Source organism: Jatropha curcas, chromosome 9 (assembly GCF_041381405.1).
Source record: "Jatropha curcas cultivar XTBG-Jc1 chromosome 9, XTBG_Jcur_1.0, whole genome shotgun sequence".
NCBI classification, from domain to species: domain Eukaryota; kingdom Viridiplantae; phylum Streptophyta; class Magnoliopsida; order Malpighiales; family Euphorbiaceae; genus Jatropha; species Jatropha curcas.
The window spans coordinates 22,223,704-22,294,798 of NC_143159.1; the positions used below are offsets into that span (position 1 = coordinate 22,223,704).

The 71,095-nt window shown below is 31.9% G+C and overlaps 3 protein-coding genes across 3 annotated transcripts; all 3 read right to left on the reverse strand.

Moving 5' to 3' along the window:
• Positions 1-3,768: 3,768 nt before the first annotated feature.
• LOC105636993 (transcription factor MYB8) lies at positions 3,769-4,980 on the reverse strand. Its single transcript, XM_012220395.4, has 3 exons — positions 4,715-4,980; positions 4,501-4,630; positions 3,769-4,409 (listed from the first exon to the last, which is right to left on the reverse strand). The coding sequence occupies exons 1-3, from the start codon at positions 4,845-4,847 to the stop codon at positions 3,788-3,790; spliced, it is 885 nt and encodes a 294-aa protein (XP_012075785.1). The 5' UTR covers positions 4,848-4,980; the 3' UTR covers positions 3,769-3,787.
• Positions 4,981-35,616: 30,636 nt separating this feature from the next.
• NDHT (Chaperone DnaJ-domain superfamily protein) lies at positions 35,617-37,460 on the reverse strand. Its single transcript, XM_012220396.4, has 2 exons — positions 36,995-37,460; positions 35,617-36,301 (listed from the first exon to the last, which is right to left on the reverse strand). Exons 1-2 carry the CDS (start codon positions 37,363-37,365, stop codon positions 35,881-35,883), a joined length of 792 nt encoding a protein of 263 aa, XP_012075786.1. The 5' UTR covers positions 37,366-37,460; the 3' UTR covers positions 35,617-35,880.
• A 1,769-nt stretch (positions 37,461-39,229) lies between these two features.
• LOC105637007 (zinc-finger homeodomain protein 2) lies at positions 39,230-40,348 on the reverse strand. Its single transcript, XM_012220406.4, has one exon. The coding sequence runs from the start codon at positions 40,165-40,167 to the stop codon at positions 39,394-39,396; it is 774 nt and encodes a 257-aa protein (XP_012075796.1). The 5' UTR covers positions 40,168-40,348; the 3' UTR covers positions 39,230-39,393.
• Positions 40,349-71,095: the final 30,747 nt, after the last annotated feature.

The window sequence follows — 71,095 nt, forward strand, 5'->3', positions numbered from 1 at the left end:
TTATCATTAAAAATGATATATATAGTTGAATTTCTATTATCAATTTTATTTTATTTATTTTATTATTCAAAAATAAATTAAAATCAATGATTTTTATATATATTTCCTTTTCTTTCAATTTTGTTATAAAATTAATCTAATGTTTTGAATTTGAAATATATACTCTTTTATTTATTTTCAACAAAATTAACAAATATGAAATTAAAAATAATTTGAATTATAAAATTTTTTAATTAAATTATATACTTAAAATATTATCACAATATCTCTACAATTATAGATAAAAATACTTATTTTGCATAGCACAGGCATGTTGCTAGTAATTTGCTAAAGAGCAACTGCAGTTTGCAACCTACCCCGCTGGTCTTTCACGGTTTAATTTATGATTTTTTACATTTTAATGTATATAATTATATTAATTTATATTTACTCCACTAAATTTTTACCTTTTGCTGTCATTAAATTATTACTTTTATGTATTGTCTCCATTAATTAGATTTTTTTGATTCGCCCTTGTTTGCATTTAGCATTTGTCAAATTGAAGTTCTAAATATTTAATATGATCAATTTTTAATAACTTTGAAAAATATGTTGTTTCAAATATACTATACACTGTAAATTATAAATTTTAAATCAAGTTTCAAAAATTCAAACATAGGTGAGTTGCATTTTCATGTCATGGTTGTATCCTTAAAACATACAGCAAATCAATATTTTTTTAAATTAAAATCAATTCATTTCTTTAATATAAAATTAAAATATTTCCATACATGTGCAAAATCATAAAAAAAGAAATAATATTCTACCTTTAAAATATATATATATATAATTTATTAATATTGATGTCCTCCACTCATACAAAGCAATGCTTCATAATAATTAACAAATAATATTTATATATAAATTAATACAAAAAACACCAACAACATTGTGTGTGAAGTTAGATTAGAGAAGGATACGGCACGCTTTAAGGCCTTTACAAAAAGATTCGAAGATTCCAATTCCATACACGTGGGTTTGTGATTAATAACTAATTATAATCTAATTACACTCTTATTATTATGTTTGGTAGGCCCATCTTCTTCTCTCTTTCTTCTTCATATTAATGTAATATAATTGTTTTGGCTATCTAATCTTCTAGAAGGTTTCCACTAAACCATGGGTTTATGGAAACCATGATTTAGGTTGTTGGGGCATTAGACCTTTTTGTATAATTTTTTAATATCAATTACACTAAAACTTAGTAATTCAACATTTTCTTGTAGATGCATTGAAATATTTATTTTAAAGTATAATCCAATGAATTTGAAATAATTAGTAATTAGGAAAAAAAAAACACTCTCATCTTTATTATTAGGATTCAATAAATACATCCAATTCAGTAAATTGAATCAGTTAAATTTAATTTATTTTTTATTATATTCACTTTAGTTTTAATTTTAAAAGAAAAAATCAATGTAGTTTCAATTTGATTCATTTTGTATTAAATTTGAAAAATAAGCTTAAAATCACCTAAAAAATTTAATGTTACTCCCCGTTTCGCTTTAATAGCAACATTTAATATTTCATAATTATTAAGAAAATGATTGGAACATATTGATTTTTTAAAAATATATAGTAGAATACTCTAAATTGTCTATCTTAAAATTAAAAAATTTTCATTTAATTTTACTACAAAATACTTAATAAATATGGATAAAATTGAAAAAAAATATTAATATATACTTTCAAAATTCTAAATAAGCGCTTAAACCGGTACAAGATGAAATGTTGATTTTTTACTATTAAAATGGAACTGAAGAAGTATACACTAATCGATTTATTCCATTTTTATTTTAAAAAAATTAATTTGAATTCAACTAATAAAAAATCTACTCCTACTTATCATTTGAAGTAATCACATTGGATATGAATGATATATAATTAATAGTTAGGTAGATAAGCTTTTGCTACATGCACTTGGAATTTTCCAAAAATATAAACCAAATAGAATATATATATATATAAGTGGAGGGGTCTATGCATGTGGGTTTGTAGGATTATATATATTTTTATAGTAAAAAGTTTGGCTTGGTAGATCTAGTAAGGTGGAATTGGGTTGGTTGAAAGAGGCAAATGTGCCTAAAATTATTCAAAGTAAATAAAACAAATTGGATAAAGTGAGAAGGTATTGCTTCCTTCCAATGTCTAATCATTAGGCAGGCATCTCTCCCAACCTATACTTCGCAATTATGCCAACCATTATTAACATTTCACATTTCCCATTACTAACAGGCTGCCCCTTTGTGATTGATTACGCCAAAATTAGCCTACTAACATAAATTCTTTTGGAATCTAACTTGGAAATAGCAATTTCCATTAATTTAAATTTTCAAGAAATGAATTTCCATTAATTTACTTGTAATTTTATATTTATACCTAAAATAATTTTAGGAAAACAATTTAGAAGTCAAAAGTAATTGTAGAGAAAGCAGCAGCATGGTCAAAACTATTAGATCAATGAAGGTTGATTTATCAAATTTGTTTCAATGTATAGTCATTACTATAATTCATATAAGACAGACGTATGAGTTTCACTACTTCAAGTATGAAAGATATTTGCCTGCTAAACCTTTTTTTTATGCAAATGGAAACAAAAAAATATTCAGAAAAAGCTTGTTTGGGAAAGTTTTAGGGTGAAACTACAAGAAATTATAAGAAAGACATTTCTCTTTTTTTTTTTTTTTCTTTTTCTTCTTTTGTGAATTCGACCTGCAAAAGTGAATTTATTTATTATTTATTTATAAAAAAAGCCACCTATATATACTGTATACAAGTCCTTTTGATAGGTAAAGTACTATCTCTCATCATTCAAAGGTTTTTCCACAGCTAAAATACTACCTCTATATAGAGCCAGAGGTGAAATATAGTAGGTAAAAGGGGCTTTATTAAACTGACACTAGCTCCTTTAAAAGCATATTTAAACTCGAGTTTTTACAATTTATAATTAAAAATAATTATTTTTTTATAATTTTAAATTTGTTTCAAACTTTACCCTTATTAATAAACGAACTATTCTGAAATCTCAATCTCAATTTGAATCCCAGTCTATTATCAGATAATTTTCTAAATCTATGCAATATGCAATTGCTACTACATGTTTTGTCAAATAATATATGCAATATGCACTTGTTATTACATGTCTACTGAGAATTTAAATCTCAATTTATTGTCAGATAATCTTCTAAATCTTTTATCAGATCATTAAAATCTATTATCAAATTATACATGCAATATGCACTTGCTACCACGCGCTTATTGAGTCGAATTTCATACATCTCACCAAGAACTGAACTCAAAATAAACTATGTCAAATCATATATGTATATTAGTACATATCTGATGAATGGAATTTCATACATCTCATCAAGAACTGAAATTAAAGTGAACTATTTCAATTTATTAAAAAAATTAAAAGAAAAAACTTTGAGCCATTTAAGACAAGAACAGCTTTTGGAGTTTTGATAATTTTTTCTTAGAAGATGAAGCCAAAATTGAATGATAAAAAGAAACCATTTACATCTAAATGAATCCAAAAAGCATTTAATCCTTTTGCAGAGTTGGTAAGTAACTTTGAATTCTTTTACATTAGTAATTATGATACCATACATTTCTTTAATTTAACTCTGTCTTCATTATACTGAAACTAGCTGTGGCAGGCAGCAGGTGAAGGAGTTGGTGTCTGATTTGAGCAATCAATCTTCTATTTGAAAAAAATAAAATTAATAATTACTGTAAATAATTTTTTTTAGTAATAATTATAAAATCTGTAGAGCCCATTTGAACTCTGGCAATTCCTACACAATTCACTTCTTTGGTAAGAACCCAACTGACAACAAGTACAAACCGACCCGAACAACTGAAACGGACCTTCTTTTTGTTGCTGTTGTTGTTGTTCTAACTTTGACTCGGCCGAGTTTGCTGAAAATGTCTGAGTCGACTCACTCCCAGTTGGACCTAATCCTATACGTAACTCTAAATTAACTTCTTCTTGATTCTGACTGCTTTCTCTTTGCCGTTGCTGTTGTTGTTGTTCTTCGTCCGTGGTCATGCCGCTACTGGTACAGTTATTTTCTTCAACGGACTCTGTTTTCATGGCGAATTTGAAATCCAGATTGGATTTGAAAAGATTGATTTCTGCTATTGATTGCGGACACGCGTTTTCGAAGTTAATTTGCGTGGTTTTGGCGGTGGCGGTGACGGTGCCGGTGCCGGCTCCGCTACTGGTGGCAGTGGTTTTTTCGATGAGCGGGCGGTGAGTTTGCGGATCAATACCACGACTAAGTAATTTTCGCTTGATGTGAGTGTTCCAGTAATTTTTTATTTCATTATCAGTTCTTCCGGGTAATCTTCCAGCTATTAAAGACCATCTGCAAGTACCAAATAAAAAAAATATATAATTTTCTTGCACTTTCTCAGTAATCAAACAAAGTTTTTCAGACCGAATAAAAAAATTCTTACTTGTTGCCTAGTAAACTATGAAGCTTGATAATAAGCTCATCTTCTTCTTCAGTAAAATTTCCTCTTTTAAGATCAGGTCTGAGGTAATTAATCCACCTGAGTCTGCAACTCTTGCCACATCTAAGCAATCCTATTCCAAACAGAAAACAAAAAATTAGATTTTAATGATAGTGGCGGTAGTGATGGCGGTTCACGGTGGCGGTGATAGACTTACCGGCGGCTTTAGGGAGTGAGCGCCAGCAACCTTCGCCGTGAACACGGATATAGTCAATAAGGCGCTGGTCTTCCTCTTTAGTCCAGGCGCCTTTGTTAGTATGAGCTTTCTCACAACAAGGCGAGCGTCCCATGGTAGAATGGGTATGCTGCGTCGTTTTGTACAGGCGTCGAGTCGTTTTAAGAACAGAGAGATGAAATTGGAAGAAGAGGAAGGAAGAGGGAGAGAGAGTTTAGTTGAAAGGAGTGGAAGAAAGGGAATATATATATATATATGTGTAGGAAAAGGGAGAGAGAAAAGGGGGGAAAGAGAGAAAAGAGGGCAGGAGAGAGGCGATAGACTCGATCCTTAAAGAGAGGGGTAGGGGAAAAGAGAGAAAGAGAAAGAGAAAGAGAGATTTGACCAAGTTGGTGAGAAAGACAAGTGGTTACAGATAGGGCTGGATTTGGTAGGTAGCTCTACTTTTACGTCAGATTTGGTCTCTCTTTTGTTTTGTTTTCCTCTCTTTCTTCTATTCTCTCTATTCTCTGCTTTTTCATTTTCATGGAGGATTTACAGTTCAAAATCTGAATCCTTCTTCTATTCTGCTTCTTCTTCTTCTTCTTCTTCTTCTTCTTCTTCTAGCTTTAGATCTTAATTGTTGTTTTCTTCTTCCTAATTTTTGGTTTTGCTTACATTAATTATATTTTTTTTTGAACATTTTAATCAATTTCAAACTCTGCCGCTTTAATCAAAATATATCTTATTAATCATTTGTTTTTAATTGAATAGAAAAAGAATAACAGAGAAAATTAAAAAGTTTTTATTTGGTTCGGTTTAATATTTTGTATAATTGATTCTATTTATGTTTTAATAGAGAAAAATTTTTAAAAAAATTATTCAGATCGGTTTTTATCAGATAAAAATACTCTAAAAAAAGTTGGAATAGAACCAAAATGATTTTCATTCAATTTTGTATATAATTCGGTTTGATTAGGTTTACATCTAAAAGGATTTTAGTATATTTTTGGTTTGCATTAGGTTTACGTCTAAAAGGATTTTCGTATTTTTGATTTGCATTGATTTAGTTTGGGTCATTTACTGTTAAAATCTAAACATGTATTTCTCAATAATACCACTTTAAATATTAAAAAAACAATTTAAGCTAATTATTTAATAAATTTAAATTTGATTATTGAATATATATTTAAATTTGATAATTCAATATATATATTATTTACTCTTAAAAATAAATTTATTATTACTATTATTACTTGAAAGAACTCCAATTAAAATTTTGAATGTATTGCTTTTTTTTTTTTTTCTAACAATGACCCAAAAAACTAAAAAAAAAAAAAAAAGGATAATTTATGTGGTACTAGAAAGAAGAACAGCGTATGGAAAAGGATGAAATCAAATGTTTCCATTATGCTTCTTCTTCTACACAATATACTTTATAGTTCCTAAAAATATAGATATATATAAACTTGTGGACTTTTGTGAATCAGACTTATGGCTTTTTGGACCTTATGGGATTTTCTGTGGGCTGGTCTGCCTTCTTTTTTACCTTCTTTAGACTTTCCAAATCAACCAAACCTTTTCTATCAAAGGGATTAAGTGTAAATTTTTTAATTGGGATTATTATTTTTATTTGTTAATATATCAAAATATCACATCTTGTATAATAATGAGTACTTATGTATTATGATAATTCATTTTGTCCACCGAAATAGTTTGATCGAGAGGTTAAAGTACAATAGATTCTACCCAAGTAATTATAGGATGAAGCTGTGGAAAGAAACCTTTAATGATAATAAAAAAAAAGTAATTCATTTTGTCTATATATATAAATTGAAATAAATTGTTTTTCTTTATTGGAAAAATGGATTGGCGGTTCAAAAAAAGTTAAATGTGAAATATCAAAATTTTTGTGTGAAGATATGTAGACATTTTCAGAACTTTTTTCAATTGCAAGTCTCTGGTCTCTTTTTTACAACCCAAAATAATTGAAAATGCCATTGAAAATAAAATCTTTTTTTGTCTTAATAGTATATAAATATCAATAATAGGATGTGCTACCAAAGAATAAGCCTAAAGAAATATAATAAACCTTCTTAAGATAAATGGGCACTTTCAGAACTTTTTCCATGAAGAGTATTCCTCATCCTCTTTCTACAACTTTTTATTTTATTTTCTTTTTTTTTTTATTGGTTACGTTAAGAATATATTTAACCAATGCAATTAGAATAATATGATAATGTAAATATTTCATAAAAAAAATGTAATTCTCCTTCTCAGACTTGAAAAAAGTAAAAAGAAAAAAAGAGAGAATATTTTCCTTGTCTGTCTCAACTCTTCATTTGTCAATACAAGTGCAATCTTTTAGAATATCAAATGAGAGTTTTTTAACATAAAAAAAATTAATATCATTCAACAGGAAAGAATAAAGATTTCTACTGATATACATAATTAACCATTTTAATTATGGATGTATTATGATAGGTGTAAATTTAATATTTTTGGGTATGAGCTACCCAAATACGTACGTCTGGGTAAATGAATGAATAATTATATATGAAAAATCAAATTTTGTAATTTTTTTTTTTCCTTTGTATATGTGTTTTCACCGCCTTTCCATAATTGCTATTCATAAAAAGTCCTCCCAATAGCGGCTGAGTCCTAATTTTTAACTCTAATCTTGCACAAAATTTTGATAAAATAGTTTAATTTACATATAAATTATTAATTAAAAGTTAAAAAATAGTAAATAACTAGTTTGACATATCAGAACTAAATAAATTTGAGTGGACTTGATTAAATTTTAGAAAGTATTAATCAAATTAAAAAATGTATATAAAGAATTATTTTGTTTTTATTAAGAAATATGAGAATTATCAGCAACTACAAACTGTAAAATAAGAGGGAAAATTTCTTCATTCCAAATAGCTTCATCTAAATTAGAAAATGAAAGCTTTGGGAGTTCAGGAGTAACTCCACTCTTCTCTCTTCTTGCATGCACACCATTAAAGGACATGAAGTTGTTAGATAAGGAATTGTAGATGCTTAATTTTTGTCCTGACAATGTGACTCAGTGATGATAACCTATTTCGTCATAAAATAAAATTGGAACATCCGATCGCCTTGATTCTGGGACTGATGGCTCGTATTTAAGAAATTTGAGTTGTTTGACTGTTTTTATATTTTCGAGTTTTCAAGGGATTTCGCATCGAAACTGGCCTGGGAAGCACCTCGAGTTTGCCGGGACATGTCCCGACGCACTACCTCATTTTTCTTACTGTTGAGACCGTTTTTGTAAAAACAAGCCCAGCCGGTCTCGGGCTCATCAATAGCCCATGCCACCTAGACCCCAAATTACGGTCACCTAATCACAAATTAGGGTCACCTAATCACACCTTTTGTCTATAAGTAGGGCAAAGGTTAATGGGTTAGGGCTTGGAAAATTTTCTAAGGGAAATCTCTTGCAAAATATTTCTAGCTTTGAGATTTGAAATAGAAGCAAGTTTTATGTCTTCAAATTAAAAGAACTACTCATTTGTCATCAAACGTCCCTTGAATTTCGTGATTGTTTTCCAACAAACACTTACCTAAATCATTGTTACTCGGATCAATCACCAAGCATCAAGGATATTAGGTGTTCTTGGCTATTTCAATTAAAATCTTTGGTTTTTCTTCAAAGCAAGGTAAATATGAGTGTCTACTTTTATTTCCTTCGTTTTTTTTTTCTTTTCTTTGGTGATTAAAATCACTCTTCTTAATTTGGTTGTAAGGGAAACTGTTAGCGATTCCGCAAGTGTACAGATCATGCAAATAGTAAATAAAAGATATTGTCCTCAGGAATAAGGGGGACTGAATATTAGTTTTAGATCCAAATGAATTGTTTAGAAATTAATCGAAGAATTTTTGAAATCTGAACTATTTGAATTAAAGCAAACAAGTAAATAATTAAATTAAAATATAGTAAGCTAGACGTGTTGTAATCAATAAAGAGAAGGTGCTAGTGTTGGGTCAACTCCATTGAACAACATTACGAAACTCAAATTCATTTTCAATCTATTAAGGGACGCGTCTTAAAGGGGGAGGAACCCATTAATATCTATGTCCTCTTCCAAGTGACATAAATGCTCCGAAATCATAAGAACATTTAACTTTCGTGGTGTAATGATGATTCCAGCCTATTACTCTCTATGATTCTCTCAAGTTCCTCAAAGGAACAACTTATTCCTAAGTCTATATCCTAGGTTCATGTGTGGGTCGGTCTAACAAGGGACTTCACCTTCCAGTTGTTCATCCTCTCATTTCATTTCATATAAATATAGAGCTCTATCATATTTATATGCAGTAAGCACACCCACACAAGAATCAAGAAAACTTCTAATAAATAGAAATGAGGAATATTGATTACATAACTGTTGCTCAAATGGGTTTTCACACAACACTAGTTAAAGGAACTACTCACTACACATAATCAAATTACAAATCAAAAGATTAAAAGGAATTGATAGCTATAGAACCATCCTTGTCCACAAGAGAAAACCAAGATAGAAATCTTGTTTCAATTGCTAACTATGGAGTATTTCCTAGAGTTAAACCCAATTTTGTGCCCTCTTAATCTATATTATTCCTTAGCCTTGTTTAATGATCACTGCATCCCTTCTTCCTCCTTTTATAGTGTAGAAAGGATATGCCAGGATCTGCATATCCATTTTGAAAAAGATCTTTGACCTATTCTCCCGCTTTCAGTTGCTAGACGAGGAAAACATACGGCCTGTACACCGGTTTTGGCTTTTTATTTTGTACTTTCATTATGCCAAATTCATGACGGGCAAAAAGATAACATAAAATCGGGGCACCAGTTGTGACTTTTTTTATACGGCCATTTGATCGGCTGTATATTTTGCACTGATGCTTTTGACTTTCTGGAGGAGAATTCATGGGCAATGCTCTGATCGTATCTTTTTTATACGGCTGTTTGACTGGCCGTATATTTTGCACTGATGCTTCTAACTTGCTGGAGGAGGATTCACGGCTGGTGGATTGGCCGTATCTTTATTACATGTCCGGTTGACTGGCCATATATTTTACCAAAATGCTTTTGACTCTTAAGTGGATAAAGCGTGGCCAGTGAACTGGTCGTGAATTTCATTACCAAATCTTTATGGCCAATTGGCCAGTTGTGAAATTCGGTGTAATATCATCCTCTTGTAAAATGGTCCGAAATGACTGAAATGCCTCTTACTTTAAGGTTTTCTTCCTAAAAAAGGTGGGATTTGCACTATAAGACAAAACAAATGCAAAATATGCACAATGCATGCAAAAACTAACTTTAATTTATTAATAGTCTCTATAATTGGATTAAACTAACAGGTAAAAGGTACAAATATGTATGCGTGAAATGCACACATTAGAAACTCGTGATCAACCAAATTGTTCTGTCTTTGCTAATAGTGGCACATGCCACTACTCGATGGTGTCACACCACATGTAGTGCGCACGCCACTAATAGACAGCCAAACATGCATGTAAGTTTTTTGGGTCTTTGATAAGAGAAAGACCTGCATGCTACGACGTGTGACGCATGCCACAACTTGTGGCACACGGGTCTTCAATTTAGAAGCATAAATGTACAAAATAAATAATTTGACTTTGATTTGGGGTCCATTCGAGTCAAGCATTAAACATCTATGCTTTTTATTGCGAATAAGACTCATTTTGGCTTTGATAAACAAATAAAAACAAGAAACGGGTGGTGATAGTTATATTTGTTCATCATCTATGATGGACATCAAATTCTTGAATCCACATATTGAATTAATGCTTTTTAATTTACTGTCCTTTACATTTATGCACTTCAAAATTTCAGTCCTTTACATTTATGCTTTTATTTATTATTGATCTAACCCTTGATTTGACCATTTAATCATTCTAACATTTAAATTGAAACTGTGTTATTTGTTATTATTGCTTATTGCTGTGAATTGTATTCTGTGATTGCTTATAATTTATCTATTTGTGCTTGCTTTATTCTTTTTATTGCTATTGTTTTAATGTGTATTGTGTAAATGGTTCATAATGAACTCTAAAAGTTTTTTTCTTTGTTGTAATAATTAATAGACATGAGAAATTTTATCGGGCTAAAGGATAGATTGTAAAATAGGTTATTGGTTTGTAACTCTTCTCTCCTCCCATTGTCTTTGAATGGTTTCGGTTTTATGCTTTGCTTTTATGAATTGATTTATAATGTTATGATTGCCATAATTTATAAATTGCATTAGAATAATTTTTAGCATCTCAATTTAAATTAATCATAATATTAATTTTGTGAATGAATGGATAACGGCGGAGGTTAGTTTTTGACCTGGCAATCCGGGTGCCTAACACCTTCCCGTGACCGTACCTAACTTCCTTATCTAAACTCTAGCTAAAACCGGATTGGTCATTTTCAAAGAAATGCAATTCGAGAATTTTCTCTAAAGAGGATGACGATTCCCAAAATAAGGTTCTTATCAATGTAAGGCCGCTTTTCCTATTTTAAAATAAGCTCGCCTACCTGAAGATGTTAAACGGGTTTAATAAAAAAGAAATCGATTTTGTAAATAAAATAAATCGAAGCATGATTTCCCCTATCTTTAAGAGACGTATCTTCAGGAATCAAATTCAAAAAGTCGAGTCCCATATTCAATTTTCGAGACTAGGAACAGAGAGTGTTTCCAATATTAAAGCTACAAAAACCTTCTCCATTGCTTTCATCAAACCATCCAACACAAGCAGTTAGAAAACACCACTATGAATGTAATGTTTAAAGTTTAAACTTGTCAATCCTCTTGCAAATAATAATAAGTTAATTAATGGTATTTGGAATAAATTCAAATAGTAAACTTGCTGCACAATAAGTTATAATCCAGTGGTAAGTACATTTATGTCCTGACAATAAATTCAGATTTAAATCCTCTCCTCCACTACTAAAAAAAAAAAAAAAGAAAGTAAAATTGCTAAATGAATACTATGCATACATTATATCTTTCATGAATGTCCCATTCATACATCATTTCTAGATAGTATATATATAATCCTGAAGCAAAAAAATTTTTAAAAAAGTTGATTAGGCATATTCTACTTTGAGCATTTCTTGTTTTCTTTTTTTTTTTTTAGAAATTTTCTACATTTTTAATAATTTTTGAGCATTTATTTTATATGTATATATATAAAATCTAAAAACTTGAATAACTAAAACTTTATTTTTTAATTCTTGAATTAAAAATTTAAAACTTTTAAATTTTTTTTATCTATATATATATATATATATATATATATATATATATATATTTAAATAACCTGAATTTTTATTTATGAAACTTTTGAATTTTTATTAAATCAAAAAATCGGAATTTTTTTAAACTGTGTGGGTTGCAGATACTGTATAATCTTGTCTGCGTCCAATTCGTGAGTTGGGCCCAAACCCAAAGAATAGTATCGCAACTACTAACCGAAAATTTTCTAACTTTTTAAGTAATATATTGGACGTTAAGTACTAAATTAAATAAAATTAATTAATTAGACCCTTGAACCCGTTTGAAATTTTCGAAAACCAAGTGAAAAGCCCATAAATTAAGCGAAATCGGGTCAGATCATTGAATCTGACCAAATCGATTCGAATCAAACTGGAATGATCTAGAAACCAACTTACTCTCTTTGTTTTTTTCTCCTTTCTTCTTCTTCTTCTGTGCGCACACAAAGGGCAGCACCGCTCATCCTCCCTCAGCCCGTTTCTGACCACCATCTGATCCAAGGGAGGTGGCGATCGACTTCCCTGGAGTCGCTGGTCCATTTTCCAGCCTTCCCTCGCTCCGATCGGACCTCCAGCGACGCAAATTGGAGTCGTCTCTTTCAACAGCTCCGGCTCTTTGATCTCAAGTAAAAATCCACCGTTTTCGACCATTGTGCACACTGAGAATGGGCGAAATTGCTTCCTTGTGGCCACGCAAACATTTTCCCTCTGTTAAACCATGTTTCCGACAGAGAATGGTGGAACCACCATGATCGGTGGCTTCTTTGCTGGTTGTCGAGGCTCTCTCCAGCCAAATGGGCCACTAACTCGACAAATGGACTCATAATTCGAGTTTCCTATGAAATTTTGAGTCGGGTGGTGGAATTCTTGCAAATTTCTGGGTTGTTTGGAATTGTCCAGACACCGTGCACTGCGGCTGGCGGTGGCGGTTCGGTGACGGGCTGGCGGCGGTGGTTCGGTGATGCCCCAAGGGACATAATGATCTCCTTTTCACGCGGATCGTGGAATCGTAGTCCGATTCTCAGTCGGTATGTCCTAAGACCTATTCTCTCATTTTCAGTATAAATTCCAATTCTAAAATTTATAGTTGAATAAATTGAATTCTAACAAATATTTAGTTAGATATAATTCTTGTTAAGAATTAGTTAGGGGCATATTGTTAGAAGCAATCAATTTTGAATATTACTAAATACATTTCATGAATATTAGTTATAATTAGAAATTTAATATTAGTTAATAATTATGTTGGTTGACTTAGGAATTTGATAAAAATATTGTTAGGGGGAAATTAAAATCTAAGGCTTAGACGAGTAAGTATAATATAGAAACTATCAAATGAGAGTACCTGTATTTAACTTGGCGAATCAAGTTTTATTATAAAATGTTTAGTTCTTTGGTAACTAGATATAGAACACTTGATAATATCATTGAAATATGCTCGAAGGCTAATATAACTTATTGATTAGTTGGTTTGGATCTATTAATTGAATATGCGTGTGTGGGATGGATGACGTATGTAGCCTAAAGAGGATGGGTTATTTGGATTGACTGCCCGATGAATGGGCTGTGTGAATTGAGTAAGATGTTAAATGAATGATTATGTTTATGGCGGATGGGATGAGTTGATGTGAATTGCCCAATGGATGGGCTTTGAAAATTTGTTATTGAATTATGGTTTGATCAAATTTTAGGGGAGATTCCGCTGAAATTTTGATAGAACCTAAGTTAGTCTTAATCAATAATTAAATTAATTGGTTTATTAGATTAATTCTTTAACTTAATACATAATAAATAAAGTGTTTTAATTATTTATTATTATTATTATTATTATTTCTTTAGTTGTTTAATTATTTATTTATTTTCAATGGATCAATTATTATAATAATATGTTGTTGATTACTATTTCTCTATTTAATTATAATTAACTATGAATGTCTACTTGTGTATTTGCATCATCTTAATTAATTGTTTGCTATGCTTGCATTTAATTGCAATACTTGATTAATTGTGTTGTGATAATGCTATGCCTTGTATGTGTGGAGTTGGAATGAAGTGGGTCACCATGGGTTTGTGAGGGTGGTCTACGAGGCCGTTGGCTGTATGGGAGATCGGCGCTGTGTGCACCTTATGATATGATATGGATAATATGGATAAACCACAGGGTGGCCTCCTGTTGGTATGGAAAAGAAAAGAGAGAATGGAAAAACAATGAGAGGGCTGGTCAAGTGAGGATTAGACTGGTCGGTGATGTATGGGGATCGGCTCCCTGGTGCACACGTTATGAGAGGGTGGGCCATGTGTGAGGACGACTCATTGGGGGTTTCGGTGATGCCACAGACCAATTTCCACGTGATGTGATTATGTGAAGATGTTAATAATTGTGAGTGCTGGTGATATGCCATTTGTGTGACTGGCTTCGTGAGCATATAACTAGTCGGATGACTGGATTGATATATTTACACATTTGTGTGAATGCGTGTGTTGTGCAATAATTATTACTCCTTAGAAAACTCACATGTCTTGTTTACTTTTTCAGGAAGTAAGTTTCTCTTAAATTCGGTTTAAGCTATGTTTCTTCGTCGCAGGGCTAGAAAGAAATTTTCCTAGTTCAATAATTATTTTGCTATGTAACTATATGTATAAGAATCTATTTATATCTAACAGTTAGTGACTCCGCAGTTGTAGAATTTACATATATTTAGTCGTGTATTAATATAGATGAAATAATTCTGTAAGCCCATATTAGAAATGTGATGTATTGTAAATTGCGCTCCGAACTGTGAAATATTGAAAATGATAAGGCCAAGGCATAATAAAATCTTGAGGTTTACTTTTTTTTAGTAATACGGGCTGAATGTTTGAAATTTATATTGAGATAGTAGATTTTAGTATTTCAGACTTACTACGGGCCTTAGGGCCTTAAACTTACTTGGGCCCTAGTGCCGGTCCGGCCCATGGAAACGGGTCGTGACATATATATATAATCTAAAAATATAATCTAAAAGTTTGAATAATTAAAGCTTTAAAAGTTTTTGACTTATTGAATATAAAAATTTAAAACTTTTAAATTTTTTTCTTATCTATATCTATATACATATATTTATATATACCTCTTAATTTTAAAAATTTTTTTCACAATGGTTTCTTTTTTTTTTTTTTTTTGGATTATTTTCCCTTCAATTTTTTAAATTTTGATTGTGCTCTCAAATCTTTATTTATTTGTCTTTTTATTTTGTTATATTATTATTATTATTTTGTAATTTATTTTTTTTTGCTAGGATAGGAAATTAAAGAAATCTTTTACTATTCAAGTACGTAAACATTTACACAATTGATTTAATTAAAGGAAAAAATCATTAAATTTGATAAATACATTTAAAATAATAAAGAGAATTTATAACATAACATCTAATAAATTAAAAATAAATTTAGTATTGATATTTAAAATGATATTTATCATTTAAATGTAAATTTTATATCTAATAATTATATTTTATAATTAATATTCATTTATAATAATTATCTATATCTATATTTCAATTTTGAATTTTGAATTTTTTTTCTTTTTTTATAAGATCGCTCAAGATACCTAAATAAGACTTATATTATCGGCTTACATAATATCTGCAGGATTTTATAAATTAATTTGAAATGTTATATTTGTATCAGTAGCAAATTATAATTGGGTAAAATATATTGAGTTTCTAAATTAAATACTAATTAACACTTATCCTTTTACTTTAAAATTATTATGATGTATAAATAAAAACTTAAAAATTTAAACAAGCTTAGTTTCAATTTATTTTTATCTAAACTACTTTCACTTATTTTTATTATTCTTAGTATGGAATTATAAATAAAATTATTTTCAAAACAAAGGATAATATACAATAGCGCGCAACGCGGGGGCTTTGCCTAGTTTAAGAATATTCTTGCATTTTCTTCTTAAAAATTATGAATCTAAAATGATAATAAGGAGACATTTTTCACCAATTAAAGATAACTATTAAGATAAATGTTATTAATTATTTTATATTTATATTTATGTAATTAATTAATTAATTAACTAGGGTGGAATGTGAGTGCATTTATTCATATGAAATTTATTATTTATATTTTAATAAAAAACAAGTTATTATATTGTATATAATAAATATAATTGTTGTTTGTTATTTGTTTTTGTTAAATTATTATGTGAAATGTATTTTAGAAAATAAAGACAAATAATTTTTTATTTAAGAGTTTATTTCAAACATAGTTTTGTAGAATTCAATTGAATTCCTCATTTTAAATTAAGCATAACAAACATAATAAATTGATTTATAAATGAATTCTGAATTCTATATCCATGATTCCTTTGTTCCAAACATAGTGTTAATATCTTATTATCATTCCAACTATCAGATTTTGGCAAGTGACTTTCTGTTGAAGTGAAAATTAAAGTTGAATAATTAAAAACAATGAAAGATTAAAGATTAGGTGATTATTGCTATAATTTACCGGATAATTCATTTAAAGCCTTTTACTATTTCAAATATTTATAAGGTTTGGAATTTAATGGTTAGGCATGCACCACAGCTACATAATCATCCATCTCATTTAACAATTTGAAAAGTTTATTAGCCTTAAATGGGTTTGGAATTGGCTTGTAAGGAAGACCTATTGTATTTATTAAATGCGAAGCACTTTAGCTAAGGTCAATCAGAGGATCTCACCAACTGACCCAAGTTGCCTATGGTCTCATCATTGTCTCATGGACTCTTACTACCAAATGGCTTCGATGTGTCATCTTCAATAAATGTTTTGATTTTGCATTTATTGTTATGTTTTACAAGTATTCTTGTTCTTAGATAATAGTAAAACTTTTAATAAAAATTATAAATAATTTTATTTCTTTTAAAAAAATAAATCTAAATTTTATTGTTATAACTCTTTATTACATCAGAACGAACTTATTTTCCATCAAATTTGACACTTTTGACTTTACACAATACTTTCTCCATCTTTTAATATAAGCAGCTTTAAAAGATGATTATTTTATTATAAAATATAAAACGTTTCTGAGTATTTTAAGAAATAATAAATGATATTTTCTAATTTTATCTTTATTTATATTAAACACAATAACTATCTTTAAAAATTTTTCATTGATTTTGAGATTAAGGATAATTTGGTCAAAATCACCCTTAAATACTTAGTTGTGATTGGTCCACTTCACCCACTTGCACCACATACTTCTGAAAAAGCTGGTCTCCACCACCTATGTCAAGCAAAGAATTCATAAAATAATAAAAGGGGAGCTGCATTTGATTTAGGTGCAATGTTTCTTCAAAACGCTGCAGTTTTTGCTCCAAACGATCTGTTAGAAGATCATTTCACAGATTATATTTGCAGTTGGTCCAAATTCTTTCACGTTGAGCTTCTCTCTTTCTTTCTTTCTTCTATGGTTGGACGTGTTTTTGGGCTTCAAATTTGTCAATCTCCTCTGGTTTATGCATGCTTTTTGGGCTTCAAAGATTGTTGGCTATAAGAGTCTTCTTGCATTAATGAGATTGTCCATTTGTCCATGAATTATTCTAATTTTTTGCTTAGAACAAAGATTTTGATGTTGCTCAAGGGAGTCAGTGAATTAAAGAGAGAAAGTGATGAAAATGAGGTTTTATTCAAAGCTTTCATAACCAAAATATAACTAAAATAAATAAAAAAATAAATAAATAATGGTAAAAATTACATTCATTTTTATTGTTATTAGCATATCATAGAATCCAGAGAATGGTAAAAATTACATTCATTTTTATTGTTATTAGCATATCGTAGAATTCGGAGTACAACAGCGAAATGAACAATCCAAGGAGAGGTCATGAACTGACTAACACAATGCATTGCATAAGCAATTCCTGGTCGAGTAACTATAAGATAGATAAGACTACCAACTAGCTCGCGATATAAAGTAGGATCATGAAGAGGCTCCCTACCAAGAGCGCTAAGTTCTCAGTTTTCTTCCATCAAAGATTGAACAATGGTGCTATCTGAGATACCAGATTGTGAAATCAAATCTATAAGAAAGGGTTTATAATTATATTGAGTCCATAATGCAATATACAAGTAGTGTATATATATGCACGTTAATGATAAGAATACACTCCTAAAGTTACGTTCAGTAATTCTATCTACATAACAAAATTAGTTATTCTGTTTTAGCTGACTGGAACTTCATCCTTACCCAATACACCCCCGCAAGATGGCAGTCGATCTCGAACGCCAATCTTGTTTCTTTGTCTCAGAAATTCCAGCTTCGGCAAAGGCTTTGTTAATAAGTCTGCGAGCTGTTCCTTTGTCGAGACATATTGAATTCGCAATGTACCTTCTTGAACTTGCTGACGAACAAAGTGATAATCAAGAGCTAAATGTTTCATTCTAGAGTGGAAGACAGGATTTTCAGCAACATATTTAGCTCCCATGTTATCACAATATATAACAGGTACATGTAAAAGCTGCACTTGCAATTCAGATAACAAATTTCGGATCCATGTAATGTCAGCCAAGGTATTTGCGACAGACCTGTACTCCGCCTCTGTGGAAGAACGAGCTACAGATTTTTGTTTCTTGGAGCTCCATGCAATTGGGTTGTTCCCTAAATAAATAACATGTGCCCCAGTAGAACATCGATCATCAACGTTCCTAGCCCAATCTGAGTCAGAGAAAGCATGAAGAACCATTGAAGAATTAGAATGAATCTGAATTCCATATGAACTCGTACCATTTAGATAACGCAACAAGCGTTTAAGAGCAACCCAATGTTTAACAGTCGGCTTGGAACCATATTGGGCTAATCTATTGACTGCAAACACAATATCGGGACGTGTGAGCAATGCATATTGAAGACTGCCAATAACCATTCGATACTGAGTTGGTTGATCATATTCAGCAGAGTCATCTTTTGCTAGAGTTAACGAAGTTGTCATCGGAGAATGTGCAGCTTTGGACCCAGCCATATTCACTTTGGCCAAGAGTTCTTGAACATAAGTTTGTTGAGATAGAAAAATACCAGTTGAATTTCGAGAAACTTCAACACCTAAAAAGAAATGTAGCTCACCAAGGTCCTTAATTGAAAAACGTTGACTGAAAGTTTGAATAAAATTTTCAACAACCTTAGTATCACTCCCTGTAATAATTATGTCATCGACATAAATTAATAAATAGATGAGAACTCCCTCATGATAGTAAACAAATAGACAAGTATCAGCCTTGGATTGCTTGAAACCAAAAGAACACAAAGCAGTCACCAACTCAGTATACCCGGTGCGAGGGGCCTGTTTTAACCCATACAACGATTTTTGAAGATGACAAACATAATTAGGCTGAGTATCATCCATAAAACCATGTGGTTGCTCCATAAAAACATCCTCCGTTAATTTGCCATGAAGAAAAGCATTATTGACATCAACTTGTCTCAATATCCACCCTTGAACAACTGCAAGAGATAAAATAATACGAACTGTCGGATGTTTAGCTACTGGTGCAAAGGTTTGATCATAATCCAAACCTGGTCGCTGAGTAAAACCGCGAGCCACCAGTCGTGCTTTGTAACGCACTGGAACCCCTTTAGAATCACACTTTATGCGAAACAACCACTTACAGCTGACTATGTTTAAAGCTTGATCAGAGGAAACTAATGTCCAAGTCTTTTGTTTCATGAAAGCATTGTATTCCTCCTCCATAGCTTGCCGCCACCTAGGATCTTTCAAAGCCTGTGCAACAGTCTTAGGAATAATCGGCTTTGGATGTGCTGGAACAACTGTATGAAGATTCAGCTTCTGAATCGGTTTCACTATATTGTTTTTACTCCTTGTAATCATATGATGTCGCGATTGAACCACAGGGACAGGTTCAAGATTCGGTTCAATATTAATTGCAGGAGCAGTAGATTCAAGTGAAACAGCAGGTGAAGTCAAGAGTTCCATACCTTTGCTGCATAACGCAGAAGATTGCAATTCATTGGAAGTTTGATGTGATAGCCAAGAATCCAAAGAATGGAATCCAGAATCCTACAAATTATTAGAAGAACAAGGAAACGACACAACATAATGAATTGGAGACCATAATTCGACGGACTCAGAAGTTGGACAAGGACGAGAAGACTGTTTTAACGTTGGATATGGAAAGACAGACTCGACAAAGTCTACATGTCTGGATATATAAAGCTTATTTTGAATCGGATCATAGCAGTGAAAGGCACTTCGGTTGACAGAATAGCCCAAAAATATACAAGATGTAGATCGTCTTTCTAATTTAGTAGAATTGTATGGCCGAAGCCACGGATAGCACAAGCATCCAAAGACTTTCAATTTAGCATAGTTTGGTTCTTTGTTGTGAAGTTTCAAGAATGGTGAGTAATTTTGTAGTGTTTGAGTTGGCATCCTGTTTATTAAATAAACAGCTGTATGGAAAGCATAGGACCAGAATTCAAGAGGCAAATGAGCTTGATGTAGAAGAGTCAAGCCAGTTTCGACAATATGCCGATGGCGACGCTCAGCAATGGCATTATGCTCAGGTGTATATGGGGGAGTCAAAAGTGGGAAATACCATTATCCTGTAAGAGACTTTTAAGATGAACAAACTCACCACCATTATCAGAGTATAACGATCCAATTTTCGTCTGAAAGTGATTCTCAACTAGTCTTTGAAAAACAGGAAAGATAATAGAAACCTCAGACTTTTGTTTTAGAATATAGAACCAGACATACTTAGTATAATGATCGACAAAAATAAGATAATAAGAAAACCCATCAATAGAAGTAACCGGGGCAGGCCCCCAAACATCAGAATAAAGTAATTCTAAAGGTTTAGTACTAGACATTAACGAAACAGAAAAAGGATTCTTGTGCATTTTATTGCACTTACAGGAATTGCAGAAAAAATTATTATCAGACACAAACAAATCAAACTTCTTCAACATAAGACGCAAAATCGGAGTGGCAGGATGACCAAACCGCTGATGCCATAAGGACGGAGAACGAGAAACTGTATGGAAGACACGACTCTGACAGTTGTTGGAGACAGACACTTGTTTCGGCCATTCATAGATTCCATTAACCGGTTTCGCTTCCACCAGTCGCACCCCCGTGTTCAAATCCTTGACATAAAACATATAAGGATTAAATGCAACCTCAACATTGTTAGCAACACATAATTGATAAACAGATATCAAATTTTTATCAAGAGCTGGAACACAGAGAACATTATCTAACTTCAACGGTTTAATTTGAGATAAAAGAACTGCAGAACCTGTATGAGTTATAGGATGAGCAGTACCGTCTCCAAGAACCACATCGTCAGTCCTATCATATTCTGAATGAACAGCCAAATTTTGCAAATCTTGTACCACATGCTGATTGGCCCCAGAATCCACTATCCATCGCGGATTAGCTGAAGCATTAGTATTCAAACAATTTATGTCATAGCCCAGCCCATGGTCAATATTGTCCGCTTTGGGGCTCCAGCCCGTACGAGTACCCCCTCACGGTTTTGTTTTCAGGCAGGCTTTGCAACCCGCCCAAAAGGCCTCAACCATGTTCTGGAACCACCCCTCTTATGTACAGGACCACCCCCTCGTACTTAACCGATGTGGGATTTGCCTAAGGTGTGCTGGCCTTGCCACATACACCCCCCCTTGGGGACTCAGCGTCCTCGCTGAGGTTTGCCCCACCACCGGCCAGAGGAACGAGGGTCGGCTCTGATACCAATTGTCATAGCCCAGCCCATGGTCAATATTGTCCGCTTTGGGGCTCCAGCCCGTACGAGTACCCCCTCACGGTTTTGTTTTCAGGCAGGCTTTGCAACCCGCCCAAAAGGCCTCAACCATGTTCTGGAACCACCCCTCTTATGTACAGGACCACCCCCTCGTACTTAACCGATGTGGGATTTGCCTAAGGTGTGCTGGCCTTGCCACATATACACACCTTAGGCAAATCCCACATCGGTTAAGTACGAGGGGATGGTCCTGTACATAAGAGGGGTGGTTCCAGAACATGGTTGAGGCCTTTTGGGCGGGTTGCAAAGCCTGCCTGAAAACAAAACCGTGAGGGGGTACTCGTACGGGCTGGAGCCCCAAAGCGGACAATATTGACCATGGGCTGGGCTATGACAATTGGTATCAGAGCCGACCCTCGTTCCTCTGGCCGGTGGTGGGGCAAACCTCAGCGAGGACGCTGAGTCCCCAAGGGGGGGTGTATGTGGCAAGGCCAGCACACCTTAGGCAAATCCCACATCGGTTAAGTACGAGGGGATGGTCCTGTACATAAGAGGGGTGGTTCCAGAACATGGTTGAGGCCTTTTGGGCGGGTTGCAAAGCCTGCCTGAAAACAAAACCGTGAGGGGGTACTCGTACGGGCTGGAGCCCCAAAGCGGACAATATTGACCATGGGCTGGGCTATGACAATTTACTTGCGTTGAACCACCAGATTTGACAGATTGCGAAGAGCCCTCAAACATCCATGGAAGTAATTTCTTCAGTTTATAACACTGTTTTGTTGTGTGTCCTGGGCGGTCACAGAACTGACAAGTCACTTTGCCCTTTGAATTAGAAGAATTTCGATTACCAGACCAAGGACCTGATCCACCAGCCTTTGAAGTATTAGCATTGAATCGATTTTGAACAGCATTAACAGTCGTTGGAGCGATGACAGAAGCAGGTGAGCGAGACAACTGACTTTCAAAGTCAGTAAGCTTATCGTGCAATTCATCAAATGAAACTTCACTTTCTCGAGCTCTGAGCGCAGCAGATACTTCTTTGTATTCACTCGGTAAGCCCTGAAGAACGTGAAGCAAGACTTCACCCATAGAAATAGTCACACCTGCTGATGCTAAAGTAGCAACTATAGCCTTGATTCGCTGAAGAAATTCAGTAACGGTGAAACTGCCCAACTTCGCATTAAATAAGGACTCTCGCAAGCTCATAATTCGAGCTTGAGACGATTTTGCATACGTTTTCTCCAAAGTTCGCCACACATCAAAAGATGTCTTGTCACCAATAACAAACGAAACCAGATCAGGTGAAAGAGATGCAACTAGTGCACTGCGCAAGAGCTGATCTTAACGCAACCAAAAAGGATCATTAGCCAAATTAGCTGGTATAGCAGATTCAACAAACTTCAACAAATCATAACCGACAAGCAGTGAATACCATTGTGTGTTCCATGATTGATAATTATGAGGAGTTAATTTAAGCGGTGCTTGAGCCGCAGAATTAATCGACACCAGTTGGTTTGCTGTATTTAAATTCGACACAGCAGTGGGTATCACAGGGGTACCAAGAGATGTGATTGCAGGGGTAACTGAAGGAGAAGGAGTTTTGGAGGTTTCGTCACCCATAGGAATAAAAGAAATTGACAGAAAAATAGATCTAAATAGCTTAGAGAGCAGAAAGCTCTGATACCATATAAGAAAGGGTTTGTAATTATATTGAGTCCATAATACAATATACAAGTAGTGTATATATATGCACGTTAATGATAAGAATACACTCCTAAAGTTACGTTCAGTAATTCTATCTACATAACAGAATTAGTTATTCTGTTTTAGCTGACTGGAACTTCATCCTTACCCAATAAAATCAAGGGCATACTTAGTCTGAGAGAGATAGTAACCATTAGAATCAAAATTCACTTTAAGTCCTAGAAAGTAGCTAAGATTTCTAAATGCTTCATCTCAAACTTTTGACTTAGAGAGAGTTCGAGATCATGAATGCCCGAAGTATCATCTCCAGTGACAATCATATCATCCACATAAAGTAAAATAATGACCAAATCCAGAGTTAGTCTGATGATGAAAAAGGGCTGAATTATAAGCACTAAAGTGAAAATCAAGCTAGCTCAGAATAGAGTTGAACTTCGAAAACCAAGCCCGTGGTGCCTGTTTGAGACCATAAAGTGCTTTTCGAAGATGACAAACTTGATGAGGAGAGTGTGAATATCTAGTGGAAGTTTCATATACACCTCTTCGAATAAGTGCCCATTAAAAAAAAGTATTTTTAACATCCATCTGGTAAAGAGATCATTTTTTAGCTAAGACAACAATAATAAGAGCTCGTATAGAGGTAAGGCGAGCAACAAGAGCAAAAGTCTCCTTATAGTCAATGCCATATTCTTGCGTGTATCCTATTACAACCAAGCGTGCTTTATATCGTTCAATACTCCCATTTGCATGAATCTTGATCTTGTACACCCATTTGCAACCTGTAATAGATTTACCTGGAGGTAAATCAACTAAGTCCCAAGTGTTAGTTTTAGTAAGTGCTTCTAATTCTTCATTCATAGCTTTTTACCAAAGGTGGTTAGTGGAGACTTCTTTAAAGGTGGTAGGTTTATAAAGGGTTGCAAGAGCAAAATAACAATGATAATCATTAAAACAAACATGGATTGACTACTCTACCAGAAGAAGTATGAACCTCATGAAGAGTCTCAATACGGACGAGAGATGCTAGAGGAGCATTGTTGGAAGAAGACGGGAGATCGCCTGCAGGAGCAGGTGGATCCATAGGAGCAAGAGGAGAGTCTGAGGCAGGTGGTGTGATCAGAGGAACTACAGGAGTGATAGGAGGATTATTTGCAAAAGGATTAATAAATAAAGATTCTGTAGCAAGTTCAGATTTAGTAGGAGAGTTAAGAGATGCCACTTGAGTAAATAGGGTGTTTTCCCAAAAGACAACATGACGAGAAACTCATAACCTACTAGAGATTTGACCATAACGATAATACCCTTTTTCACCTATACCATACCCCAAGAAACAACACATGCAAGGCCGTGGCTCCAATTTGCTTCGCTCATTCAAATGAAGTTGAACAAAATAAACACAACCAAAAACACATAAAATTTTATAATTTGGAGAAGCATTAAACAAGCATTTCATAAGGTGTTTTATTACCCAGAATAGAGGGGGTGTGATTGATTGTAAAAATGGCAGTTAGGACAGCCTCAACCCAAAAATATTTAGGAAGAGAGGCAGAATGTAAAAGGACACTTGCTGTCTCAATAATATGTCTATATTTTCGCTTTGCTTGTTCATTTTGTTCAGATGTTCCAAGACAGGAGGTTTGGGCAATAGTGCCATGCTTTGCCAACAAGCTAAGAAAAGGAATTGAAGTGTATTCTCCAGCATTATCAGATCTGAAAATTTTAATAGTTCAAGAAAATTGCATTTGAACCATTTGAGAGAAATTTGAATAAATAGATAGTAACTTAGAACTATTTTTGAAAAAACATAAACCCAAGTGAACCAGGAGAAATCATCAATAAATATAACAAAATAGAAAGATCCTTCCATAGTAATATTTGGAGAAGGACCCAATATTTCGGAATGAATTAAATCAAAATAAGCACTAGCTCTTGATTCACTATTGTCAAAAGAGAGTTTAGTTTGTTTATTCAACTAACAAGAAAGATACTTAAAATCATTAAAAGACATAGATACTTGTTCTAATTGGCCACTTGAGATAAGAAGACGAAGTTTGGAGATAAATGAATGACCAAGATGAGAGTGCCAGACTTCAAGTACTTTATTGGAAGAACAAAGGTTGCAGCTAATGAGGTAGATGGTGGGTGAAGTTGATCCATCAGAAACAACTGATCCACCTTATGCCCTGTCCCAACAAATATTCCCCATCACATCATCCTGAATGAAATAACAAATCTTGTTAAGAAGTATATGATAACCAAGATAAAAAAAAATTTGTCCAGTAGAGAGAAATTGTGTTTCAAAGATGAAAGTAAATAAGTGTTAGGAACAGAATGAAAGATGTAGAGACAGTACCAATCTGAGTATTATATAAAAAGGTGCCACCAGTAGTGTGAATAGGTCGAATAGAAGTAGTGGTTGACTTGTGTGAGAAAGAGTGTGAATCAGATGTCATATGGTTACAGCATGTAGAGTCAAATAACCAATGTTGGGTACTAGTTGTAATAGATAAAGCAGAAGAAATATGAGATGAACAGTTAGAAATACCACTTCCATCACCATTTTGGGGCTGACGGAGTTGAGTAATTACTACCAGTTCATTTGAAGTGAGTTGCACCTGGGTGAGAGAAGAAGACTCAACAAAATGAGTAGTGTCTGTTTAGCAGCCGCTGAGCGTGAAAAATATTTTTGTTTGTTGCAATCACGATTCTGCAAAGTGTGAAATTCTAAGTCATGATGAGTAGATGTCTTATGGTAATGGCACCACTTCTTACCAAGAACCGGAGAAGTAGGATGAGGAATAGCCAGTACAGTCTAGGAAGAAATAGAAACTAGGTGGAAGTGTAAAGGAGGCAATAATCTTTTTCCTTATCTCCTCAGATTCGATCTCAGCAAGATCCGTCTTAAGAGACAGAGTAGGATTCTGAGTCAGGATAGATGAATGCCTATCTTCATACTCATCAAGTAAACCCATCATAAATTCACAAAGACGTTTGTTATTCCGAGCAGCATTATAGTGAACCAAGCAGGCGATGCATTATTCAAGATGAGACTGTTTATCCCAGAGAATAGCCATGGAACTATAAATATCTTGAACTGACCGACCTTGAAGCTAACAAAGATGAAGTAGTTCTTAATCAATCTGATATTGTGAACTCTGATCAGTGACAGTATGAGTGGTTGCCAAAAAATCCCAAACATCCTTAGTTGTTTTACAGGAACCAAATAACTAATTAATTTTAGGTAGTGTTGTTTTGGTGATCCAACTCATAGTTTTAGCATTATCAGCTTCCTAATCAGCAATACAGGTGGCATAGTCAGCAACGGTGGATACTTGTTTAATGATACTACCTGAAACATAAACCTAATGTTTGCGACCTTGTAAGAACCATTGCATTTTTTATTTCCAAGAATGATAATTAGTATCATCTAAAAGAAGTTGAATGGGACAAATAATATTAGAAGAGGAAGAAGACATTTGAGGTGGCTGTGGAAGGCATGAAGACTCACAGGAGAAGAGCCAAAGCTTGCAAAAAGAAGAAAAGTAATTGCCTAGAAAGGCTTTGATACCAAGTTGAATAGGAAATAATTTGTATTGTATTGCTATGTGATTTACATTATACAACACCCCTTATATAGGTGTACGAGGCATGTATAAAAAGAAAAAAGTAATCATAATGAGATACAATACGATCATAATAAAATACATAATCAGATACACTAGGATCAGAATCAGATTCAGATACACTAGGATTAGAGCAGATACTAGAATCAGATTCAGATACTAGGATCACAATTAGATTTTATTCTAACATGGTATAGACTTTCTTACATGGCCAACCATAACTATTAAATAATGCCTATGCCTGGTAGGAATTGGGCCATCCAAAATTACCCATCAAACTATATGGCTGCATTTTTTCTTTTCTTTCATTTTCTGCTCCTCTCTCTTTCAATTATCATTTGGGATGTTTCGATGTTGTGAAGAAGATGTGTGACAATGTCACATTTCTAAGAATTGTTTTAGACCTTTGATGATGTTTATTTGCTTTTCTTTCTTCATTCTACAAGGATTTCCTTTCTATTAATTTTGTTTTTCTCTACTTGATGCTTCTCTTGAATTTTTTTTTTTTTGTTTTCTTTTTTCTTGCTAGCTTCTCCAGGCATTTTTAGGCTTTGTGAAAAGGTGTTTCAATCTTTATGAGACAGTTGAGAAGCTCTAGATGCTTAACCATAATATAGAGATAATCATATCTTTAGTGGCTGAACTTTTTATTTTTTTCTATTTTAGTGTCTAAACGGAAAACCTAATTGAGTGTGAAAACTTTCTAAAATTTATAATCGAGTGTCTCCGGCTGAGCTGGCTAACTAGAAACATGATTATGCAATTATGGACCTCTTTTTTTTACACGTGGCATCTGACATGGACAAAAAGAACTCTAACTTAACCAAATCAACTGTATTAATAGATTCATATGGAATCCCTATCTCTCTATCCATATGGCAAGTAAGCATGAACTAGGCATCTCAAAATCACACAAAAGAGAGAAAAAATGGATGCCCAAGTGCTGCAGGAACATTGCTTTCCACAAAAAAATGGCTATGGCATGCAAAACCATACCCAAACAAAGGCACAAAAAACAAAACCTTCCAATTAAAAAACAAAGTATTGTAAGTGTAACCACAAAATACGAATGCCTTGTTCATAGCTTTTGAGTTTTGGGTCGCATAAAAAAGGCCAAAACTCTTCTAAGCTCCGAAAATTCATATCTTTTAAACAAACACAAAAAATGAAAAACAAAATAAAGAAGAGGGAGGCAATGTTGGTCAAGTCAAGAAACTTGATCTCTAAATTGTAGATTAGTAGCAATGAGTCGAATATTTTAGCCATGAACTTACTGCTTGTTTGCTTGCTCGATTCGAACTCTTTGGAGGCGAAGGAGAAGACCATAGTGGCGATATCTAAGGTTTAATGGTGGATATTAGCAAGCCTGTGTTAATTGCATAGAGTTTATTGCTTTTGAGTCAGTTGCTTTGAGTTCTAGGAGGAAGTGGGTTTGGAAGGGAAAAAGCACATCTAAGGGGCAAATTAGGAAATTTAATAGCAAGTCCAAGCTGATTTGAAGTTTCTTTATGTCACGTCATCTGCCACATGTGAAAAAATGCCCGCAGCACGTAGTTATATTTCCATCGAGCCACATCAAATTGAGACACTTAAATGTAAATTTTAAAAAGTCTGTACTCTCAATTGATAGCATTTTCCATTAAAATACCAAAGATAAATAAATAAATAAATAAATAAATAAATAAATAAAAGTTCAAACACTAAAGTTATCATTATCGCTCATAATATATGTTTTTCAATATTTGCAGACAATAACAAGAAAGGTTTCTATATATGTTAAATTGAATTAATGTTTACAATATACAGCAGAGTATATATACAAGTTATGGATTAGAATACACTCCTATATTTACGTAACATAAATCTATCTACACAACAGAATTTGTTATTCTGTTTTAACTAGCTGGAACTTCATCCTTACCCAATACACCCCCGCAAGATGGCAGTCGATCTCGGACGCCAATCTTGTCTCGTTGCTTCAGAAAGGCCAGCTTCGACAGGGGCTTGGTTAACATATCAGCTAGCTGTTCTTTGGTGGAAACATATTGAACACGTAACATACCATCTTGAACTTGTTGACGAACAAAGTGATAGTCAAGAGCTAAATGTTTCATTCTAGAATGAAAAACAGGATTTTCAGCAACATACTTAGCTCCTAGATTATCACAGTAAATGACTGGGACATGTGAAGGCTGAACATGCATTTCAGATAGCAAATTTTTGATCCATATAATATCCGCAGATGTGTTTGCCACGGACCTGTACTCTGCCTCTGTAGAGGAGCGAGCTACAAAGGCTTGCTTCTTTGAACTCCATGCAATCGGGTTCTTCCCAAGGTATATGACATGGGCACCAGTAGACCGTCGATCATCAATGTTACCAGCCCAATCCGAGTCAGAAAACGCATGAAGAGTCATTGGAGAGGAAGAGTAAAGCTGTATCCCATAAGAACTTGTACCGTTCAAGTAACGCAGCAAGCGTTTTAAAGCAGCCCAGTGATTGATAGTTGGCTTGGAGCTATATTGAGCTAATCGATTTACTGCAAAAGCAATATCTGGACGCGTGAGCAGTAAATACTGAAGGCTACCAACAACCATTCTATATTGCGTTGGATTGTCATACTCTGAGGAGTCATTCTTTGCCAACGTTATTGACAATGTCATTGGGGAAGGTGCAGCTTTCGATTCATGCATACCCAACTTTTCCAATAGTTCTTGAATATAATTTTCTTGTGATAAGAAAATTCCAGTGGGACTTCGGGAAACCTCAACACCCAAAAAGAAATGCAGCTCACCCAGATCCTTAATCGAAAACCGTTTACCAAAGTCAATAATAAAACGATCAACAATGGCAGCATCATTCCCTGTTATAATTATGTCATCGACATAGATTAATATATAAAGAACAACCCCTGTAAGAGCATAAACAAACAGACATGTATCAGCCTTGGACTGCTCGAAACTAAACTCACGCAAAGCAGTTACCAATTCAGTATACCAGGTTCGTGGAGCCTGTTTCAACCCATACAACGATTTTCGGAGATGACAAACAAAATGAGGATATTTGGCATCAACAAATCCATGTGGCTGTTCCATAAACACTTCTTCCGTCAATTTGCCATGAAGAAAGGCATTATTGACATCAACCTGTCGCAAGTTCCACCCATTAACAACAGCAAGTGATAAGAGAATACGGACAGTTGGATGTTTAGCCACTGGGGCAAATGTCTGATCATAATCCAAGCCTGGTCTTTGAGTAAAACCACGAGCGACCAAACGTGCTTTGTAACGCACGGGAACCCCTTTAGAATCACATTTTATCCGGAACAACCACTTACAGCTGACTATATTGGAGGCTTTGTCAGAATGAACCAACGTCCAGGTGTGTTGTTTCATAAGTGCAGTATACTCTTCCTCCATGGCTCGTCGCCACTGAGGATCTTTCAAAGCTTGAGCAACATTCTTAGGAACAAAGAATTTTTGATTTTCTCGCACAACAGTATGAAGATTCAGTCTCTGAATTGGTTTTGTGATATTATTTTTCCCCCTGGTAATCATAGAATGACTTGGCTGAACCACAGGAACAGATACAGGTATAATACTCTGCTCAACATCAGGCGCAGGAATAGGGGTAGGAATGGAAACAGTAGGTGAAGGTAAGAAATCCATACCTGTACTGCATAACGCAGGAGATTGCAAATTGGTGGAGGTTTGATGGGACAACCGAGAAGCCGAAGAATGGAACCTTGAATCCTGCACAAAATTGGAAGAACGAGTAGCTGGCAAAATATAGTGAAGCGGTGACCAAACATCAATCGAATCAGAATTTGGACTAGAATTAGGAGACTTTTGGAACATAGGATATGGAAACGTAAATTCAACAAAATCAACATGTCTAGATATGTAAAGCTTATTTGCAACAGGATCATAACACTGAAAAGCACTTCTATTGACAGAATAACCCAAAAAGACACATGGTGTTGAGCGTTTTTCTAATTTATTAGAAGTGTATGGCCGAATCCAGGGGTAACACAAGCAGCCAAAGACTTTTAATTTGGTGTAATTCGGCTCTTTGTTATGAAGTTTAAAAAATGGTGATTGATTGTGAAGAATCGGAGTAGGCATTCGATTTATCAAATAAACTGCAGTATGAAACGCAAAAGACCAGAATTCAAGAGGTAAATCAGCTTGATGGAGAAGAGTTAACCCAGTTTCGACAATATGCCGATGTCGGCGCTCAGCAATAGCATTGTGCTCAGGTGTATAAGGCGGGGTCAGAAAATGGGAAACACCATGTGCTTGTAAGAAACTCGTAAGGTGAAGAAACTCACCTCCATTATCAGAATACAAAGATCCAATTTTTGTTTTAAAATGATTCTCAACCAAGGTTTTGAACACAGGAAAGATTGCAGACACTTCAGATTTACGTTTCAAAGTATATAGCCAGACATATTTAGTGTAGTGATCAACAAAGATAAGATAATAAGAAAAACCATCAATAGAAGTAACCGGTGCAGGTCCCCAAATATCAGAATAAATTAACTCCAAAGGAGCAGTACTAGACATTGACGAAATCGAAAAAGGATTTTTGTGCATTTTATTGCACTTACAGGAATTGCAGAAAAAATTATTATCAGACACAGACAAATTAAGGTGCCGTAGCATAAGACGCAAAATAGGAGTGGCCGGATGGCCAAACCGTTGATGCCATAAAGATGGTGAACGAGAAACAGTATGTAAAACCCGACTCGAAGTATTGCGGGAGACAGGCACTTGCTGCGGCCATTCATAGATTCCATTAACCGGTTTCCCTTCCACCAATCGCACCCCCGTGTTCAAATCCTTTACACAAAACATAAAAGGATTAAATGCAACCTCAACATTGTTAGCAGTACACAATTCATAAACAGAGATCAAATTTTTATCAAGAGCAGGAACACAAAGAACATTTTGTAACTGTAACGGTTTTGTTTTAGTCAAAAGCAAAGCAGAACCTTTATGAGAGATGGAATGAGTTGTACCATCACCAAGAACAACATCATCGGTTCCATCATATTCAGAATGAACAGCCATGTTTTGCACATCGTGAACCACATGCTGATTGGCCCCAGAATCCACTATCCATCGCGGATGAGCAACAGAGTTGGTATTCACGCAATTGACTTGTGATTTAGCAACAGGTTTGGCCGGCGACGAAGATCCCTCAAACAGCCAGGGAAGCAATTTTTTCAGTTTGTAACATTGTTTGGTAGTGTGTCCAGGGCGATCACAAAATTGACAAGACACCTTGCCTTTAGAATTCAAAAAATTCCGATGACCAGACCCAGTTCCAGATCCACTGGGCTTGGAATTATGAAAAGCAGAACTTGGTCGGTTCTGCAGTGAATTTATAGTCGTTGGAGCCACAACTGTGGTAGCTGAGTGAGATAACTGACTTTCGAAGTCAGTAAGTTTAGCATATAACTCATCAAAAGAGACATCATTGTCCCTAGCCCTGAGTGCCGCCGCAACTTCTTTATAATCACTTGGTAGACCACGAAGAACATGAAGCAAGACTTCTCCCATAGAAACAGTCACACCTGCCAGTGCTAGCGTAGCAACTATAGTTTTAATATGCTGAAGATACTCAGTAGCAGTAGAACGACCCATCTTCGCATTGAACAAGGACTCTCTCAAGCTCATGATTCGAGCTTGAGATGGTTTGGCATACGTCTTCTCTAAAGTTCGCCACACAGCAAAAGATGTATTTTCACCAATAACAAATGAAATTAATTCAGGTGAGAGAGATGCAATAAGTGCACTGCGCAAGAGTTGATCTTGACGCAGCCAGAACGGGTCTGTGGCAAGAGTGGCTGGAATTTCAGTTTCAACAAATTTCATCAGATCATAGCCCACAAGCAATGAATACCACTGCGTATGCCAGGACTGATAATTAGTAGAGTTTAATTTGAGTGGTGCTTGAGCTGCAGAATTAATAGACACCAACTGGTTTTCTGTGTTTAGACTTAACGCAGTTGTGGGTATCACAGGAGTACCAGGAGATGTTGTTGATGGAGAAGGAGACTTTGAAGAGTCGTCACCCATTGCAACAAAGAAACTGAATTGATATAGAAAGAAAACTAGTAATCAGAAAAGCTTAGAGAGCGGAAGGCTCTGATACCATAACAAGAAAGGTTTCTATATATGTTAAATTGAATTAATGTTTACAATATACAGCAGAGTATATATACAAGTTATGGATTAGAATACACTCCTATATTTACGTAACATAAATCTATCTACACAACAGAATTTGTTATTCTGTTTTAACTAGCTGGAACTTCATCCTTACCCAATAGACAAGACGAGCTTTTACACCAAAACAAATAAAAGACGCTTAGTTTGTTGATGTCAAATCCAATAAATCTGTCTTTGACAGTTTGGGAAACAACCCAAAATTTAATCATGATGGGAGGTGCTTCTTTTACAAGATGATGCCTAATATTTAGATAAGCAATTATATCCTTGTTACTGTTTCGGTAGTTACCTTTCTTTCACTTTCATATAAGATGAATTTTGGATTTTTATTAAGATTATTAGATAGTCAGATATTTATGCTTGTGTATAAAGACTTTCTACTCTAAATAACATAAACTGAGGGTGGTTTTACCCCCAAATACTAAAATCTTATCAATTTTTATTTATAGTCGAAGCATGATTTAAAGTATAAGAACCAATTACTTTTCTTGATATGCAAGTTTCCAGAAAGCATTGCCATTATTGATCTCAAGGATGCATACCTATTCATGATGGAGGATTTACAGGTATGTAATACTGCTTTCAATTTTGGTGTATTTACATATGATTATTGTACATAAAATTGTGCTATTTATACTGGCTTTTATATAAGATAAACTACTCTACTTTTATATGTTATATAGATAATAAGGGATTACAAACTATACATTAACACTAATTTTGCTGAATAGTGACTCTGTCTTTTAAGAAGTCATTTTTTAAAATATAATTTAGTTTTTTAATTAGAAAATATTTTTCATTATCAATTTTCACAACACCTTTAAACATAACAAAATACGGAAAATATTTTTCACGAATTAAAATGGAGTTTAAATTAATACACCGAATTTATTTATTCATGCAGGGGCAATTAGGTCAATTTAAAATTTCAAATTCTGAAACTCATTTATTTTCTTAGAAAGAAAAAATAATGACCTATTCCCGGAAGTTGCCTCAGTCACCTGTATTCGACCCAAGCATCCATAGTGCAGGCCTAAGTTAACCTTCAATTCGGCCCGGCCCAACTAAACTTGATCCAAAGAACACTCGTTTGCTAAAATTATCGTTTTTGGTAATATTGAAGAGCATTCATTTCCCTAAACAAAAAAACATTCAAATAAATATCATCTTTTAATCTAATAGATTTCTTTGATATGATAATTTATTTTTCTTTCTCAAGATGTGAACTAATAAAAAATAATTATATTTTAAAATATAATTTTTTTATTTACAATACAAAGATAAAAAATGAAAAATTTAATTCACATCAAAGAAGAATTATATTCTTCCTATACACTTTTATCTATCGTTTAAGGCTTTTTATATGGTAATTAATGAAGTAATTAAATTATTTAAATTATAAAATATTTTTTAATTTGAGTAAATTATCATTTATTTTTCCTAATTATTCAAATTTGTATGATTCCTTTTCCATTAATTCGTCGCTAGTTGCTCAAAATCGTAAGACCTAGCCATGATAAAGAAAATTCAATTTCAAACTGAATTAGAATAGACAAGCTAGTCCTTATTTGTGGAATCGAAACTAGCTGATTCAAACTATTTCTGAAAAAAAAAAGAAAGAAAGAAAAAGGAACTAAAACCAATCCAAATCAACTAAATACAAGTTGACTCTAACTTTAAAATAAATAAGACTTGAAACTAGCAGTTCACAAAACTGACTAGTCCTACTATCCACCCACAAATATCTAAAAAAATCTCTCAAATTGCCTGATGTGAAATTTTCGAGGCATCATTTTTCTTTGCGAGTCCTTAGACCAATAAACAACTAAAAATACAATGGACCAATTCATTCATCTTGTTTTGTATATCCTTTGATTCTCGGCTTCAAGTTATTTTTTCTTTTTTCAGTTGATTCATGATTCAGCTAGGGTTGTTTATTCTCGACTAAGGCTAAAACGGTCTTCATTAACAATTTTTTAAGTAGTTTTTAATATTTTGACCAGTCAAAATGCTAAACGCTATCTTTTATAGTGTTCGGTAATAAATCGTTTGAATTAACTTTTAGAGATTTAAATAGCGTTCTACAAAAAGTTAATCCTTGTAACATTTAGCTTTTAGCGTTTTATAAAACGTTACTCAAACAGCTATCAAAACAACTAATTTTGCGGAACAAACTCTAAGTGCAATATGGTTGTTTTATATTAAAAAAATGAATATATCATATACCACATAATTTAATGATCGTCAAGTATCTAATTCTACAATAAAATTAAAGATTCAAACTCATATACTTTTAAAATATTTGACAGATGAATGACCTTTTTGTATAATATTTACCATACACACTGTACATGTTACAATAATATTTCACCAAACTAACTAATAAAACTACTAATGAGTTTCTTTTTTTTTATATATATATAATTTAGAGATTTAATCCCCTCGAGTCATAGACCTAAAGGTGTTTGAGCCTTTTAGTAAAATGTGCTTCTCGGATCAAATTTTTATTCTCACATTTACATGAATCGAGGTCGCTAACTATCTGAACCAGTATCTTGTTGGTTACTAATAAGATTCTTTAAAAAAAGCGACGTAAATAATACAACAAATAGCAAAAATGATAATCAAAATATCAATAGTAAGGGCAGACATAGCTTGATCACTGAGCTCCATGTTTCTTCCACCAAGTCTATCAACCATATCAGGAACAGATTGATAGTTATCTAAATCTTGCTGATATGGGTCTTCCAATTTCATTCTCATTTTCTCTTGTTGGCGACTAGCTGCTTCTTGTGCAAGTGTCCAATCATAGAATTTTCGTTTTTCTTCATTGCTTAGAACATCATAAACTTGTCTTAGTTTCATGAACTTGTCTGAAGCTGCTTTTAGTGGGAGTGAAGTTGTGTCCGGATGATACTCTTTTGATAATCTTCTGTATGCTGCTTTTATTTCTTCTATATCTGCATCTACTGATATACCCAAGAACCTGCTCAATTTTTGACGTTGAGATTATGATAAGAGCTTGTTTGACATAAGATTAAACTACTTTTTCTGCAATATCAGTTGGTTGCACGTTGATATTATATTTTCATGGATTGTCCATTTTAGTTAATTAATAAATTTATTATTTATTTTTTATATTCATGTATTTCTGTGGTTTGCTACAAACCAACTGTGAATGACGATTTTTTTATTCAAAGAATAACAAAAGTTATTTTTTCTAGAATTTAATTATTTTATTCATTTAACTTGATCATATTTAACTAAAAATTCTGAATCATTGTTTCTGCTGCCAATTTTTTCTATAAAATCCCAAAAAGAAATTCATTTAAAATTATGTTGGAAACAAAAATCAATTTAGAAATACTATTTAATTAATTTCAAAAAAATAAGAATTATTTAACTAGTGAGATTTTTTTATAACAAAAACATTTGAAATTAATTTTAAAAATAAATTTCATGATATTTAATATTTTTCAATTTGTTAGTCTATAGGATCTTAATTTCATATTTTTCTGGTATATCAAAATTTCAAAAGGAAAAAAAAATCAGAGACTAAACACTAATTCTCCCTCAGTATCTTATTAAACAGTCATTCAATAACTGAATAACTATATATATTATCCAATTATTCTCATAATGAATTCAATTAACGTAAAAAAAAAAATCAAAGACTTACTGATAATGAGAACCAGAAGTATCATTAAGCAAATCAGCAAACTTATCACCTAATAAACTCTTCCTCTGCTCTTCTTCTTCTTCTTCTAGCCGTTTCTGTGAAGTAGAATTACTGCTTCCACCAATCCATCCTTCTTCTTCATTTTCCCAATGGATTCTTGTGTCCACTCCTGGGGTTGCTCGTTGCCTCTTACTTTGAGATTGAGGCTCTTGTGTTTCTGCTAAAACTCTAAATCCACCATTGTTGTTGTTGCTGTTTTTCTTCTTATTTCTTGTTATGGCTTTTCTTGTTAGCAGTTGATGCGAATGGTTGCCGTGGCTTCTCAAGAAGAGTGAATATGAAGAAGCTTGAGGGGCAGCTATGGAGGCCATAAAGTGCAGAGAAAGATACTAAGTTCATTGGGGCTTCTAATAAGTTAGAAGAAGAGAGAAACTTTCTTGGCCTCATGTTTCTGTGGTTTAGACTCTAGAGTGTGTTGGTGATTTATTTCTGTTTTGGATTTTAGGTTTGTTTTTGACTGTCCAATAGTATGTGGACCACGGATGGCAAATTTACCCGACCCGGTTGAAAGGGTGAGCATTCAATTTTTTCTGACGGAGTAGATTTTACGCCAATCAAAACTGCACCGAACACTGTGATAATTGATTCAGTATTGAACCGAATCAAATCGGTTCGAATTTGATTTAATTATTCCAAATTAAATAATCTATTTAGGTGTAAAAATCAATTCAGTTGAATAGACAAATCAGAAACCAATCGGTTATTCTATTTGAACCGATTGATAATCGATCTTAAAAAAGCCTAACGGAATCAAACTAAAATAAATTGATTCAATTTAGTAATTCGGTCTGGACTAAATACTACTCACTCCTACCGGTGGGTACGCAACTTGATCTAGCTTGATTTTGATGGTTTGGATAGTGAAGAAAGGAGTTTAGGACGGATTTAAGTAATATTTTTACTACTCATATCAGGTTTGGATTCGAGAACTCGGGTACTAGCTAACCATCACCTGTTTAATTAATATTCTAAAATTATTTAAATAATTATTTTTCACAAAAGAAAATTATATGTACACCTTTCTAATTATAATTAATGTTATAATTATATTTAATATTTATTTTTATTTTTTATTAAGTCAAAATAATAATTTTATAGTTTTTACTTGCTTTTTATTTTTGAAAAATAAAAAAAATATTTTTAATGTTAAAAAAATATTTAAACATGCTTTTTATTTTCAAAAAATTAATTATAAATCTATGATAATTACTTAATTCTAAGAACACAGTAACAAGAGCTGATTTCTCCTAAAGACTACTTCACCTCTGCTCTCTATCCACGTTAAATTGTTTGGGCTTGCTTTGCCACTATCTTATTTGGGTCAGCTTCTTTATATGGACCTTACTCTTTATATGGTTTATACTAATTATAAAACAGTGGTAGTTCTCATTTTATTTTCCATATCATAAATATGATATTTAGACATTTTGTTTCAATTTTAATAAAAATGTTAATCCACAACTGTAACCTCTTTTTTTACAGTTAATGGCTAGTTTTAATCTTCTACTCTCCAATTTTCTGTTTATTATTATTGGAAAAAAAAAAAGAGAAAAAGAAAAAGAAGGGCAAAATATTAAAAATTTAAAATTTAAAATGGATAAGCAGAAGAATATGCATATTCCACCTACCTACTTTGTCAAAGGAGAGTTGCTCTAAGAATGGGGAGCCATTTTGCCTTCACATGAAACCATAACAGATGGTCTTTTAAAAAATCCTTTACGTCCAGCTATTTTGTCATTTATTTATAGAAATTTCATGAAGTTTTTGCTAATTTCTATTTAATCCTTTGAATTACTATGTTTTGAGGATTTTTAACAATAAAACTCCAAAATCAAATGTGTTTTTTTATTGGAACCAATTGTTTTAAATTATTAATAGTGGATATAAATATATTAATTATTAACTTATAACAATTAAATCGCAAAATGGGTAGTTTGAATCTGAAATTATCACAATTGAAAGAGTTACAATTTGAGACGAGGTGCTTATCATCGAACGTGTCTTGTATATGAAGATATTTATATTTTTCTCGTACAGGGATATGAAATTTAGACTCATGTGACAAGCCAAAAACCTGATCTAAATATCGTTACAAAACAATTATAATTACAATCCAAATAAATTAGTCTCTCTAAATTAAAATATTTCCACATTGTTTTTATGTGAATATACACATCCAAATAATATCATTAATATTATATTTGATTAATTAATTAGTTAATACATGTAGTACCATTAAGTAACCTAATTAACTAACTAATTAAATACAAAGCAAGCTAAAAAATTAAACGGAGAAAAAGTGGGAGAGTAATCGTAATTAACTAATCAACCCAAGTGCATTACACACCGACTGGTTGAGACGGCACTGTAGGTGGAGGATCAGCCGTAGACGGCAGTGGACCTTCTTCTCTAGTACGGCGATGTGCATTTTTGTTATTGTGCATCCAAACCTTAAGCACGTTCCTTTTCACACCGATCTCACTACAAAACTGCTTGAGTGCCACGTCATCTTGTTTATTTATTCTCCATCCTATCTTCTCGGCAAACTCGAGCATCCTATCTTTCTGCTCCTGCGTAAACTTCGTCCTAAACCTCTTATTCCTCACCGCCGTCGCTCTTCCACCTAAACCACCGACATTCACTTCTCCTCTCTCCGGCGTCTGCGACCGCCGATCATGATCATCCTCATCATCAAAAAACTCATGATGAGAAGCCAGGTGTTTCTTGTTAACAGTACTAGGAGATCCGCCGCCGCCAGCATTGTACAAGAGAATTTGTTGTGGTACTGGTGGCGGAGGAGGAGAAAGAAAGAAATGTTCATAATGGTGAGAATGTAGTTGAGTACCCTCCGTTTCCCTTCTGTGAAAATTACGGTGGCACCCACATGCAGCGCAGGTGAGACTGCCATCGTCGGCAGCCCCACGTGGCATAAACTCACCACAGCCGTCGTTGGCGTGGCCGCCGATGGAAGCAGCATGGTTTCTCATGCATTCTTTGTACTTATAATTAGTTTTATTGTTACTGTTGTTATTGTAATTTTTGGTAAGGTCATGGTTATGGGTTTCTCGAGATTTGGTAGTGTGCTGTTGGAATGGTACGAGACTGAGGTCCATTTGTAGAGACAGAGTAATTTGGGTGTTTAAGGAAAATAGGGTTTTGCTAATTTTAGAGGGGAAGGATAGGAAGGAGAGAGAGGAGATGGGAATGTTGAAGTTTGTCAGCTTGTAATAATATTTAGTGTTGAAGAAGTGTTGAAGAAGCGTGAAACGAATTTAAGACAGACATCAACAGAGACATCGAGAGAGAGAGAAGGGGGTGTTAAGCAGAATGCTTCATAGGTTGAGTTATGCACAGGTGTCAGTTTCAAGCGGATTATTGCATGAGATGAGATTAATTATTCATTATTTTTATGGAGAATATTTTGATAGGGTGAATTTTTAATTTTTACTAGAATAAAATAATAAAATATTATTGATGAATGATTTTATTTTTTATTTGCAGATGTGTTTTGATGACTCATATATATGTTTTTTTTTTTAAAAAAAAAATATTTCTAACCATTCATTTAGAAAAGTAAAAAAAGTGAAATAATTTTTAAAAAAAATTATTGTGATTAGTTTGGTTGATGTGTAGGTTCGTAAACTCTATCTGGATAAATTTTATCTATGGATTTTTCTATACAATGATGCAGGCTATTTTCACTAATCCAACTGGCATTGGTGGTAATAATTTTTTTTATTTAAAGACCCAGAAGTAACATGATAAGTCGTACAATATGAGTAGTCGACTTTTAGTTCAGTAAAAACTCTATAATTAAAAGGATTTAAATTCGAAACCTCATATTCTCCAAATTAATAAAAAAGTTAACTGAACCACATCTAGTTGGCAATGATAATTTTTAAATATCAATCAACTATTAATTAAATATTTCATTAGTAAATTGAGCAGAAATTATTTTTTACTAGAATTGGACTTGAGTTGAGGCAGGTAATGATTCAGTTGTTATAAAAGCAAATTACTATTTAGTTCATAATGGGTATTTTTTTTTTCACCCTAACCACGATCCCATACTATCCCCTAAACTGAAAATTCGCCTATGCTGGTTAATATTTGTTCTTATAGTTACTAATAGTTTTGTTTTTTTCTTATCCTTCTGTCCCTTACAAACCATCTGTCGAACTAATCTAGTCATTGAAGTTACTTACTTTGGTTGATGATGGCTAAGTTATCTTGAAGTTATTGTTGATTTATTGTGATTGAATGTTGATGAGCTTTGCTTGAATTTTTAGTGACAAGTGATTAATGGATTTTATTTGTATCCATGAGGATTACAATAAAAATTTGTTGGTTTAATTCAAAATTTAGGCAATTAGGTTCATGTTTTTCTATATTAATGATTGCTTTTATTGATCTTATTTATAGTTTTTTTATTGGTTAAATAGAAAAAAAAATACACAATTTAGGGGCATTTGATTCAATTGATTCATGGAGTTGATAGTGATTCATACCCAATGATTAGTTTGTAGGGGTTTGATAAATTTTTTAATCAGCAAGCTAATAGTTGATAGACGTTTCAACTAACTAGTAACATCCCTTCCCGGTCCACCCGTTAACCCGAATGAACCGAACCGAGATTCTACAAACTGGTTGACTCTATGTCCTGTCATGCTGATATCATAATGTATATTGACTATTATATCATGTTGATGCTGTTTACATTAATAATGTACTTAATATTTACAAGACATGATACTGTGACATCCTACTGAGTCGAGTCATTGCATAGAGTCGAGTTGAGTCGGGCTGAACCAAAATCCGGTTCGAGCCATTAGAGTCCAGAGTGGGTAGGATGAGAGTTCTAATACTAATGATAAGAAGTGGATTTATTTGCATAGAGTCGAGTTGAGTCGGGCTGAACCAAAATCCGATTTGAGCCATTAGAGTCCAGAGTGGGTAGGATGAGAGTTCTAATACTAATGATAAGAAGTGGATTTATTTGCATAAAACAAAAGATCAAAGTATAAGGATTATGACTTGCTTGCACTAAAATATAAAGCTTGGGTATTAAGTTGTAACCTTTTGATAATTGAGGTACCATTTGGTAATTTTACACACAAAATCATTGATATGTTAGAGCCTACCCGTGCTTACCATTTCATTTTCCTTTCTTCATCCTTATCTTCATCTCCTTCATTTACTTTCCTCTTCCACCTTCCTTTCTCCATCAATTTTAATGGTAGTCAAGCATTAACTTCAACATCTATTCTATCCAAGTAAGTAGAATTTCTTGAAGCTTTATGTTATTCAACCTTTAATTTAGTTATATTGTAGATAATTCATAAGAATTCTTATGTATAGGAGAAGTGAGCTTAAAAGTAGCAGAGAAAGGAAGCTAAGAAGAGCTCAAGCTTTTTGGAGTGAAGGTTTGATATCTCTTTTAATTTACCACTTTCCTTGCATGAGAACTTGTGTGGTGTGTTAATAATGAGAAAATATATTGCTTAATGTTGAGTGAGAGGACTAGAAATGGTGAGAAAGCATGGGATGAAATGAATAAATGAAGTAAATATTGAGTTTATACTGAAACAGGTTTTGCTGGAAAAGTGACCAGTAACTTCACCTTGATTTTGACCCTATTTAACGATGGAATTAGGAAGTGGTCTACAAGAGTTATTTGTTCCGCTATGTGTTAGCTTTCCATAGGTTTTTGAATCACTTAAATCGGAGTTATAAATTGAGATATATGACCAAAATAGTACACATTGCGCAGGCTGGAAACACAACTCGCGCGCGCGAATTTCATGTCGCGCTCGCGAATTGTGCCTGTAACCTCTCTGACTCGGGAGGGTGCTTCTCGCGCTCGCAAATTTCATGGCACGCTCGCGAATCTTGCCTGTAAACTCACTGACCCTCTTGTGTGCTTCTCGCGCTCGCGACTTGTGTTCTGATGCTCTTTTGACCCTATTTTTCTATGCAATTGTATTCCTTTGCTCAAATTGTATTCCTACAATCATTTGAAAACAAAAAGACAACATTATAATATTTATTAAAACAACATGTTTTTATTAATACAACATCAAAAGTTTTGGACAAAGTGTTATTATTTTATCTTTTTTTAATGAACAGTAAAAAGTATCCATTTTTAACCCCAAAAGTTATTTTTACGTAATTTGATAAAAGAATCTATCTATACATCCATTCCAAGATGTGATGTGATAAACAATTTACCTTTACTATTAGTTTCACTAAATTACTCTATCGTTAGTTATTCTTGCTACGAAATCTATCAATTCTCTGTATATATATATATATATATATATATATAAAGTACGAACTTTCTTGCAGCTTTTCTTGTCGTTTGTGTTGCATGCAGGGAACAAATTAACTGTCGTTTCTTTTTGTTACACGTTTAGACTTTAGAGTCATTTTAGAAGAAATATAATTGTTGTTTGGATTATTGATATTAATAAGGCAATTTAGCAATTTTATTTTAAAATGCTACTTTTGACTAACTATTTGTTTAATTAAACGAGCACTCAACAACGTGGGTTGCACGTGTTACTTCTAATTATAGATATTCATTATTTAATTTATAATTTTTTTATTATTTATTAAGAATGTTGTTCATTGTTGTTTTAATTCATAATAAATTGAATATAGTAATTAACAAAATATAAATAAAATTATAAAAAATAATTATTATATAAAATATTTATTACAATTTGATTTTCCTCCATATTCATGATCTTTTCTACAAAATCTAAATAAAACTATTCATAAATTCAAAATAAAAATACATTTATAAAAAAATTTATAAAATTTGAATTTATTATAGAATAGGAAAATATTCATTCTATTCGAAAAAGTTTTATTCAACAATAAAAATAGTAATAATGACTTTGTTATAGAAAATAATCATTTTCATTTGAAAATAATTATAATTATAATAAAAGTAAAGTTAAATCAACTAATGTGAGTTGGCACAAGTTAAAAATTGAATACATGGATGATTAGATTTAAGATTATAATATTACATAAATACAAAATAAAATTTAAAGAATTTGAAAGTTCAATAATTATTGCTAAGAACAATATTAATAATAGAACAATATTGGTTTCAAATTAAAATTAATAAAAAATAAAATTAATACATCATCAATCAACAATAACAAGTCTGAGCCATGAATATTCCACATACCCTTAACGGCGAAAGTAAATAAAACTTACATATATAAAATGTGTGTGTGTGTATAATATATACAATATATAATTCATAATTAAAATATGATAAAACTCTTACAATAGGGCATAATTTAAATTTTAAATTAGTGTAAAACTTCTCAATTAGGAATTATATTAATTTTTCACTTTATTAAAATTATTTTTTACATTACTAAAGATTTATTATTTTCGTACAATTTAATATTTTTATTTTTAGTCAATACAATTTAGATTTAAATAGAAAAGCAACATAGCCAGTCAAATTTAAATATCTTTATTTTTTCAACCAATTAAATTAAAATTGTTATAGATATTTTTGTCAACTCATATATTTAATACATTTATTTTTGGCAATCTGAATGTTTCTCCCTCCTCATTCCCACTTTTATACATACTATTTTTTTTAATATTCTATGATACTATTTATACTTTTTTATTATTATTTTTATATAATATTAAATATTGATTATAATTTTTCTCTTATATTGTTTAGATTTTTATAATGTTAAAATATTATTTAATTATGAATTTGATGTGAATATAATGACTAATTGATAAAACAATATCGCACGCAAAAGCGCACACATTTTTCAGTTCAATTTGTAAATCATTATTTATCTAAAATCTATTCTAGGTATATAGATTACATAACAAATATGTTTTAAATATAAGATATATAGAAATTTTCATTAAATAAGAAATATAAGTACTTTTATTAGTTATTTTACTACATCTTTGACTTCATATTATTCCATAATAAATATTACCCAACCCCACTAAAATATATTAATGCCATTATATAAAATGAATGAATGTAACTGAAATTTTAAAAAATAAAATATCTCTCTTTGCAATTTTATCCTATCAATTAACATGAACAATTTGATCAAAATAACAATAAAGATATAATATTTGATAAAATTGAACAATGAAATCATAAAAATTAAATTTTAAACATCAATAATATAAGCTTTGAGATTTTTAAGATGTAAATTATCTAAAAGTTGAATTTAGTAGTTATAAATTGTTTGATAGTACTTATTTAAATATCACTTAATATATTAATCAAATAAAAAAATTTGAACTTCAAATTTGTAATGAATACAAGATGATAAAAATTTTCTATTTTTAATTTTCAATTTCATCAATTACTATTATTTATTAAATAATTTAAAGTTCTCACATCAGTTAAATGCAAGCAAGAATTATGCATTTTTGTCTATGAAAAATGACCATTCTCACTTGAAATAATCTCATGCAATTGAAATATCAAAATTTTAAGATTTTAATATTAATAAGCCATTACTAAGATAAAAAATAATTTTATTACTTTACTATTATATAATATTAATATTAAATATAAATAATAATCTAAGGCAAAATGGAGTTGTTGCACGTACCATTCAAATGTAGTATATAAAAATTAATTTTGTCTCTAGTTTATTATACTCATGATTATATAAACAAAAGACTGGAGACAAAAATATTATCTCTTCAACATATTTACTAATCTTGAAATGTACATATGCATCCATCTACTGTCAGAAAATTATAACAACTTATTTTTTTAGTTCTGAAATTTTAAATCCTTCTATTACGATCAAGTTCTTCTGTGAAACCATGGAAAAAATTTTTGAAAATAAAAAGAGCCATGACTATGAATATGGCTATAAAAGTGTTAATTAAAATGTTATCATTCACCAAACTTAATTAAAGAAAATTTTTGCTTCATAGATCTCCAAGATAATAGTCTTTGAAAAAAAAAATATAATGAAAATAAAATAAAATAAAATAAAAAGCCAACCTCTCCTTCAAAAATTTTTTTTTGAAAAAAAATGATATGTGTATATATATTATCTATATTTTTTTTCTTTTCCTTATTTCTTTTTCCTAAGTAAAATCTTTTGAATTAAAATCAAATACTTAAATCAATATTTAAAAAATAATTGTAAAAAAGAAGAATATTAAAAATTTTCAGATATCTCATTATATGTTATATTTTTAAAATATAAATTTAAAAAAGTAAAACTTCAAATTATAAATGTTTAATTATCTATTGAGGATAATTTTTTAATAAATTTAATTGACCATGAGTAAAATTATTTTACGATATTTTAAATTTCACTAAGAATGCTATTAGAAATCTAATTATTTCATCTTATTCCACATTTATATATAATATAGATTATAGATTATCCAACTTGACCTAAGATATTATTTAACAAATGCCTTTATCAAAAAGGTGACTTAAAAACATCACTTCTTCTTGTGCTTATCTCATTTGAAATTTACTTAAAGATATGAAATATTTGGATTCTCCACAAATCATTTCCAGTTTGTGTGATACAAAAGAAAATTCATTTTTTATCAATTTCCAATTGTGTTCAGTTTTCTTCCACTTAGGTTTTATGTTTTAAATATTGAAGATGGAAATATGGTTGGTTTTCATTGATTTGACTATGGAAGAATTCTAATAGAATGCTTTTGGTTTTTTGTTGTTAAACTGATGATTCAGTTGTGATGTCTATACTAAAAAGTATACATGTGATTCAAGTAATATACAATTTTTAAATTCAAATACTGACCCCTCAGAGACCAAATTTTGATAGCCAATTAATCTGAATTATACTATTAATTGAGAGAATAATTGAATGGAAGAATATGATGAAGTAAAAATTAATTAAACTTAAGCAAGCAATTGAACTCGGAATAAATCAATGGATTAAAGTGTTAGAGTTTACAATCCACCTTAACTAGTTTGGATGTAACCTTAATATAGAAGATCAAATTTATGATTCATGGTTCTTTCTAAAGCCTATTTAACCTACCATGAAAATTTTCAATTCAACTCTAACATCTAATTAGAAAACTTAGATTGAATTTTGTAAAAACTGAACTAATTGTAATTCCTTCCACTAGGAAACGAAATAATCCACAAATTAACCACTAGATCTTCTATTAGAAAACACATATGATGTAACATCTTGATTTTTCTGTGTCTTGAATAGTAATTTAACGGTCTGTGAATAGTACCAACCGACCGAAAATTGATGTTTTTCTGATATAGAAATATTGTTATTCATAACTAATATTGTTGATAATTATTTTGGAGCATATATATATATATATTATTTTGATGGGTAAGAAATTTATGACTTTACTGGAGAAATTAAGTAATTAATGAATAGTAATTCGGAGTCTTTTTAGAAATTAGAAACATTGCAAATTTTTAAAGAGATTTGTGAAGATAAATATAATTTTTAGAAGATGTTGTAGGGTTTAATATTGGCCAATGGATTAGAACTTGGAGATTAAATCTCAACTACCCATTCAACAACTTCTTAAGAAAGTTGTTTAAAATTTCAAAAATGCCCTTGAAGCTTTGTACAAAGCTTTTTCCTCTTATTTTCCCTAACATTTCATTTTCCTCTCTTCTCACATTTCATGGCCTATATATGTGTGTTATTGAGACTTAATGAATGATGTTAGAATGTGATAGGTCTTATTTTTATAGTATTTTTAATATAGTTTTATTAGGATTTTTAGTGTTTTTAATTACTTTAATTAGTTTTTGTTTAGATTTATTTATGTTTTTAGTTAAGTTTCATTGATTCTTGATAAGCTTGATTTGAAGAGTTTTTAGCAGGAAATTAGCCAAAATTTTCATCAAAGAAGGTTGGAGCTGAAATATGGAGATAAAACCTCAACATAGCCAAATCAATCAAGTACACGGCCTAGCCGTATCAGACACCACGACCGTGTCTCCAAGAGAGCTGAAAATTCAAGTGGGCCGAATTTAATTATGTAGCCTATGTAGATTTGAAGCCTCAGTGTGTCTTGTGCATGGAGCTACATGAGAATAATATAAGACTTACCTCGTTTGAATTCCAGCCTTATTTGGTCAAAGAAGACTCCTAATTAGGAAAAGATATAACACAATATCAATTTCCTACTCAAATAATATTTCTTCCTAATTAGGACAGCTGGTTCCTACTCGGATTCAAAGACAACTTCCGAAGTCTATATAAAGAGAAATCTCTATACTAAAAGATTTGATTCACATCACATCCATTATTCCATATTCTTTTCTCTACATCATTTCTCTTTACAAGACTTTAAGCAATCAAGTTGGAGATGAAGGGATTTCTCACATTCTAATATTCTAATATGGTAATCAAAACTAAAAGATTTTATTTCTAAACTCTCTTCTTGTTTTATTTTCAATATTCACGTTGATTATGAGAATATTTACAAGTGTATTTCGGGTTTAATTTATTTACTATGTTGAACTAAATTCATAAACTAGGGATTTAATGTAGTTTAATTTCGATTCCAATTTATAATATTAAATTTGCTTTTCCTTGTTCATGATATAATTCATTATTGAACTTAATACTTCTAGGTAGAGTTTCTCCCCTGGATTGATTTATTTCATTAATCACTATCGTGAGAAGGGTTTTTAATATGAAAAAGGTAATAAATTACATGAGAATAATAACTTGATGCGGAACCTTTATGGTTTGACTCATTGGAGTTTTCATAAGTTAACGACCTTAGGTTATGTTTTCATAAACAACCATAGAACATAATGATTTAATTCATGTTTGATTGCGCTATTGGAAGATAGGTAATTAGACCGGGTTAAAATAACTAACAATACATCGGGAGAGTTTGTTAGTGATTTTAGGGTTGTTTTCTGACAGTGATTTTCGCAAGTGTACGAAATCGCAACAAGTAATATAGAATGAGTAGAGTATCGTATCCACAGGGATTGTATACCAAGTATCAAAATTATGTTAACCTACTATTATTTAAACGCTGATTTACGAAAATTATTTTAGAAACTAAATTCAAGAAATAAAAGAGAATAAAAAGAAATCAAGATAGGTAATTAGACCGGGTTAAAATAACTAACAATATATCGGGAGAGTTTGTTAGTGATTTTAGGGTTGTTTTCTGACAGTGATTTTCGCAAGTGTACGAAATCGCAACAAGTAATATAGAATGAGTAGAGTATCGTATCCACAGGGATTGTATACCAAGTATCAAAATTATGTTAACCTACTATTATTTAAACGCTGATTTACGAAAATTATTTTAGAAACTAAATTCAAGAAATAAAAGAGAATAAAAAGAAATCAAGATAGGTAATTAGACCGGGTTAAAATAACTAACAATACATCGGGAGAGTTTGTTAGTGATTTTAGGATTGTTTTCTGACAGTGATTTTCGCAAGTGTACGAAATCGTAACAAGTAATATAGAATGAGTAGAGTATCGTATCCATAGGGATTGTATACCAAGTATCAAAATTATGTTAACCTACTATTATTTAAACACTGATTTACGAAAATTATTTTTAGAAACTAAATTCAAGAAATAAAAGAGAATAAAAAGAAATCAAGCAAAGCAATTTTTATTAAAAGAAATCAAGGATTTAAAGGCTACCAGGGATTTTGACTTCACTTAATTTTATCCAATTTGTTTTATTAGTTTGATAATCAATTTTAATTGTTCAAGTAGGTGAAACAACCCTAAAATCACTAAAAGCTCTCCCGATGTATTGTTAGCTATATTAATCCGGTCTAATTACCTATCTTCCAATGGTACAATCAAATATAAATTAAATCATTAAGTTTTATGGTTTGTTTTGTGAATTCATAACCTAAGGTCATTAACTTATGAAAACCTCCCATGAGTCAAACCATATAGCTTCCACATCAAGTTATTATTCTCATGTAATTTATTACATTTTTTCATATCAAGAACCTTTCTCTATTAATGAAATAAATCAATCTAGGGGAGAAACTCTGCCTGGAAGCATTAAGCTTAATAATAAATTATACTTTGAATAAAGAAAAACAAATCTAATATTATAAATTAGAAAAGAAATTAAGCTACATCAAATTCCTAGTATGAGAGATTAGTTCGACATAATAATTAAATAAAACTCAATAATACTTGATAAAAACTTCATAATCAATCAGAATAATGAAAGAATAAAACAAGATTAAGAGTTTAGAAATAAAAACTAGTCAACAATTAATTATGGATGGCTTCCTTGAATCTTGGCATAAATATTGAACACTTGAAGTCTTGGAGAGAGAGAAGAACAATAGAACAAAAATTATCAAAACTCGAGATGTCTCTACAATGAATAGCTCCTCTCTTTCTATAGATTTCCTGAAAGAAAATCCGACTTTGTTTAGGAAATAGAGTCCTCATTAAGTAAGAAATCTTTTTGGAAATAGGAAACTATTTAGGTTTTGAATTTCTTCTCAATTAGGACTCTTCCATGCGCCTAAATAGGATTAGAACTTGATTTGCACATTAGGAAAGTATCTCAGGTGGGCCCATGTAAGTGATGGGGATAGGCTGTCGTTTTCGACTCAATACAACACTTGATTTATAGCGCGGGCGTGCTGTGAGGCACGGTCTGGGCATGCCGAAACTTGATTCTACAGAGGGTTCAGCACAGGTCGTGCTCAGGGGCACGCCTAGATAAAGATTGTGGCACGGGTCGTGCTCAGGGGCATGCCTAGATAAAGATTGTGGCACGGGCGTGCCACATAGCACGGCCAGGGCGTGCTAGGCTCTGAGTCTCCATGATGAAATGCAGCATAGGCTGTGCTTAGGCAAACACGCCTTTGGGTTGATGTCCTCTTTTGGCACGGGTGTGCCATATACCACGGCTTGGGCATGCTAGAGTCTCAGTCTCCACTTGATTTTTCCTTAAATCCAGCACGGGCGTGTTGAGGTGCAAGGGTAGGGCGTGCTAGAGCCTGAGTGTTTTGCTTTATTTTGCTCTTTTTTGTGCCAAAACCCTATAAATTTCCTTAAGATTAAGTGAATTATGATTTAAGAAAGCTTTACACAAAAACATAAATAAAACTAAAATAAAAACTAAATAAAGTAATTAAAAATACTAAAAATCCTAATAAAAACTATATTAAAAATACTATAAAAATAGCACTATCATTTCCCCTACTTGGACAATTAAAATTCATTATCAAACTAATAAATAAATTAGATAGAATTAGGTGAAGTCATAATCCCTAGTAGCTTTTAATCCTTGATTCTTTTCAACAATTACTTGCCTGAGTTCTTTTTCATTGTTTTATTTTATTTCTTTTATTTTTAGAATTATTCTTCTTATTATCGTTTGAATAATAGTAGGTTAACACAATTTTGGTACTTGGTATACAATCCTCTTGGGAATGATACTCTACTCATTCTTCATTACTTATTGCCATTTCATACACTTGCAAAAAAGCCTGTCAAGTTTTTTGCGACGTTGCCGGGGAATAGCGATATCAATATCAATACCAATTAACCTATTATTAATTTGGACATTTTTTATTTTTATTTTTTTATTGTTTATTAATTGAAATGTTTGTTTATATTATTTGTAGTTTTTCGTTATTTTATTGGTTTTTACTTTTGAATTATTTTGAGATGTTTCATCGATAAATAATCGCATATTTTAGTCAACAACACTCGAAGCTATTTTATGCCACTTGGACAAGATTTAACAAATTGTTGGAGAGATTTTCTCATCATAATTTTACAAACAAATATCTTACATACATATTCTACTTTGAAATAGATGAAGAAATAAAAAGTTGGATAGATAGTGGATTTTCAGCGACCGATATTCTCCTTCCAGAAAGTAGCTATGAAGATGTACTTCATATGTTAAATGATATGGCGAATTTTGACTGTCGTTGGCGTTGGGATCCTTCACTTCAGGGTTGGAATGACCAATACCCTCTAAATTTTGAGGATGAAAAGAAAAAGGAGAATCAAATTTAAAAATTTGATTGCTGCCCTCACTAAGTCTCAAATGGAATATTCTAAGTTTCACATTGAATTCATGAACGAAACTCGTGAGAGTTTTAAGATCCAACAAGCGGTAATCAAGAATTTGGATGTACAAGTAGTGGAATTGACAACTATGGTAGCTGATAGATCTCAAGATGAGGAATGCAAGTTAGATTATGAGGAAAATTCATGGAAAGTTGCACCCTTAGAAGAAGCAAAGCCTACATGTGAAGAATACAAATCCTTGAAGACGGATTAAATATCACTTTCTTAATTTCAAACATGAATATTAATGACAATGAAGAAAGTGAGGTACAACTGGAAGAGGCATTGGGTGAGATTTTAAATGAAGACGAGCAAAAAGCAATATTGATTTGAGCTCATCAATGGTCTTTATATATACACCATCGAAAGATCCTTTCTTTCCAATGATACCCCCTCCAATAAATTGTGTTCTCCTTGATCTAATACAACTCTTTGTCCAAGTTCATCATTCGAAGCCAAGTGTTGTTGATAAGACGAGTATAATTTTTTCTAAGCTAGCCAATCTTGAGGGAGCTTTCAACCAAGACCCATGTGTGATATTACATGATACATACTATAGGTGAAATCATTATTTGATGAACTTCTCATGAGTCGAGCTTGACGACGTTAAACAAAAGTGCTTGTGGGAGACAACCCATGTTTTATTTTGGCTCTTGTTTAGTTTTGTTTGTCTTTTGTTTAGTTTTCGTTAAAATATGTTTAATTTTATCTAGTTTTTGTTTTCGTGTTGATATATTTTTATTTCACCAAACTTACAATTTAGTTTTTGTGTCTTATAGGAGCTCAAAAAGAGGATGCTCAAGGGAGTCCACGGGCTGGCCATGTTCTATGCCACGCCTATGGCCTCATAGCCATTTAAAGTGAAGCGCGCTCGGAGGTTCAGAGGACTCCACACCCAGGTCGTGGCCCGCAACATGGCCGTGTCATAGTCCACACCCAGGGTGTGTCAGACGTGAAGCCTATTACTGCAGCACGATTTCACGATTGATAGTGATTATTCGCAAGTGCACGAAATCGCAAACAAGTAATAAAAAATGAGTAGAGTATGGTTCCCACGAGGATTGTATACTAAGTACCAAAATTTTGTTAACCTAATATTATTTAAACGATAAAAAGAAATCAAGCAAGACAATTCGACTAAAAGAAATCAAGGATTAAAAACTACTAGGGATTTTGACTTCACTTAATTCTATCCAATTTATTTTATTAGTTCATAAATCAATTTTAATTATTCAAGTAGGGGAAATAACCCTAAAATCGCTAATAAGCTCTCTCGATGTATTGTTAGCTATTTTAACCTGGTCTAATTACCTATCTTCCAAAAGCGCAATCAAACATGAATTAAATCATTAAGTTTTATAGTTTATTTATGAATTCATAACCTAAGGTTGTTAACTTATGAAAAACCCCATGAGTCAAACCATATAGCTTCCGCATCAAGTTATTATTCTCATGTAATTTATTACCTTTTTATATCAAACACCCTTCTCCCGATAGTGATTAATGAAATAAATAAGTCCAGGGGAGAAGTTCTGCCTGGAATCATTAAGTTCAATAAGAAATTATACTTTGAATAAAGAAAAACAAATCTGATATTATAAATTGGAAAAGCAATTAAGCTACATCAATTCCATAATCAATGTGAATAATGAAAAGTAAAAACAAGATTAAGAGTTTAGAGATAAAAACTAGTCAAATAACGTGGATGGCTTCCTTGAATCTTGACAAAAATCTTGATCACTTGAAGTTTTAAAGAGAGAAAAATAATAGAACAAAAGATTATAGAACCCGAGATTTTTTTAGAATGACTTGGTTCTCTCTTTATATAGACTTCCTGGGAGAAAATCCAACTTCGTTTAGGAAATAGAGTCTTCATTAAGTAAGAAACCTTTTGAAAATAGAAAATTGTTAAGGCTTTGAATTTCTTCTAAATTAGGACTCTCCCATGCGCCTAAATAGGATTAGAAATTGATTTGTATGTTAGGAAATCATCTTATATGGGCCCATGAAAGTAGTAGGGACTAGTTGGAGTTCTCAACCCAAAATAATACTTGATTTTCAGCACGGGTGTGCTGTACGGCACGGTCAGGGTGTGCCGGAGCCTGAGTTCTAAGGATGGTTTAGCATGGGCCGTGCTCAAGGGCGCGTCTAGAGAGGAATCTGTGGCACGGGCGTGCCAAATAGCATGGCTAGGGAGTGCGAGGATTTGAGTCTCCATGATGGAAAGCAGCACGGACCGTGCTAAGGTAAGCACGCTTTTGGATTGATGTCCTCTTGCGGCACGGGCGTGCCAGATAGCACGGCTAGGGCATGCTAGGCTCTGAGTCTCCATGATGATTTTCCCAGATTCTAGCACGGACGTGCTGAGTTGCATGGCTTGGGCTTGCTAGAGCCTAAGAGTTCTGCTTTATTTTGCTCTCTTCTATGCCAAAATCCTACAAATTTCCTTAAGATCAAGCAAATTATGTTTTCAAGGAAGCTTTGAACAAAAATATAAATAAAACTAAATAAAAGCTATTTAAAGTAATTAAAACTACTAGAAACCCTAATAAAAATTATATTAAAAATACTAAAAAATAACACTTATCAATGATCCCACTTCCGCAAGAGCCACAGTCGTGTCTCGCTATCCATACTAAATATTGAAGACCCAGAGGACTCCACGGACAGGCCGTGGCCACTGCCACACCCATGGCACATTAGCACGCGACCGATTTGCTCTTTAACAGTTTTTCTCCTTTCTTTCGGCTTTTAACCATTGGATTCCAAGCCTTCATATTTCTTAAATTTTTATTGTATTTTTCAATACAATGGTCGTAAGGTGCTCTCAACTCTAATTTTTTTTTTTTTACAAATTGTGTTGATGATATATGATAAGTTTGGGAAATTGGTCTTATTTTTACACACATTGGGGACAATGTGCTAAATTAAGTTGGGAGAAAGAAAATTTTAGTTAAAATTTAAAATTTTTTATTAGTTTAATATGGTTAGAATAATTATGAGCAAGCTTTAGAATGATCATAATTCATTAACTTGTGATAAATTTAGTTATTTTTTGAGCTTTAATTTTAATTTTTGACTCACATAATTTTTTGATTTAACCATTTATTTTTAAAGTCATGAATACCAATTTTTTGTAATTGTTATGGTATATAGGTATATTTTAATCAAAATTTATTTAACATTGGCATTCCTAGAATAAATTAGAATTCCTTTTGAAGCAAAATTTTAAATGCGCATATTTATAAAGAGATGATTCAGCCAGTTTTTATTTTGAACCTCATATTTATCCTAGGCCACCCTAAGTTAAATTATGACCCTCGGAACCCATTGAAGCCTATATCAAAATTTTTTTGGTTTACCTTCATTTAATCTAACCAATAAGCCAAGTTCAAATTCTTACCCTAAATACAAGAATGTATAATTATGAGATTTAGCTATATTAAAACATATAAAAAAAAAGAATAAAAAGGAGAAGAAGATCACCTTGTGAAATAAAACATAATCAAAATTCAAGTTTGGGGAATTATTGCAAAGAAATTATTATCAAAGTATTAATATTAAGAAAAAGAGTTCTTGTGGAAAAATCTATAATGTTTTGCTAGTACTCCAAAGAAATATTTCCTTATTAAAAAAAAAAAATTGTTTTGATGTAATGAAAATCATGATATTATGCAATCTTGATATTATACATTCTTTGTACTTTTTGTTTACCTTTTATCCTTTTTATTTTTAAACTAAATTTATACCCCTAAAATCCCATTACAACCTAAATAAAAGGCCTTTTGAGTTTTCTAATTATGTTGTATTTAAATTGTGGAGAGGGGATGACTAATTTGTCCTATGAGAATATTATAGTTTATAATTAGCATCATCTTATTTAAAGGTCAATAATTTTTGTGAAAGTCATATTTTTTATTTATCATAATTTGAACAATTATTGGTGTTAAAGACCTTATTAACTCATATTTAAATTAAAGAATTTATTTTGTTGATAATTAAATTTTTGCAAGAGAATAATTAATATATGAAAACACTTGATTTATTGTCATGTTAATGATTTTTGATATTTTTGAGATTGTGAATAATTGTTCCCAACCACATTAAGCTAGGTTTGATAGTTCATTTAGTTTTTGTTTTTAGTTTTATTGCTTGAGGACAATGAATGATTTAAGTTTGGAAAATTTCGATAGGTCTTATTTTATAATATTTTTAATATAGTTTTTATTAGGATTTTTAGTGTTTTTAATTACTTTAATTAATTTTTATTTAGATTTATTTATCTTTTTAATTAAGTTTCATTCATTCTTGATAAGCTTGATTTGAATGGTTTTTAGCAGGAAAATAGCCAAAATTTGCATCAAAGAAGGTTGAAGCTGAAATATGGAGATAAAATCTCAACATGACCAAGTCAGTAAAGTACACGCTTGGCAGTGTCAGACGCCACAGCCGTGTCTCCAATAAAGCTGAAAATTTAAGTGGGCCAAAATTTAATTATTTAGCCCGTGTAGATTTGAAGCCTAGGCGTGTCTTATGCATGGAGCTCTATGTGAATAATATAAGACTTACCTTGTTTGAATTATAGGCTTATTTAGTCAAAGAAGACTTCTAATTGGGAAGAAATACAACACAAAATCAGTTTCCTACTCAAATAATATTTCTTCCTAATTAGGCTCGCTAGTTTCCTACTCGGATTCAAAAACACCCTACGAAGTCTATATAAAAAGAAATTTTTACACTGATAGATTTGATTCACATCACATCCATTATTCCATATTATTTTCTCTACATCGTTTCTCTTTACAAGACTTTAAGCAATCAAGTTGGAGATCAAGGTTCAAGGAAGCACTGCAAGCCAATTGTCGACTAGTTTTTATTTCTAAACTTTCTTCTTGTTTTATTTTCAATATTTATGTTGATCATGAGAATATTTACAAGTTTATTTGGGTTTAATTTATTTACTATGTTAAACTAAATTCATATACTAGGGATTTGATGTAGCTTAATTTCGATTCCAATTTAAAGTATTAGATTTGCTTTTCCTTATTCATGATATAATTTTATTGAACTTAATGCTTTTAAGCAGAGTTTCTCCCCTGGATTGATTTATTTCATTAATAACTACCGTGGGAAGTGTTTTTGATATGAAAAAGGTAATAAATTACATGGGAATAATAACTTGAAGCGGAAGCTATATTGTTTGACTCATGGGAGGTTTTCATAAGTTAACAACCTTAGATTATGAATTCATAAACAAACCATAAAACTTAATGATTTAATTCATATTGGATTACTATTGGAAGATGGATAATTAGACCGGGTTAAAATAGCTAAAAATATATCGAAAGAGCTTTTAGGGTTGCTTCCCTTACTTGAAAATTTAAAATTGATTATCAAACTAATAAAATAAATTGGATAGAATTAACTTAAGTCATAATCCCTAGTAGCTTTTAATACTTGATTTCTTTTCAACAATTACTTACATGAGTTCTTTTTCATTTCTTTATTTTTTTTCTTTTATTTTTAGAATTATTCTCCTTATTATCGTTTGAATAATAGTAGGTTAACACAATTTTGGTACTTGGTATACAATTCTCGTGAGAACGATATTCTACTCATTCTTTATCACTTGTTGCAATTTTTTACACTTGCGAAAAAGCCTGTCAGAATGATTAGAACACAAAGAAAAGCTTTCTTTCATTTTGTCCTTAGTATGGCCGAACCTAGGAAGGAATTATGCCTAGGTTTGTTTTGCTTTTTTTAGCTTTCAATTCTTCTCTTTTTTTTTTTTTTGGATACATAGGAGACTCAATGAACTGAAATAACGTTGTGGGCTACACAACAGAGGGTAGCCCTCCCCTTCGAATAACATTCACCAAATTGGTGACAACTTTTATGGTGAAAAAGACTCGAACTCGAGACCTCTTACTCCCTACATCTTCTACAGGAGGTAGGAAGACCAACCAAATCACACCTGACTAGCAATTCTTCTTTAATTTTTTATGATAAGCATACAATTATAAGTTGGTGATCATGCCTTATTTAAATTCTTAAGTAAATAAATTTTCCTATGCAAGAAACTTGAGATTTTGATAATGTAAAGTACACGTGATGAATGTTCTTTTATACTATACATGATTCATGTATCATAATAGCATGCTTGAATGGGTAATGTTACTTTTTAGTGTGGAATCTCACTTGGCTAAAGCATAGAGGAAACGTAGCCTTGTGACTTCCTAGCCTTTAAGTGACAATTCTCATTCCATATTGATGCTTAATACATATTTAAAACTCGGCATTGATATCTCTTTTAAATCTTAAGAAATGATAAATTTTCTATGACATTAGACATAGAAATTTTAGAAAAAATGTATGAGATAATGCCTGCTTTAAATTTAATTATATTTCTTAAAATATCATATGTATTTTGAATGAGTTGAGTGAGAAAAGAAAGTTTTTATGACAAAAATCATGTATGTGACTTGTATTTTCCTATGATATGAAATTTATGAAATTTAAAAATTTGTATAAGACTTGGCATGTTTAGAGTATAACCATGCATAATTAAGGCTTTAGTTGAGTTACATGTAAAAAGAAAAATTCATATGGGAAAAAAAAATTACATGAATGACATGTACTTTTCATATGATTTGAAATATGAGAAATTCTATATGCTTTATGATTTTACTTGAATTTGAGTTAAGTAATTTATATAAAATGGAGTACATTAAAAGAAAGCAAGGTCTAATTTGGAGAAAATGCATTTAATGAGTATTTTTCCTATGAGTAAAAATTTTAAATTTTGAGAAAATTTTAAAGAACCATACATGAATTGAGTTCAGTTATGGTTATTAGGATCAATTTAAGATTTTGGTTTTTTCAAATGTGAAAAGAAAGTTTGGCTTTATAAGAATTTCATTTTGGGGCCATATATACCACAAATCGTTTCTTATGAGGTTATTTAAAGTTCTTGGACATGAGTACTAAGACTCATACTTGAAACAGTTGAATTTGATTTAAATTATGATTTCTAAACTTCTTGGTTTTTAAGTAAAAAGATAAATTCTCCAAGTAATGTGTTTTTCATGAAAATAGAGTTTTGGACACAAGCCTTAAAAAGGTTACTTCGAGTAGTGTGTGTGTGTGTGTATTTATGGGACTTACTGATTGAATATGTAATATGCATATATATATAAATATGATTCATGCACATGTGTGTAGGAAGTTAAGTGCTCTTGAGATTTGAAAGTTTCCATGAGTCCTTAAGCATGATTCTTATATGCTATAAGTGTTAATAAAAAAATCTAATTACCATTTCTAAACTCATGAGTGTTTATGATATGATTTATGAGATTCTCCAAACATATTGGCTATGCTTAAGTTACATAGCCTATGAGTAACTTTCATAGGATTTGTAGCTTCTCTATGCCTATATATATATATATATATATATATATATACTTAAGACTTATGACTTGATATGTATGATTATGAGAATTTTATCGTAATTACTTCGATTTAAGGCATATGAGACTTTCCGTATGTGAAATGGTTTCAAGGACATATGAATTAAGAGAAATCATGTATAAGCTATATACTATCCGAATAAGTAACCTTTTATGAGTACTTTTATGATTTAAAGAAAATATGTAAAGTTTTAGGTTCTAATATACTTGGTGTGAAATTGTTGTGTGATTTGGATTTATTCTATTATGAGCATGCTCGTTATTTGATGTCATTCTATTATTAGATATAGCTATGATCAGATGCTTGACGCGTGAGTACCCTCCGTATGAGCGGACGCGCTCTAAATCTAATTTGCTTTTAAAGCCTCTCTAATTCTATTTCTAAATCTAATTTGCTTCATTTTTTACTAAGTGTATATAAACCCTACAAGTTAAAAAGGAAAGAAATTTACTTAATAACATAATAATCCATGACATTTGTATTTATGAGTTTATGATTTATACTTATGCACTTGCTTGAAATTCGTGATTGATATGTCTTGTACCTCATAGAATGATATTATATATTTATAGCTTGTGTTTATGTATTATGCTATTAAGTGAAGTTACATGATATGATTATGAGAAATCTAGATCTACATGTTTTACATGCCTGTATGCAGCGTAAATGCTTAAGTATGGTTTATATGATTTCATATGAGTTAATTATGAATACTATTAATCTATATGTTTAAAATGATTACATGTACCATAAATGCTTATGCATGTTTACTAGTCACATGATTATACGATTATGAGCTTGATTATGGAATGTATGCAGCGTAAATGCTTAAGTATGGTTTATATGATTTCATATGAGTTAATTATGAATACTATTAATCTATATGTTTAAAATGATTACATGTACCATAAATGCTTATGCATGTTTACTAGTCACATGATTATACGGTTATGAGCTTGATTATGGAATCTTGATTTGAATGTATATTGTCATCGCAACATTTTGGATGTATGTGATTTATGAGCACCAGTGAGTTTTATACTCAGCGCGTCGATTTCTGTCACTCACAGGTTGTTGACCGAGGGTGCTATTAGAAGACCAAAGTATCAGCATTAGGTGAAAAGCTATTCATTTTGATAGTTTAGATTATGTATATGATAATTATGACATGTATAAATTAAGATTATTTGGATTATGTAATTAATTAAGACTTATCTATGAGAATTTATATTAGAAGCTTGTATAAGGTACATAATTATAAAGTTAAGTATTTTTTGGTTGTAGAATTGAAATTTAAGTTATTTCTGCATGAATGGATTATGGAATTTGCATTAGAGTATTTATGATAATGTAAGATCATGAGATGATGGTGACGATGATGACGATTTAAGGATTATATATGTATTATAGTTTGAGTTTGAGATTGATTATATTGGAGTTGATAGACTTGTGAGACTCGAAACAATAACAAATATTTACTCATGTCTTTAGCTTATAAGAATCAAATCTGTATCTTAGAAAGGTGCCTCCGGCACCGAATGTGGCATCCGCCGCCTAATCCTCCTGGCCGAGCGATGGGTGTAACATATGATTAATAATTTATATAGAAAATCATATGGATATCTATGAAATTGATCAATTAAAGAACTCTAACTCTTCTACTAGAAACAATTAAGAAATTTTTAAATCAATCTCACATCACATAAGCATTAAGACAAAATTCCTACGTAAATCCAAATATGAGATTCATATATTAAAATTAAACATCCACCCCAAGTCAAGATTTCATATTTCCCCTAACAAAAGAAAAGTACTTCATAGTTTACACAAAAGAACACAAGATAGAAAAAGAAGAATTACATAATTAAAGTTGAAGAAAATAAAAATAGAAAGTTGAATTCAAACTTTGAAATTTGGTTAACTTTCTTCAACTCCTTGCGTCTAAATAAGCAATTCTTCTCTTTCTTGCTTCCAATATAGTAAAAAACCTAAATAAAAATTTTAAAATCTTTTTTCCAGCTGACCACCCCTCTCATTAAAAGAATAAGATAAAAAAAAAAAACCAATAGTCCTATTGCAATTTTGAAATGAAAAATTAGCAAAAGCCCAAAAAAATCCTTTTAAAATCGCACAACATTAAAGTCTACCTGTGCGTAGATTCACAATTGTGGAAACTCCCACAAGCTAGTTGTAAAAATCCTCGTCCATATTCTTTAAACTTCTACTTGCAATAATTCTCACAGTTGCGAATTTTTTTCACAATACGGTTGTGGTTTCCTCTGAATTCCAAGCTCAATTCTTTTATTTTCTATTTTTTCTTCCAAATTTCAATTCTCATCAAAATATCTTGAAAAACAACCAAAATGAAAAAGAAAATAACTTAACATAGAAATTAAACTAAAATCAAAACCAAACATATTAAAATTGTCTAAAATAAACAAAATAAATTTGAAATACAAGATAGATAGTTGATTCTTGATGATTAGAGACTTTAGATCTTTAAATTTGAATAAGTTTCTTATACCAATAGAACCTCATATGTAATCCGTTCCTCTTAAATTATCAAAAAGAAAAAGTTTATTATGCCTTAAAAACTTTTTTTCTAGCATTTCTCATACAAATTAATGTTCAATTATCTTGCATAAACTATGAATCAAACCGAACTTCATTAAATGTCAAAAAAAAAAAAAAAAAAAACTGAACTTCATTCTATTTACATTAACTACTAGAATACCTTTCATGGCCACAACGAGAAAATGTTTTATGTAAAAAAAAAAAAAAAACCATTAATCCAATCTTATTTAGGGAGGTTTTAAAAGGATAATTGAAGTAAAATGGATTTTGAATTATAAACCATTAATTACAAATATAAAAACATTAAAACAATTATTTGAGTTTTTCATTGTGAAAATTTTTGAAGTCACAAAAAAGAAAAATATTATTTTTATGCCACTAAGAGCTTTTTTTGGTTTAGGTATTTAGATATTTTTGTAATAATTTGTATATAATTTGTATTAGTTGGTGATAAACACTAGTCGATAATTAATAGTTGTTAGTTAATAAATGTTTTTTGTTTAGCAAAATTTTAATTACGATTTCTATTGAAATATTAAATGATCATGAAATATATATATATGTATATAATAATAAATTATAAAAATCATATTTTTTTTCTATTTTTAGGGAGTATATTATTTTTCATTTTCATATGTTATATAAACAAAAATATTTTTAAACCATACAAAGCTTTTGAAAGTTTAAACACATGATTTGATTTTTCAAAATTTTCAAATATGGGTGGTTGCTAAACATACACTTCTTCATTTAAGAAACCATTCAAAAATGCACTTTTAACATCCATTTGATATAACATGAAATCTTTAAAGCTAGCAAATGCACATAACATCCTAATGTCTGCAAGTCTTATAACCGATGTAAAAGTTTCATCAAAATCAATTCCTTCTTCTTGGTTGTAACCTTGAGCCACTAGTCTAGCTTTGTTTCTAAATACATTTTCATGTTCATCAAGCTTATTTCTAAATACCTATTTAGTTTCAATAATGGAATGATTTTTGGGTCTAGGGACAAGCTTCCAAACTTGGTTCCTCTCAAATTTATTAAGTTCCTCTTGCATAGCAAAAGTCCAGCTTTCATCATTTTGAGCGTCACGAACATTTTTAGGTTCAGTTTTGGAAACAAAGGCTATATTACCAAAGTATTTCCTTAGAGATGCCTGAGTCATCATCTTCTCGAATGGGTTGTCAATTATACCCTCTTATGGATGATATTTAGAAATCTCCACTCCTTTGGTAAGTCTTCATGTTCTCCACTTGTAGTCTCAAGCATTTGCCTTTCTCTTTCTCCATCTTCATGTTCATCATTTGGATTTTCATTTTGTTCCTCATTTTGTTGTTCATCTCGCTCATTTTGCTCATTTTGCTTTTCTTGTGAAATATCTACAACATCATCACTAATATCCATATTCCAAAAGTAGAGTTAGTTTCATCAAATACAACTTGTATGGACTCTTCTACTACTAGACACTTTTTATTAAACACCCTAAAAGCCTTGGTATTATTTGAATATCCAAGAAAAATACCTTCATCCGCTTTAGTATCAAATTTAGCTAACTGACTTTTCTTGTTATTCAAAATAAAGCATTTGAAACTAAACACATGAAAGTAACTTATAATAGGCTTTTTACCTTTCCAAAGTTCATATGGAGTTTTCTTAAAAGTAGATCTTACCAAAGCTCTATTAAGAATGTAGCATGAAGTATTGATTGCTTCAGCCCAAAAGTACTTTGGAAGTTTGGCCTCATTGATCACTGTCCTAGCCATCTCTTGTAGTATTCGATTCCTTCTTTCAACAACACCATTTTGTTAAGGTGTTCCAGGAGCTAAAAAATTGTGAAATATTCCCATTTCTTTGCAATATGAATCAAAGTCTTGATTTTCAAACTCCTTTCGATGATCGTTTCTTATGGATGTGATGTTGTAACCTTTTTCATTGTGAATGCTCTTTTTGAATTCTCTTGCATAAATGAACAAATTGGTTAAATGACTCATCCTTAGTTCTAAGGAAGAGTGGCCATGTAAACCGAGAATAATTATCAACAATTACAAAGGCATATTGTTTACCACCAAGACTAGAAGGTGTAATTGGTTTAAAAAGATCAAGGTGCAAAAGCTCCAAAGGTCTAAGAGTTGATATCATGCCTTTTGACTTAAAAGAGGTTCTAGTTTATTTACCTAATTGACATGCTTGACAAATATGGTCTTTTTCAAACTTAATCTTAGGTAAACCTCGAACTAGGTCTTTCTTTGAGAGCTTAGAGATCAAGTGCATAGTAGCATGACCCAATCTTTTGTGCCATAACCAACTAGAGTCATCAATAAACAATAAACAAATATCATCAAGCTTATGCAATTCATTAAGATCAACCAAATAAACATTCAAAAATCTTTTGCAATAAATAATGTTTTGTTATCATACTTTTCTTGGACTTTACAATATGATGATTCAAATATGACTCTTCTATTCCATTCACACATGTGACTAAGACTTAAGAGATTGGATTTCAAACCTTTTACCAAGGATACATCCTCAATTGATAGATGTGCACCAACTATACCCTTTCCAATAATTTTTCCTTTGCTTTTATCTCCAAAGCTAACTGATCCTCTTTCCTTCATATTGATCTTGGTGAACTGGTTCTTGTCACCCGTCACGTGCCTTGAGCAAGCGCTATCCATATACCAAAGTTCTGTTTTTAGCTTACTCCTCAGGTAGACCTGAAATCAGTTAACCAGATTTAGATATCCAATGAACATTGGGTCCTTAGGGGTTAGTGGCAAAGCAAGTTAAATTTCTTTTAATTTGTAGTCCTTTTTCCCAAGTTTTTGGGTCAGAATTTAGAGAGCAGGTTTTAGCATTATGTCCCTTAGCATTACAAAGGCTACATCTCATAGGTAGTGAAGTTGAAGTACTACCTATGCCAAAGTTTTGACCAACATAATAGCTCATAAAACCATTGTAGCCAATGCCATATTTTTCTTATGGCAATTTTTGATTTCCTAACAGGACATCCAAAGTTTTCTTTCCTTTTGTGAAAGTTGCCAAATCATTTTTCTAAGATTTCAACTTCCTTTTTTAAAGACTCATTTTCACAAGTAATCTTGTTGCAATTTTCTTTAGAATTATCCTATTTCAATTTTTGCTTCAAAAAACTTCTAATGCTAGCATACAGATTTAGTGTACATTCTCTACTTTCTTCTAAAGCTTCAATTTCTTATAAGAGATTTTTGTAAGTAATTTCTTTGAAAAACGCATCTCTTAGCAGATCACATTCTAGCTTAAGCCTTTTGAAATCTTTCCTCAAGCAAATATATTTCTTATAAGTGTCTTTGAAATTTGAGTAAAGCTCTTTAAAATCATTTCAAGTTCATTATAGGTCATAGGTTTAGAATCACATACATCGCTTTCATTTGCTTTGTTGCACTTAGCTTTCTCAAGTGAAATTAGCTTACTAATTTTGTCTAATTCTGGATCACTTATAGCCATCAAGCAAATGTTTGCTACATTAGCTCCATTGCTTTCTTCATCATTTGAGCTTGACTGATCACTGTCACTGCAGGTTGCAATCATGGCTTGCTTTGCTTTGTTCTTCTTGAACTTCTTTTTAAGCTTGGGACAATTTGGCTTGATGTGGCCAAGCTTGTCACATTCAAAGCATATGACTTCATTTGGCTCTTTATTTTTCTAATTTTCCACCTTTGGTGGAGATGTTTTCTTGTTAAATTTCTTGTATCTTGATCCTCCTTTCTTTAGCATTCTTTTAAATTTTCTTGCTATGAGAGCCATGTCATCACTATTAGCTTCCCTTGAACTTTCATCACTTGTTGCAACCTTGAGAGCTAAGCCTTTTCTTCTTTTGTATTCAACTTTCTCAACATTTCTATTCATCATCATTTCATGTGTTAGAAGTGAACCGATCAACTCGTCATGGGTAAATTTATTGAAATCCTTTGCTTTAAATAAGATAGTGACTTTTGATTCCCATCTATCCGGTAGAGATCAAAGGATTTTCTTTGTAAGTTCTTTTTCTAAGATATTCCTACCAAGAACCTTCAAGGAATTAAAAATGTTAGCAAATCTAATATTCATCTCAGAAATGTTCTCATCATTTCATAGAGAACATTTCATAATCTCTCCATAAAAGGTTTATCTTTAATTCCTTGACTTGGTTGGTTCCCTCATATGTAACTTGTAGCTTTTCCCATACTTCCTTGGCAGAGGAACAACCTGAAACTTTGTTATATTCATTAACATCCAAAGCACGATATAAGATATTGATAGCTTTAGCATTTAAGGCAATGCTTTTCCAATCATCATCGGTATATTCCTCTTTAAGCTTGTCAAAGGTGACACCCTCAACAATTTATTAAGAATTTCAAGACCTTTTATAATATTCTTCCAACATTCAATATCAATAGATTGCACACAGTTTCTCATCCTAGTTTTCCAATAAGAATAGTTTGCACCATTAAACAAGGGAGGTCTAGTTATGCACTATCCTTTAAGAGGACCAACAGCACCAAGGTTAGAGGAAGAAGCCATGGGATCACTCTAAGGTGGTTAAACATTTTAAATCAAGAGCCAAAGCTCTGATACCAGATTGTAGGTCCCAATAAGCAATATCCAAGATGTGGGGTGAATTGGTATTTTAAAAAAATTAATCCTTTTTTAGAATATTACAATCACAGCAGAAGCAATAATTTATACTAACTCAAATCAGATAATAATCATATATAAGGCACTTAAATATTCAGTCTGATTTATCATAGACATTAAAACATAGAGCTCAACTAGTTACTAAATATAGCTCACTGAAATAAGTCTACAGAGATTCTACAACTCAGTAACTAATTTAAGCAATCTCAAAAGTCAAATGAACCCAGCGCAGCACAAATAACAGAGTTAATTCATCAAGCATAAACAGATAACCAAGTGAGTGTGTGTGAATATAGTAATCAAGAGAAGAAAGAGTAAAAATCAACACAATCAATTTTATAGTGGTTCGGCACTTCTCACGCCTACATCCACTCTTCAAGAAATAATCTTGAGATCCTCCACTATCAAACTCTTTTCAAAGGCAAGAGCAAAGCCAAATACAATGGAAATAGTTCAACACCTAGAACTAACCATTCCCCATAAGTTTTTCAAAGAACTTATAAACTTATCATTTCTAGTTTTATCAAAGAACTAGATAAAAACTTAACTCCACTAGTTTTTACTAAGAACTAGGAAACTTACAAGAGTTGCTGACGCGGAACCCTATGGAAATATGTTCCATGAACTCTATGGCAAGTTTTGGAAGAGATCCAAGATCTAAATAAACTCCCCTCTATGGCACCCAAAGCTTAAAAAAGCAAGAACACCAATAATAGAGTAAAAGAACAAGATAAACGCCACAAAGAATTGATAAGTTTACCTTGATTCTTGATGCAATTAGAAGAATGCAATCTCACACTCTCTAAAAACATGAACACGCCAAAGGCATGGAAGAAGAAAATCTCTCTTTTAATTGATTGAATAATTGTATTAATAATTACAAAATAACAAGCTATTTATACTAATCTAAGAGGTCCAGATCCTTTAAGGATTTAGAGTTAGCTAAGGAGTAGGATTTAGCAAATCTAAACCAACTAAGGATAAGACTAACAAAATCATAACAACTTAAGGATTTGGATATCTAGTCCAAATCCACTAAAGATTGACTAAATCTAAACAAAATAAGGCTAACTAATCAAGGGTGGCCGAAATATTGGAGGCCCAACCCATTAACAAAGCAAAAACTCAAAATAAGCTAACTAACTTAATGAGAGGCAGAGACAAGCACGGTCTTGGGTGTGCTATTTGGCACGAGCGTGCTTCAACGTAGGAGTTCCCTCGTGAGAGGCAGAGGCAAGCACGGTCTGGGGTGTGCTATTTGGCACGGCCGTGCTTCAAGGTAGTTTGTTTTCCTCAGCAAGTCAGACGAGGGCACGGCCTGGGGTGTGCCATCTAGCACGGGCGTGCTACATTAGCATGGTCCAGGCATGCTATATGTTGGAAGTTCAGGTTCCAACTCAACATGTGCTTCCATTAATGTGAGAAACTTAAGTGTTCCTTCAAGTTCTTCATAGCACTTGTTGAAAGCAAGGTCATGGAGCTCTTGTGTGACTTGTTCTTGAATGTGTAAGGACATGGTTGCTCCATACTTCCTTGCACAGCTCCTTGTAATTGGTCCACTAGGAAGTGCTAATGGATTGCCATTGTTGTGGCCCTTGTTCCCTTGAGCTCTATAAGTGGTTGGTGGTAGTGGATCCGTATCAGTTGCTCTTACTCAAAGGGAGGTGCTTGATTCCCTAAACAGCAAAAGCTTCACACAAGCTTTGTTCTCACAAGATTTTTCATTTTTTTTTTCTCTACTCTATTATAGATTAGCAAGAACCTATAATAGAAAGAGAGTTATGCCCATTTAAGCTTAGGAAAGAGATGTTAAAATGTTTTTCAATTCAGTTTTGAAAATCTTTCTCAAAATATTGTTCACCTTTTTCTCTTAGAAATAATGCATTAGAAGTATAAATAAGAAGAAGAGATGAAGGCTTATGATGAGAGTTTTGAAATTAAAATAGTAAACATAGATTCTCTCATAAAAATTAATTTTCTCTTCTCTTTAGGAAATAATCATGAAAGCATATGAGAGGATTTGAATAATAAAACCTAAGAACAATTTTTCACTCTTATGATAGATCAGATATTCTGCCATCCTTTTATACCCAGAAAAACTTTCCCGTTAGAGAGATAAAGTTAACGTTAGAGAGAAAGAGAGGAAGAAATAGAGTGGCGGCAAAGTTTTAGCTAGGAAGAGGAAAGATATAGAATATAGTCCTTTTTATGGAAATTGGATCTTTTCAAATTTAAAAGCCCAAAGAATTTTAAGATCTTATTTCCCACTAAACCTTTTTAACAAAGAGAAAGTATTTTTAACTTTTGAAAGATGGGATTTGAAATATATTTTTACCTCTTAAAATTTCAAAAAATATTATTTTAACAAGAATATCTTCTTTAAGTAGATCATTCAAAAAGGCTAGAAAGATAATTTTGATTTTAGCTAGAATAGGCATAATTTATCTTTCTATTTCAACAAGAAGAACTAAAACCAACTAATTTGGCTAACTTACTAATTACATTGTCTTCAAGTAGCCCTATTAATCTTCATTTAGAAAGCCTTCAAACTTTAATTCAATGAGACCTTCTCGATTTAATTTCTACAAAAGACTTCTAAGAAAAATACTATATAATAAATTATTTCAATTTATTATTTTTGTTGATTATCAAAATTAGAGGTTGTAATAGCCTTTGAGCCAACAATGTTGATCACTAAATAAAATAGTGACTAAATCTCTGATCAATTGCTAAATCAATTTCATTATGGTTGCTACACAGTGGTAGTTAATCAATCGCAAAAAATATATGTCACTAAATTATTTAATGAAATTAACATAACATTATTAAAGCTATCTCTAATCAATCGCTAATGGGTCCTTGCAATTTATTATAATTTGAATAATCGTCGCTAATTTTTTTAATATGAATTAAACATATTTAATAATCGATTACTAATTTGTGTGAAATGGGTCACTAAATGCTTGTTCAGAGAAAAAAAATTTTTACAGCAATTCAAAGAAAAAAAAAATACAACATGTAAAACATATCCCAAGTATATATGTATATATATATGCTAATATTTTCCAACATTCCTTCCAAGATAGGAACAAAAACAAAATGAAATGAATCAAAATATTTACATAATTTAAATGTCAAGCCATGAAATAACTGCAAAATTTAATGTTTCTTCTATTTTTGCTGAGTAGTTTCCTTTATTTTTGCTAGTAGTGCATTTTTAATAGGGAAAGTAGTTTGAGATGTACTTATAAATGACCAGTTATCAATGAAAAGAGGATAACTCATTTATTTGTTTTTACTCTCTGTGAGAATCTTGGAGGTCTGGTTTTCCTTGAATTAAACCAAAGCTATTACCCTTTATTTTCTACTAAAACACCATAGGTAAACACAAGCACCACCAGTCTAAAAGAGATCTTTTTCCTCTTCATAGACCCACAATCAGGTCCCAGACTCAGGCATGTGACAGCGTGGTATCAAAACCTGGCATGGAAGAACAAAGATTGGGGCACTTAGAAAGTGAAGTCATAGCTTTGTGTTCTTGCCAAGAAAAAATATTGAAGGAAGTACAAGACATGTTTGCTTCCATGAATGCTAGGTTGGATGCTCTAACAACTACTCATGCTATGGAGAGCTCAACTGGTCCAAGCAAAAATAATAAAGTACGAGCTATTGGAAATTCATCTATCAATCATGAAGGTAACTCTCATGGGAATTGGACTCCTAAATTGGTGAAGTTAGAATTCCCACATTATAATGGGTCCGAGGATCCAACTGGATGGGTTTGCAGGGCTGAGCAATTTTTTGAATTTCATTGAGTTTCGGAGCAAGAATGGGTAATGTTGGCTTCCATTAATCTTGAAGGTGTGGCACAAATGTGGTTTTAACGAATGAAGAAGGAGACACCACTCATTACTTGGAGGGATGTCAAACAAGGGTTGTATAGTAGGTTTGGTCCTACTTAATATGAAGATTTTTTTGGAGAATTAGCCAAGTTACAGCAAACTTCTTCTGTTAAAGAATACCAAAACCAATTTGAAAAATTATTGGCTCGCATTGAGCCACTAAAACCTACACAGCAAGTCAGTTGTTTTGTGAGTGGCCTTAAGGAAAATATCAACACTGACGTCCAAGCTTGCAGACCCACTACCCTCACATCTGCCATCAGCTTAGCAAGATTGTATGAAGCAAAATATCGGACCCTTCATCATGCCCCTCAACTAGAGGCAGCAAAAGCTATGAGTAATTCTTCTGCTCA

Bases quoted from the DNA above. Each gene is read 5' to 3' on its own strand.
- LOC105636993 (XM_012220395.4), bottom strand. From the start codon at position 4,847: ATGGGACGCTCGCCTTGTTGTGAGAAAGCTCATACTAACAAAGGCGCC. The intron at 4,631-4,714 runs GTAAGTCTATCA...TGTTTGGAATAG, and splicing joins CTCACTCCCTAAAGCCGCCG to GATTGCTTAGATGTGGCAAG. The intron at 4,410-4,500 runs GTAAGAATTTTT...TGGTACTTGCAG, and splicing joins CATAGTTTACTAGGCAACAA to ATGGTCTTTAATAGCTGGAA.
- LOC105637007 (XM_012220406.4), bottom strand. From the start codon at position 40,167: ATGGACCTCAGTCTCGTACCATTCCAACAGCACACTACCAAATCTCGA.
- NDHT (XM_012220396.4), bottom strand. From the start codon at position 37,365: ATGGCCTCCATAGCTGCCCCTCAAGCTTCTTCATATTCACTCTTCTTG. The intron at 36,302-36,994 runs GTAAGTCTTTGA...AAAATTGAGCAG, and splicing joins ACTTCTGGTTCTCATTATCA to GTTCTTGGGTATATCAGTAG.